Here is a 72,089-nt window from a genome sequence, read left to right as displayed (position 1 = left end):
CATGAAAAGAAAAAGCTCTCCAATTGTCTTTTTTCTGGCTCTAAGAACTTTTAGAAGACCAGAGTCCTGAGATCGGAGAGCACGAGATGGAACATAAAGGTGTAAAAGGTCGGAGAGGTATGAAGGTGCCAATCCGTTTAAAGCCTTGTAGGTGAGCAGGACCTTAAAATCTGCTCGAACCTGACAAGGTAGCCAGTGAAGAGATCTCAGAACAGGGGTAATGTGCTCAAATTTCCCAGTTCTTGTTAAAATGTGAGCAGCTGCATTTTGCACCATCTGCAGACCTCTAAAACTTTTCTTTGGTAGGCCAGAAAGAAGAGCATTGCAATAATCAATACGGGAAGACACAAATGCATGGACAAGAACCTCTGCAGTGTCGCATGACAAAACTTGTCTGATTCTGGCTGATGTTCCTCTAATGATAAAAGGCGGTCTTTGTGATCTCTTTTACATGAGATTCAAAGGAGAGCACCATGTCGAACCACACGCCCAAGTTTTTTACCTTGTTCCTGCAATTTATGACACTGTCATCAATTCTCAAGATCTAATTTTGGGACAAGTGCTGAAATTTGTGTGGCCCAATGACCAGCGTAACAATGAAAGGTTACATTAAAAGAACGTAAAAGAACACCAAGAGGCAGCAGGTACATAGAAAACAGCAATGGTCCCAGTATGGAGCCCTGAGGGACCCCATGCCTCACTGCACAAGTCTCGGAGAGATCGTTTTTAAAACTAACAGTCTGAGACCTCCCAAACAGGTGAGATCTCAGCCATGATAAAACATTTCCCGTAATTCCAATAAAATGTTCAAGCCTATCCAATAAAATGCAGTGATGCACAGTGTCAAACGCAGCACTTAGATCCGGCAGTAATAAAACTGAAGTGCGATTGTTGTCTGCATTTACCAGCAGATCATTTACCACTTTCACTAAAGCTGTTTCTGTGGAGTGATTTGGTCTAAAAGCCGACTGAAATGGTTGAAACAGATTGTTAGTTGACAGATGCTCAGTGAGCTGCTTAAAAACCACTTTTTCAAAGATTTTAGATAAAAAAGACAGATGTGAGATGGGTCTATAATTTGCGACTAGTGGTGGGTTTTGATAATCGATTTATCAATTAAAATCGATTCTGGCTTGGATAACGTGATATCGATGCATTAAAATCCTGAATCGATTTTTTAATATAATTTTATTTTGCCCGAAACGCCAGAATCTCAGGTTAAACGTCACAAAACTTTAACAACCACCAAACAGCTGAAACAGTAAATGAGGAGGAGGGGTTGGCCATCCGGCTGCGGTCTGGAGTGTGGGGCCTCCCTGCTGCTGCGGAGTCGGAGCGGTCTGCCTCTCCCCACCGCAGGGAAAAGGGTAACAGCACCTGGGTCTGGGTGCAGTTCCCCCCTCCAGGGGCAAGGGTACCTAGACCCGGTTCGTAGAGTACGCTTGGGGAGTGTGATCGTGTGTACAGCGTCTCTTTATGTCTATCTCCACGTTGGTTGAGTGTGGAGTAAGTGCATATGAGAGCATGAGGGTGGGAATGGATGTTTGTATCTGTGTGTGCCTGTATGTCTGTGTCTATATGTCAGGTTGGGTATCAGACGCCACCTCTCTGGGGACATCTCAGGCCCTCCAAGGTATGGAGACCTATCTCCCCCCACCACCACTTCCCCTGCCAGTGGCGGACTCCCTCAGACATCGGTGCGTTGGTGGTTCTTTGTGTCTGGGGATGGGCGTCCAGGTACACACCAGCTCACTCCTTGGCGGCCGCTTATCGGGGCCTGGATCCTGGGGCTCGCTCGGGCCACTTCGGAGGTGGGGTGCCCCCGGCCTCTCGGCCTGGGGCTCGGTCACTCAGGCACAGCTGGCTGCCGGCGGAGCTCACGGGCGCGTCACTGCAACTCCCCCTGGCTTCTGCTCCGCGGCTGCTGATTGACCCCTCATCTGGGACTCTCCTCAGCTCTTTCTGGGACAGTGGCGCGGCTGCCCCTCTGTTAGTCTTCCTTGGTCTCTTGTGTTCTGGGGGCCTCTGGATGTCTGGAGTTTTGATCTCCTCCATACCTGCTTCATGCCCTGGAGGACGGGGCTGTGGCCCCCCACACCCTCTAGCAGATCATTACATGAAGGAACCTTTTAAAAAAAACAAGCGCGTCCATGCTCACAGGTGTACACACGGGTGATCACACCCACAAACTACACCCTTTTTGGCTCCTACCTCAAAGCACACTGTGTTCTGTTGATCTTATGTGCTGCACAATAATGTTTAATATTTAGTATTTACTGTCATATTCCCATATATCATTGTGATGTTGTTTATTCTTGTCACGGTTCTGGGTCATGTTGACCCAGCTTTCTGTTTTTCATGCTTTGGTGTTTATCTAGATTATGATTTATGATTTATCAGTGATACTGTTTTGATTATGACGATTATTTAGTAGACTTTGGTCAGTGTCAAGTCTGTCTCTCTCTGTCTAGTCCGTGTCTTAGTAAAGTGTGTTTTCGTTTCCTGTTTTTCTTTGAAGGTTCTTGTTCCTGTCTGATGTCAGTGTTCCGGCTTTGCTCTCCCTGTCTCGTTAGGTCTTATTTCTCCCAGCTGTGTCCCCCTTCTGTCTCTAATTCCTTGATGACTCCCTCAGTGTATTTAAGCCCAGTGTGTCTTTGTGTCAGCGTCGCGTCGTTAACGTCTGTTCACCCTCGCTTGCTGTGTGTTCATGATTTCCAGTCCTCCTGCATCTCAGTTTAGAGTTTTGTTTGCTTTTGTGAGTTTTATTTTATCTTGATGTTTTGTTCCGGCAATAAAGCTGCATTTTCAGTTGAAACCTTGTTTCCTAAGAATCCTGCACTTTGGGTCCACCACTCCTTCCTGCCTGCCACACAGCCGACCATGACAGAACGACGCGACCATTTCCTGGACCCAGCGGATTCATCCCGGGAACATGACCTCTCCCGCATCCACCGCCTGATCGAGCGGGTTTCCCACACTAAGGACGCTAAGACTATGGCAGTTGGGATTAACGCAATCGAAGCGATCCTGGAGGGGAATCCTCATTTGCGCACACTAAAGGGATTTATGGGCTTCATGGACCAGCTGCATGAAGCCCAGGAGGTGCTACAGGCTCGGGAGCTGGCAGCCTTTGCCCACGCCCAGTATTCTTCGCCGAAGCCGTCGCATCGGCAGCGGCTGCAACACAAGGAGCTCTCCGCGGAGTCGCCCGCCCCAGAGCAGCAATTGCCACGGGGGAGAGGCGTTTCCGCACCACGGCCACAGAGCTCCACTTCTTGCCGCTCAGGGCTTAATTCACCTGCCTCCTGCTTGGCGGTGATGTGGTCGCAGGACGAGGACGTCTTTTCTCCATCGTCACCAGTTTCTCCTGTCGCCTCAGCCCCTGCCGCCAGGAGGAAGCGTCGCCACCGCCATCATTCCTCACTACAACCGGAGCCCAATCACTCGTCAGAACAGCAGGCAATGGTGAGTGATGTTGACCGTACCCCTATTGCTTCACCTGCAAATAGTAATGGGAACTGTTTTCTTCTCACGGCTAAGAGTAGTGAGGTGAGGGCGGTTTGTTCCATGGACATTCACCCCGGCCCTGTAGACAGAAAAGACTCCCTGACTAATTATGTTGATGCTTTTTCCGCTGAAGAATCAGAACGTATGGGCAAAACTCTGATTGTGCACCCTCTGTTGGAGCCGACTAAGAACTTTTCTGTCGATACAGAGTTAACCCCGGACAGTTTGAATTCAATTTTGACATGTACTGCTGAATCTATGAATGACGCTGTGGGTTCGCCACCCAAGAATGGGGAGGGGGACTTAACGGGCTGTTTCTGCCCTGTTCTCTTAGAGCAGAAAAGCCTAAGCAGAACTGTTTCTTCTGAACTCGTTCAGCTAGTTAAACCGAGCCCTAGAGGCTCAGGGGAGCCTATACCACCCCCTGCATCACGCTCACTACAAACACCACTTCAACCGTTAGCCCATTCAGCAGCCCAGCTAGCTGTTCAGCTGCCCTCAGCTCAGTCAGCTGCCCAGTTAGCTACTCCGTTACCTATAGCTCAATCATCTGCTCCTTCACTAGTTTCGTTCTCACCACAACGGTCACTTCAGTCTTTCTCAACCCAGTCTCCTGCTGAGCAGCCAGCTTTTCTCACTCGTGTTAAGCAGAAAAACATGCCCAACAGGACTGTTTTCGTTCCTCAAAAGCTGGCCCGATTAGAGACATTTACCACCTCCAGGACCTCCCCAGAGTCCGAGTTTCAACCCGCAGTTGACTCTGGACCCCTGGAGGCTAAGGAGTCAGCCGAGGACTGCACCCAACTGTTGCCTCCTGAGCCTAACCTATGTGTTGCTCAGCCCCAGTCAGCATCAACGCTGCCAGAGGCCCGTGGGCCTACTGGTTCTGATCTGTCCCTGCCAGAGGCCCGTGAGCCTACTGGTTCTGATCTGTTCCTGTCAGAGGCCCGTGCGCCTGCTGGTTCTGATCTGTCCCTGCCAGAGGCCCGTGCGCCTGCTGGTTCTGATCTGTTCCTGCCAGAGGTCCCCGCGCCTGCTGGTTTTGTCCTGTGCGTTCCAGGGGCCCCTGTGCCCACTGTTCCTGAGACTGTTCTCGCTGGAGGGCCCGAGGAGCCCGCCCAGCTTCCTGTCTCGTCAGCTGGAGGGCCCGAGGAGCCCGCCCAGCTTCCTGCCTCGTCAGCTGGAGGGCCCGAGGAGCCCGTCCAGCCTCAAGACTCGTCAGCTGGAGGTTCAGGAGAACCTAGCCAGCTTCCTGCCTCGTCAGCTGGAGGGCCCGAGGAGCCCGCCCAGCTTCCTGTCTCGTCAGCTGGAGGGCCCGAGGAGCACGTCCAACCACCAGCTGCTCCACCAGCAGCCTCATCCACGCTTGCAGCAGCAGTTTCATCCATGCCGCCGCCTGCTGCAGCGCCTCCATCTCCAGCTTCCACGCCGTCGCCTGGCCGGGCCTCTGCTGCATCCTCGCCGTCGCCTGGCCCGGCCTCTGCTGCATCCTCGCCGTCGCCTGGCCCGGCCTCAGCATCATCCTCGCCCGCTGCAGTCTCCTCATCCTCGCCCGCTGCATCCTCCTGATCCTCGCCCGCTGCAGCCTCCTCATCAGCTTCGCCATCCTCGCCCGCTGCAGCCTCCTCATCAGCTTCGCCTGGTCCGGCTTCAGCTTCGCCTCCGCCTGGTCCGGCCTCCGCATCTGCTTCAACGTCGCCTGGTCCGGCTTCAGCATCATCGGCGTCGCCTGGTCCGGCTTCAGCATCATCGGCGTCGCCTGGTCCGGCTTCCGTGTCTTCGCCTTCAGCGTCGCCGGGTCCAGCCTCGTCTGGGTCTGTGGTTTATCGGCCACCTTCCAGGCTACTGGTCGGGCGACATCGCCGCCGCTGCCTTCCGTGCGGCCGGCCCCCGGAACCCCTTCGCCTGAGCCGCCGCCGCTGCCTTCTGCACAGTTGGCCCCCTGAACTGTTTCCATGCCGTTGCCGCACGCACGGCCGGCCCCCGGAACTGTTTGCCCGTCGCCGCCGTTGCCGTCCGCACGGTCGGCCCCCTGAACTTTTTTTGGGGCTCGTGATAGATTCGGTTTAGTTCGTCGGTTTTCCTGGACTTTTGCTCCTTGTCTTTTGGTTGTTTCTGTCCCTCCTTCCTGGACTCCCTCCGCCCTCCCTGGTCTGGTTTCGTGGGTCTGTTGGTTTGTTTTGGGCTGTCGGGAGCCAGCCCTTACGGGGGGGGGGTACTGTCACGGTTCTGGGTCATGTTGACCCAGCTTTCTGTTTTTCATGCTTTGGTGTTTATCTAGATTATGATTTATGATTTATCAGTGATACTGTTTTGATTATGACGATTATTTAGTAGACTTTGGTCAGTGTCAAGTCTGTCTCTCTCTGTCTAGTCCGTGTCTTAGTAAAGTGTGTTTTGGTTTCCTGTTTTACTTTGAAGGTTCTTGTTCCTGTCTGATGTCAGTGTTCCGGCTTTGCTCTCCCTGTGTGAGATGTGAGATGGGTCTATAATTTGCGACTAGTGGTGGGTTTTGATAATCGATTTATCAATTAAAATCGATTCTGGCTTGGATAACGTGATATCGATGCATTAAAATCCTGAATCGATTTTTTAATATAATTTTATTTTGCCCGAAACGCCAGAATCTCAGGTTAAACCTCACAAAACTTTAACAACCACCAAACAGCTGAAACAGTAAATGAGGAGGAGGAGTTGGCCATCCGGCTGCAGTCTGGAGTGTGGGGCCTCCCTGCTGCTGCGGAGTCGGAGCGGTCTGCCTCTCCCCACCGCAGGGAAAAGGGTAACACCACCTGGGTCTGGGTGCAGTTCCCCCCTCCAGGGGCAAGGGTACCTAGACCCGGTTCGTAGAGTACGCTTGGGGAGTGTGATTGTGTGTACAGCGTCTCTTTATGTCTGTCTCCACGTTGGTTGAGTGTGGAGTAAGTGCATATGAGAGCATGAGGGTGGGAATGGATGTTTGTATCTGTGTGTGCCTGTATGTCTGTGTCTATATGTCAGGTTGGGTATCAGACGCCACCTCTCTGGGGACATCTCAGGCCCTCCAAGGTATGGAGACCTATCTCCCCCCACCACCACTTCCCCTGCCAGCGGCGGACTCCCTCAGACATCGGTGCGTTGGTGGTTCTTTGTGTCTGGGGATGGGCGTCCAGGTACACACCGGCTCACTCCTTGGCGGCCGCTTATCGGGGCCTGGATCCTGGGGCTCGCTCGGGCCACTTCGGAGGTGGGGTGCCCCCGGCCTCTCGGCCTGGGGCTCGGTCACTCAGGCACAGCTGGCTGCCGGCGGAGCTCACGGGCGCGTCACTGCAACTCCCCCTGGCTTCTGCTCCGCGGCTGCTGAGTGACCCCTCATCTGGGACTCTCCTCAGCTCTTTCTGGAACAGTGGCGCGGCTGCCCCTCTGTTAGTCTTCCTTGGTCTCTTGTGTTCTGGGGGCCTCTGGATGTCTGGAGTTTTGATCTCCTCCATACCTGCTTCATGCCCTGGAGGACGGGGCTGTGGCCCCCCACACCCTCTAGCAGATCATTACATGAAGGAACCTTTTAAAAAAAACAAGCGCGTCCATGCTCACAGGTGTACACACGGGTGATCACACCCACAAACTACACCCTTTTTGGCTCCTACCTCAAAGCACACTGTGTTCTGTTGATCTTATGTGCTGCACAATAATGTTTAATATTTAGTATTTACTGTCATATTCCCATATATCATTGTGATGTTGTTTATTCTTGTCACGGTTCTGGGTCATGTTGACCCAGCTTTCTGTTTTTCATGCTTTGGTGTTTATCTAGATTATGATTTATGATTTATCAGTGATACTGTTTTGATTATGACGATTATTTAGTAGACTTTGGTCAGTGTCAAGTCTGTCTCTCTCTGTCTAGTCCGTGTCTTAGTAAAGTGTGTTTTCGTTTCCTGTTTTTCTTTAAAGGTTCTTGTTCCTGTCTGATGTCAGTGTTCTGGCTTTGCTCTCCCTGTCTCGTTAGGTCTTATTTCTCCCAGCTGTGTCCCCCTTCTGTCTCTAATTCCTTGATGACTCCCTCAGTGTATTTAAGCCCAGTGTGTCTTTGTGTCAGCGTCGCGTCGTTAACGTCTGTTCACCCTCGCTTGCTGTGTGTTCATGATTTCCAGTCCTCCTGCATCTCAGTTTAGAGTTTTGTTTGCTTTTGTGAGTTTTATTTTATCTTGATGTTTTGTTCCGGCAATAAAGCTGCATTTTCAGTTGAAACCTCGTTTCCTAAGAATCCTGCACTTTGGGTCCACCACTCCTGCCTGCCTGCCACACAGCCGACCATGACAATTCTATTACTCTTGTTCTCTTCTGCTTGTTTTTCTTTTTTCTTTCTCAACAGGTGATCCAGGTGATCGATAGATGCATTTTTTTTTTTTCCTTTTTCTGCCCATTCTGGTGTTTTTTTTTTTTTTTTTTTTTGTTTTTTTGCCCTTCTCCCCTGTCCCTCTTCTCAGCTCTTTCTCTTTCTTTCTCCCCTTCTTTCCCCCAGTCAAGTCTGTCCCGTATTCAGCAAGTGAAAATAAAATAAACAATAAAAGGTGAATCAAATGGAACATTATGGCAAGACTGGGATGGTCAATTTAGTAAAGTAAATCCGTTGGGCATCTTTCTTTGCCTTTAGACAATAATTCTGATGGCAAAAGAGCCAAACGGGACAGGCAAAAAAAAAAAAAAAAAAGAAAAAGAAACAGTAAATGAGAGCAGGAACACGGATTCTGCACAAAGACGTAAACACAAAGCGCGGAGCCGCCGACGCATCAGAATCAGTGAGATGTCGCCTTTCTCACCCGATGGCACAGACACGGTCGGGGCTGAAAGTCGACAGCTCGCCGATTCTGATGTTTCGGCGGCTCTGAGCTTTGTGTTTACGTCCTTTTTACGCTGATTCTAAAGCTGTTAGTTGTATCTCTCTCCAAACAATATTGACTGAACCAGCAGCAAAAGAAGATCCAAACTACGCTTCACATAAACATCGTCATGAACTCACTCTGACTTTTGCTGTTTTGCTTCCACCAGGATAAAAATCACACTTCATGCACATTTCATGCATTTTAGACCTTCTTCAGAATGCTGTATATACTATGGGCATCCATGGTGCTGATCCAGAATCCTTACATTATTATTTATTACTAGAGCTACAATAAAAAAGCAAAGAGGAGGGGGAAGTAATAAATATGAAATAATGTATTTATGATGATTCCATTTGTTTCACTATCCACTCTGTGCAGGGGCAAAGATTATTACATTTTTAAACTGTAGAGATACAATAATTTTACTGTTGTAAAATCCAAATTTTGTCTTATTTAAAATATAAATCTAATATAATCTGCTTCTTAAAGTATGTTCTTTAAAATACAGCGCGTGTTTTTTAAAATATTATAATAATGCATAATTATGTGGACATGCATATTAGATCGTTTTTTAGAAAGGCAGGAAATGCTCTGTAACTTACTTTAAAACTAAATATGTTCACTAAAACGGTGACAGAGCTACAGACCTATGACAGCCTTACCCAGTGAGCTAGCAGCTATGACCAGCACTACATGTGCAGTTAATAAAAGGACAGGTAATGTTTGTCACGCTGTTGCACACACAGCACGCTCGTTTGTTTCAGTTCGTCAAATTGCCACAAGACAACTTACCAACGTGTACGTAATAAGCTAATACTCCTGTGTGCTATACACTACAGTGTACGCTGTACAGCTACTTACTGGTTTTGTCACATCAGTCTGTATGGAAGAAATATAGTAAGTCTGTGTCTCTGAGTTAACTTGTGTTTCTCCTACAGCTCCGGACCGCTAAAAATGCGCGTGCTCTTTGTGAGCTCGTTCCCGGCTCGTAACCAGCGCGTTCTGCCATCAAGGGCGATCATTGGTTAAATGTGATCATGTGACTGATGCAAGCCAGATCCTTTTATTTAGCAAAACTGTGATTAATAGTTAAATATTATTGTTGAGGGGCACAGACAGGACTCCGCACGCACACACTCATAAAAATAAATAAATAAATATTTTTTAAAAGTTGCCTCAACAAAAGGGCACTTTGGGCACCCATCAGGAAAGGGGCGGGTGCTCAAGCCCCTCCAGCCTCCCCCCCCTGCACGTGCCTGTATAAGTCACTTAGAAAACCTAAAAATGTTATTGTTGGGCTTTTTTCAGTGTTTTGTTTGTTCGTGAGTAAATCGGTTTGGCTGAGATTAAAGTTATTAGATTAGGTTAGATAAAATAAAACTTTATTAATCCCCCGGGTGGGTTCCTCCTTGGTTTTTACACAGCTGAATAAACATCAAACAGAAAACTGATTAAACAGAAGTATGAGACGGTCGAGAATTTACTCCAGTGTCCTGTTATATTGCAGATAGCAAGGAGCAGACGGCCGAGTTTATTAAACTCCACCGAGACAGCGGTGACGCTAATCAGAAGGCTAGACCATCCAATTTCCCCAGCTGTTTACTTCCAGCATATCCAACCTTCTGAGGACCCAGCCCACGTACGCCGCGAAGGCCGGGTCCTCAGGAGGATGCAGCCGATGAATTTGGACACTGTCACTACCCGATCGGGGGGGTGCCAAGATGGCGGAGTGAGTAGACGCTCTCTACCGAGTTCTGCACAGAAAGTTCGTGAACAACGGTAAAACCTCAACTTTATGCTGCTAACACTAACAATTCACTTAATAAGAGAAGATACAGCAATCATAGGGCAAGAAGCAGCAAAATGCCGAATCAGAAAGGAGCGAAAAGGGGACTGGAAAGTTCCAAGTCTAAGATAGCGCCTGAGAATGCTAACGAGGAGAGTGCTACGCCCAGCAACGTGCTAATGGATAGCTTCCATAACTACGCAGCTACTACGGTGGCACTCACGTTAGCCGAAGAAGAAATGGATGAGTTCCCACCTCTCCCTGTTACACCTCTCAAATCGCCAGCTCCAAAGAAGGTGATGTACGAATGCAGCAACTCTGACCCAGTTGATGTAAATGAGATAATTTCTCATCTGTCGGCACTAATAAACACCAGGTCTGATAACATTGAGAGCATGGTGAGAGAGAACTCGAACATGGTGAAAGAGAATACGTTCCAGATTGAGGGTCTCAAAAAGACGATTGATTTTGTGTGCGCGGAAATGAAAGATATGAAGGGGAAAGTTTGCGACTTGGAAAAAAAAGTAACTAAAGAGGAAGGTCGAGTGGACAACTGCCAACAGAGAATCTCTGAGTTGGAAAGATATTCCAGGAGGTGGAATCTCAGACTACATGGAGTCAGGGAGGCTGAGAAAGAAGACGTAAGGGGAAAGGTGACTGTGATATGCCAGTCTGTTCTGCCAGAACAAAATCATAGGCTGCCTGACATCATCGACACCGTACACCGACTCGGAGCCAAGCGACAAGGTAGCACCAGACCTAGAGGCATCATCGTGCAGTTCACCTCCCGAATCTACAGAGATGCTGTATGGAAAGCAGCCAAAACATCCTCCTACCTGCAGGACAATCATTTGAGGTTCGCTGAAGATCTGTCCAGGGAGGACAGAGAACGTCGTGACAAACTGTGGCCGATGATAGACAAAGCCCGTAAGGAGGGTAAGCCAGCTTATTTCGTGGGAGGCCGAGGATTCATCAGTGGATCAGAAGTTTTCCCTCCTTCATAGAGACGCTTATTCAGTCTCCGAAATGACATTTCTGTAAGCTTGTTTACATGGTGAACTTGATATTTTCACCCTCAGGTTAAAGTTTTATTTTGTGTTGAAGAGTGTGTTTATCTATAAAAAGCTATATTTAAACCATAGCAGATAGTTAAATACTGTATTTTTATAAGCTTAGTCACTCAGGGTTTTTACTGTTCTACTACCTAAATTGTGCAGCACCCGGTCCCCTTATCTTATAGATCTATTCTTAGCTGTAGAAGTTTAGAACTTACTTTTTCTCTTTCTTTTTTCTAATAACTTTGTCTTTTTCATTTGTTTCTCTTAATACCAGGGGTTTAAGACAAACATGTAAACGCAAAGCTTTGTTTTTATTTGCCAAACAATTTAAAACAGATTTTTGCTTTTTCCAAGAGAGTCATTCCACACCTGCTGATACAAATTTTTGGAAATCACAATGGGGTAATGAAGTCTGGTTGTCCCATGGCTCTGAGCGTTCTGCTGGAGTTGCCACGCTTAAAAATTCTTTTTCTGGAGATGTGTTACACTCTGACTGTGACACCTTAGGACACTACCTCTGCTCACTAATCAGACACAATAACAGTACTTTCATTGCAGTAAATATATATGGTTACAATAATAAAACTGAAAATGATAAATTACTTGACTCCTTAGAAGAAAGAATTAATTTCTGGCTCTCCAAATACCCAAATTCAGTCCTCTTAATTGGTGGAGACTTTAACATTGCTTTAGACAATACGGTTGATAGGTGGCCTCCAGGGCAGCAGTCTTCATACAGTGCAAACTTAAAAAATTTCATGGGAAAATTTAATCTTGTGGATATTTGGAGAGAAAAATTTCCAGATGATAGACTCTTTACTTGGAGCAATAAGACAGGATCCAGGCAATCACGTATTGACTTTTGGCTTGTTTCTGACTGTATTGATAAAGATAATATTACCGTTAATATACTTGCCACTCCCCTCACTGATCATAGAGCAATTTACATTAACGTCCAAATGTTTACACTGGATAATATACCTCATAAATTCTCTTATTGGAAGTTAAATAATTCTTTACTAAAAGATTAAATGGTTAACATGCAGATTAATAAATTAATTGTTTATTATTGGAACAAAGCTAACAGAGAGAAGTCCTTTTGTACCAATTGGGAACTTTTTAAAATTTGAAGCATGCAAATTCTTGAGAAGATATGGGAGTCAAATTGCTAAATTAAGGAAAGCTGAAGAACAAGAAGTAATAAGCAGAATTGCCTCTTATTACCAGAAGTCCCCAGAAGAAATCTCAGAGGAAGATAAATTAAGTTTACTAGAACTTCAAAATAAATTGGACGGTTTATATCGATGCAAGGCTGAGGGTGCTTTCATAAGATCCAGGAAGAGGTGGCTGGAGGAGGGCGAACAAAATTCTGCTTACTTTTTCAGACTTGAAAAATACAGATCAAAAACAAACTCTATTCATCAACTAAATATTAATGGCATTGTCTCTGACAATCCTAGAGAAATTTCACATTTCTGTGCCGAATTCTATACTAAACTATACAACTCAAAATATAATGAGGCTGTCTCAACAGGATTTTTCAATAATATTAAAAACCTAAAATCTATTGTTGTGGAAGATATAAGTTATTGTGACAGCCCTCTGACTGTGGAGGAAGTTTGTAATTCCATTTCTGCACTTAAGGCCAATAAATCTCTCGGCAGAGATGGTTTGACTGCAGCGTTTTATAAATCATTTTCTAATCTCCTGGCTCCATTTTTACTGCAGGTTTTTACAGAAAGTATAGAGAATAACATCCTCCCTCCTTCTCTTACTCAAGGTCTCATAACACTTATTCTAAAACCAAACAAAGACTTACTCTTTATTGATAATTGGAGACCCATCTCCCTGCTCAATAATGACTATAAGGTTATGGCTTTAATACTTGCTAACAGAATTAAAGAGGTCTTGGAAACAATTATTGATGAGACACAATCAGGCTTTATGAGAAACAGACACATTTCTAATAACATTAGACTGGTTTTGGATTTACTTGATTACTCTGATTTGGTATCTGACAATAGCTTCATTCTCTTCCTGGATTTTTATAAGGCTTTTGATACAATTGAACATCAATTTATTTTCCACTCTTTGGAAAAATTTGGCTTTGGCAAGTTTTTCTGTAAAGCTGTCAAAACCTTATACACAAATGGCAATAGTTCTATTAAAATGATTAACGGCTCCACCCCGAGATTTGACCTGAAACGTGGTATTCGCCAAGGATGTCCTATTTCACCATATTGTTAGGATGCCTAGGTCGTTGACCCAGGGTTTTTGAGTTTATTATATTATTTATACTTTCTAGTCTTTGGTTTCTTTGAGTTCTGTCTTATGGTTTATGTCTCTGTCTTCTCTAGTTGTTCTGTCTCCCCTGTCACCTGTATCCCCTTGTCTAGTTCGCGTCTCTGTGTGTCCTTAGTTCCTATATCCCCGTGTCCAGTCAGTGTCTGTGTCTGCCCTGGTCCCACGTCTCTGTTCCCTTTGTAGTGCCTGCATGTGAGTCTGTGTCTTTGTTCAGTCTGTGTTATGTGTTTCCTGTTTTACTTTGAAGGTCTCTGTCTTATCTCAGTGTGTTCAGTTTACGCTTCTTTGGTCTCGTCAGTTCTGATTTGTCCCAGCTGTGTTTCCCTCCTGTTACTCATTCCCTGATTGCTCCCTCTGTGTATTTAAGCCCTGTGTTTCTCTGTGTCCGTGTCGTGATCTACCGTTTATTTTGCTGTGTGTTTTGTCAGTCCGCTGGTGTTAGTTTATTTTGACTTTTTTCCAGTTATGTTATGTTTGAGTTCAATATTAAAGCTGTTTCGGTTTAAGTTTGTCTCTGGAGTCTGCACCTTGGGTCCTATTCCTGTTTGCACACAGCCGGCACTTAACACATATTTATTTTTACTTTGTACACAAATTCTTGCAACTAATATTTCAAACAGTGTTGTACAAGGAATCACCATAGCTGATAAGGAGCTCGTCATCAGCCAGTTAGCCGATGACACCACACTCTTCTTGAAGAATGCAAACCAAATCCCTCCAGCTCTTACTGTGATTAGTGATTTCTCTGAGGCCTCTGGTTTATGCCTAAATCTAAAAAAGTGTGAGTTACTAGCGATTAAAGACTGCCTTGCAAATACTATCTGTAATATCTCTGTTAAACAAGAAGTCACATACTTGGGACTGTTAATATCCAAAGACCAAAAATCAAGATTCTCTTCAAATTTCACTCCAATTATACAGAAACCCCTAAAAAAGTTCAACCAGTGGCTGCAAAGGGACTTGTCTTTGAAAGGTAGAGTGTTACTTACTAAAGCAGAAGGGATATCGCGATTAACATATGCTGCTGTCTCCTTACATCTGGATAAGAAAATTAGTAAAGATATTGACCGTATGCTCTTTAATTTTATATGGAAAAACTGTACGCATTATATTAGAAAAACTGTTGTGATGAATAAGTACAAATCAGGTGGGCTTAACGTTTTAGACTTTTCTACTTTAAATAACACTTTCAAAATTAATTGGGCTAAACATTTTCTTAAAAACCCTACCTCTATCTGGAACTTTATACCATATTATATTTTCTCTCGTTTTGGTGGCTTTAATTTTGTTTTAAATTGTAATTACAATGTTGAGAAACTCCCTGTAAAGCTTTCATCCTTCCATAAGCAGGTCCTCTTAGCGTGGACCCTCATTTATAAACACAACTTCTCACCTCACAAATACCTCATCTGGAACAACAGAGATATTTTATATAAAAATAAATCACTTTTCCTGGAAACTTGGGTCCAAAATGGGATCCTATTGGTGGCTCAGCTGGTTAATAAAGAGGGACAACTACTTACTTACAACGACTTTATTGCACTATATAATTTTCCAATCAGTGTTCAGGAATTCTCAATGTTGCTTGGTGCCATACCCTCAGGGACTTTAATGTTATATAAAAACACTGACAGCTCAATATCTACCTCAGTCACTCTCCCTCAGGGGTGTCAAACTCAAATACACAGTGGGCCAAAATTCAAAACTGGAACAAGGTCGCGGGCTAACATTAATATTTACTGAAAAAAAAAAATCTTCCTCCAGATTTAAGAATGAATCTCTTCTTATGGACTCAAACAAGTTTTTCTGAAAAACTGAATATGGAACAAGCAAAGCTTAATACTAAACAATATATATATTAGCTGTATAATACCAGTAGGCCAGCTCTAATAATAATTTGGTATGGCTTCGCGGGCCAAATGTAATTAGGCTGCGGGCCAAATTTGGCCCGCGGGCCAGAGTTTGACACCTATGCTCTCCCCGATCCAGCTGAGTCACCAATAGGAAAAATCTGCTTTTCACAGGAACTTGGTAACAGCAATAAGAGAATACGTAGTTTATTCCAAGAAGATATCGTCTCTCTCCCATATATAATATCTTATTGGAACCGATATGTTCCAGATATCAAGTGGAAGACAGTCTGGATGGTCCCCCATAAATATTTGATTGTAAATAAGGTGAAAGAAGTCTCATTTAAAATTCTACATAAATGTTATCCAGCCAGTTACTACATGGTAAAATTTAAAAGGGACATTAATACTAATTGTACTTTCTGTGGGGATCATCCAGAAACTGTGACACATCTTTTTTGGTACTGTTCTTTTACACAGAGATTCTGGAAGGAATTTAGCAGGTTTGTTATTGTCCATATTTTAAGGGAGTTTTCTTTACGATGGGAAAATGTTTTATTCTGTTTCTTTAAGTTCCCCAAGAAGTATGATAAATGTTTTTTTATGATAAATTTCTTAATACTTTTAGCTAAATTTTTTATCCATAAATGTAAGTTTACTAACAAAACACCATATTTCTGTCATTATTTTAAGGATGTGGAAATGTACATACAATCAATATCAGACTCCACCAACAAAAAGGCTCTCAAAACAATATATGTATGTGAATTTTTGTGTGTATTCTTATAATTGTTACCTTTTTCTTTTACCCTTGGCTTTTTGTGTTAATGTTCTGTTGTTTTGTATACTTCATCTGTTCGTATGTTGTATACTCATTGTTTGTTAAATAAAGTTTAAAAAAAAAAAAGACACGACCAGAGTTTCTGTCGCCATCATCCGTGGTGGCGCAAGATGGCGTGTTGAGCAGTCGTACAAATTAGGAGCTCGTTGAACTTGTCCCAGAATTTACTTTGTGTTCGTTATTGTTTCCACTCGAAAGTAGTAAAATGACTGCCCCAAGTATAGTTAAACCTGCTAAATTCAAACTCGACCTCAAAAAACAAGAAACAACATCGCCATGTGATGGAAAGGAAGACAGCAGAGAAGGAACGGATCATGACTACGTAGCAATGGACGTAGCAGTGATGAGCAAAAGGGAACGGGGCAACGATTCGGTTCCATCTACACCTTGTAAGAAGCCTGCAGAAAAGAAAGCTAAGTCAGCAGAGATAAGTGAAAGTGACGAAGTCTCCAATGCTACCATATTGAAAGCGATTCTAAACCTTGAAAAAAAAAGAGTGGACGAGCAGCTAGCTGACCTGAGTGTGCAATGCAAGCAAGCTAGTATGATGCTAGCCAGCCTAGCCAAAGCGGTTGAGTTCAACTCGTCGGCAGTGGCGTGTCTAGAAAATTTTTGTTGGGGGGGCCAGGTAGGGGCACAGATTTGGAGAAGGGTGACAGATGTAATTGGCAGATAATGTTTAAAAAAATTCTACCAACCATTAACCATAATTCAATAATCCTATAAACCTAATAACCGAATGCGCTTTTAACTCTTATTAGAATGAGATTTTAACCACTACGGTGCAAAGTTTTTAGATACTGCGTTGATAAAGTACAAGAGATACAATCAGTGCTTTGTCAGTGTTTATTCAGCATTCAAGGACAGCAATATTTGCATGGTATTTTTACTGACATGTAGTGCACATATGTTTTGGGCAAAAACATTTTTGAATATTAAAATACGAACATTTGTAACAAACAATTGACAAATTAGCCAATGCCAATGCAAAACTTTATCTGCCTGTTAAAAAAAGAAGATAATCTTCTCACAAACTGGTGTTTGGTTTTGAAACAGGAAAAAAGTGGGGAAACAACTGAAAAGACTAACATTTGAATAAAACCTGAAAGCAAGTAAATACTTTATATGCTGCCTTATGGTAAACTTTGGTAATATTGATAAAGAACAACACTGGCTGATGATGAAATACAGTCAGCTGGCATGGTGACACTGCCAGTATTAACCTGCAGGGCTGGACTGGGACAGAAAATCGGGCATTTTGACTACAGACCGGCCCACCAGGTATTAAAGCCATAAAGACTTTGAATGAAAACAAATGCTGTTGTGACAGTGATGTACAGTCTTGTTGGTATATGTATGATTTCTATACATTTTACGTCAGATAAAAACTTTGGTTGTAAGATTTAGATAATTATTTAATAAAAGCGAGACATTTTAAATGAGAATAAGAAGGAAAAGTATTTCTTTGTGCCCCCTTTCCCTGTTAATGCCCTACCTGGCCCCCTGGCAAAAATTTCCTAGACCCGCCCCTGCACAGTTACCAACTGTCAGCTACTTAGAAAAGGATCCTGGTGTTATTTGTCTCTCAGAAACAGTTCATAACTTCCCTTCAACTCATTCATGTCACCTAAAAGCTAAACCTGTTTCTCCATCACCTGTTCAGCTCTGATGATTCAGTAAGGACATCTCCTGGTTTCATCTTCATGTTTCCCTCTCACCACATATACAAACCGACATCATGACCAGCAGCTTTACAGCTGCGGCTCCAGCAAACATCAGCTGATACTAGAAATTAATATTAAATAAATTCTAACAACAGCTGATCAAGCTTAAACGTGCTGCTGTTGTTTAGCGCGACATCCGCTGGTTTCCTGTTTCTGGTCCAAAGTGGGTGATAAATAAATGAGAGAGAAAAGCCGATCAGCTGATCATTGATCAGTTTCATGATTGAAGTAGCAACAGGAGAGGCAGGGGGAGAGAATGAGAGAAGAGGCAGCTGTGCAGCGTAACGACAGAATAAATCCAGCTTTGTGTCTTTTTCCATTCTAACTAAAGTACGGGACAAACTGCGTCTCTTCTCAGCTCAATACGAAACGTGTAATATTTTCTCTGAATGAGGGACCATTCCATTTTTTTAAGGAGCCGTTGGCAACTCTACTAACTAACCTTATGAATAAAATAAAGTTCACTATCAGTAACATCATAGCACCCACCCACCTAAAAACTCCATCAAGCTGGCTAGAACGCAGTACGAGTTATTGCAACTGACGGGTAAAAAGTCAGCACAACGAAAATAAACTCCAGCTAAACTTGGTTTATATCTGACCCAGATAGACTGCAGGTCATAACTTCTTACCTGAAGTTCAGTTCACCTGACACTCGGACTGGTGGCCGCCTCGGGGCTCTCCTCCTGCCTCCCCTTCCCTCATCCACCTGCTGGCCTCTGTGGAAGCCCCGCCATAGCCACCACCAAACAACTGAGTTATTTTTACACATCGACCTGCATCTGGCCAATCCACCAAGTCTCATTGTTCATGCCATTACAAAAATAAATAAATAAATAAGTCACCGGGCATATGCCCGGTATGCCCGATGGCCAGTCCAGCTATGTTAACCTGCAACCAAATCTGCAGCTCCATACAGCAATGTTACGACTTAGATTATATCTTATAACTCATAACTCATAACTCTTATGTTAGCTCCCCTCAGTAGCATACTGTCTGAAATATTCGAGGGCTGCAATAATTCTTTAAGTGTTATTTTTTCCTTGGTATTCTAATTTCACCGAAGTTTACTAAACTCAACAAACTTAATATTACTTACCGGGACATTTATTCTGTCCTCATTTTCTTTCACCGAAAAATTGTTTCCTGCAGTGCCGTCTTTCGTGCTTGGCTCTCCTACCTTTGCTAATGTGATGCACATAGCGCAGAAGCCGATGCTGCATTCACTTACACTCGGATATCTGAGCTTCACCGTGAAAACATAATACATTTGATTGAATTTTATTGTTTTACCTTTGGGGTGGCACCTGGGGTGGCCAGTCTGGTTGGGGGGGTGGCCTGTGCCCCCCCAGGCCACCCCGCTGGACACGCCATTGCTCGTCGGAGGTGAAAGAATGTAAACAAAAGGTTAAAGAGTTGGAGAGACGAAACGAGCAGTTGACCAAAGATAACTACGATCTCAAGGAGAGAGTGAGAGAGCAAGAAAGGTACAAAATGAGGTGGTGCCTCCGGATTAAAGGATTAGAAGAGAAAAGAGATGAAGATGTCAGATCGCTGGTTATTGGAATTCTTGGCAAGATCGCACCTGATATGATATCAAAGCTTGAAGAATCTTTGGATGTGGTGCATAGAGTTGGGAAGAAGATTGAGAACAAGGTCCGACATATCATCATTCTGTTTGCTCTGAGACACGTGAAAGAGGAGATTTGGCGTCGCACCAAAGATTCGGCTGTCTGTAAGAACGGGGGTTTCCACTTCGCTGAGGTACTGTCGCGGGAGGACTGGGAAGAGAGGAGGCGGCTGTGGCCGCAAATTGAACAAGCCAGACGGGCTGGGAAACGGGCCTTTTCCCGGGGTCCTCATGGATACATCGAAGGACGGAGGATCGTTGACGTTGAATGAAAGACTTGATGTAAGACTGTATACAATGGAATATTATTAATGGGACAAAAGAGTTCTACTTAAAGTTAAAGGTTATTAGTCACTGAGTTGGTGACAAGTGTTACAATTTAAGCTCATATTTATATATTTTTCTTTTCTTTTTTTAAAAAAGAAGTTATTTTCTTAGCATATTCTTATTATGGTTCACTCAAAAATTTCTTTTGGTTCATTAAACGTTCGAGGTTTGAAGGAAATTGTTAAGAGAAAGGCACTTTTTTTATTTTGCAAGGGGCAAAAATGTCATTGTCTGTTTTTACAAGAAACTCACTCTGTGGATGCCGATGCTACCTTTTGGGCTAATCAGTGGGGAGACAAGATTCTTTTCAGTCATGGATCTAACAGATCTGGAGGTGTGGTGATTTGTTTTAATACATTCCCAGGGGAGATTATAACATATAAAGCTGATAGTGAGGGTCATTGGTTAACGGCAGTCTTGAAGAGCGAAGGTATATTTCTAATTGTTACAAATCTTTAGGGACATAATAATGAGGGTCAAAATAAAAGTCTATTGGAAAATCTAACAAATGTTATTTCAGAGTTTAAAGTTATGTACCCCACAGATTACATCCTAGTAGGAGGAGACTGGAACATGACACCAGATGAATGGATGGACAGATGGCCTCCTCGCTTAGGAAGGAGGCAACAGAATAACATTATTGAGAACTTTTCTAGTGATAATAATTTTACAGACATTTGGAGAAGTTTGAATCCTGGAGTTAAGAATTATTCTTGGTTTAAACCTAATGGAGAAAGCAGGTCAAGACTTGATTATTGGTTAGTGAGCGATGACATTTTGAGGTGTACTTCACAATCTAAAATCTCCAAAGCACCCCTTTCTGATCACTGTTTCATTGATCTTGTCTTAGAACCAACAAGGATGAGATGTAGTAGCAGGGGATATTGGAAATTTAATGCCAGCCTTTTAAATAAGGACAAGTATTGTGATAAAATTAGACATATAATTACAGATATAAAAAATGATGACTCAGTAGTGGGTAATATACAGAAATGGGAATTTGTTAAATTCAAAATCAGAGAATTCACTATAAAATTCTGCAAAGAACTGAACAGGGAAAAACGGGAATATGAAAGTAATTTACTTCGTGAAATAACTCAGTGCTGTAGTAAAGAAAAACTAAACGTGCAAGAGAAGAATAAATTGATGGAGTTACAAACTAAATTGGACGATCTTTATCTAGAGAAAGGCCACGGTGCCTTTATAAGATCGAGAGCCAAGTGGATTGAGGCAGGTGAAAAGAACTCATCATATTTTAGTAAGCTGGAAAAGTGTAGACAGCAGAGAAATCTAATCTCAAGCTTGTTGATAAATGGGACTGAATGTAAAGATTTCAGAAAGATTGAAAAGGAAGTCTTCACTTTTTATTCCAAATTGTACTCCTCAGAATATTCAGCAGCTGATTCTGATAGTTTCTTTGATAAGATTCATAATCTCATCCCATGTATTGACAAGCCTTTCAAAGATCTGTGTGAATCAGAGTTTAAAATTGAGGAACTGGATTTGGTGGTCATGGAAATGGCATTAAACAAGTCCCCAGGGACAGATGGACTCACTACTAATTTTTATCAATTCTTCTGGAAGGACCTAAGAACTTTATTGTTTGATGCATTAAAGGAATCGATAGAGAAAAAAGAACTGATGCCGAAGCATGAAACAAGGGTTGATAACCCTGATCCCTAAATCGGGTAAGGATAAAAGAATTTTAGACAATTTAAGACCCATCACCTTACTAAACACTGACTATAAGATCCTGTCTGGAGCTGTAGCTGAGAGGCTAAAGAAAGGCATCTCAAACATTATCAGTGAAACACAATCAGGTTTGTTGAAAGGAAGACTAATTCATAACAATATTAGGCTGGTTTTGGACCTCCTTGAGTACAGTGAAATAATCCAAGAGAGAGGGTACATCCTGTTCTTGGATTTTTACAAAGCATTTGACTCAGTTGAACATACGTTCATATTAAAAACTCTGCAGTCTTTTGGTTTTGGACAGGAATTTATCAATGTTATAGAGATGCTATATAATGACATTAACAGCTCTGTTTTGCTAGAACATGGTACATGTTCAGGGTTTGAGGTTAATAGAGGGATAAGGCAGGGATGTAGCAGCTCACCACTTCTGTTCATCATGGTTGCTGAGCTGTTGTCTATTTTGATTAAAAACAGTCACATTGAGGGGTTAACTGTGATGGGTGAACAGATAATAATCAGTCAGCTCGCAGATGATACCACCCTGTTTTTAAAAAATGAGGACCAGATTCCTTTAGCCTTACAGGTGATCAACCACTTCTCCAAAGCTTCTGGCCTACAGCTGAATATTAATAAATGCGAAATTCTAGCTCTGCATGAGTGTCCCCTGCAAGCAATAAATAATATACAGATAAAAAAAGAGGTGAAGTATCTGGGCATTGTAATTTGCAAGGATAAGACATCAACTGAAAATAAGAATATCTGTACCAATATAGAAAAGTGTAAGTCAGTTTTAAACAGGTGGCTGCAAAGGGACATAACTCTGTTTGGGAGAATCTTGCTAACCAAAATGGACAGTCTGTCCAGACTAATCTATCCAGCCTTTTCTCTGCCCATACCTCCAAAACTAATTAAATCTATAAATAATCTTAATTTTAGGTTCATATGGAGGAACAAATGTCATTCTATAAAGAAAAATGATATGATTAAGAATTATGAAGAGGGTGGGGCTAATGCCATTGACTTTGATGTTATGAATGGTGTACTAAAACTGAAATGGTTAAGATCTTTCATTAGGAACAAAAAATCCTTTTGGAACATTATTCCCAAGTGTGATTTTTGGCAAAATGGGTGGAATAGACTTTTTGTTACGTTGTGACTTTGATTGCAGTTCGTTACCTGTTAAACTCTCAGCTTTCCATCAGCAGGTCCTTCTCTACTGGAAATTAATCTATAAACATAACTTTACTGCTCACAATACCCCTATATGGAACAACAGGTATATCCGTTTGTGTAGGAAATCTGTGTACATGGATGAATGGAGATCTAAAGGGATTTGGGCTGTAGCTCATTTTATGGATGATAATGAGGGTCTTATTAAAACATGAGACGTTTTGTGAGAAATTTGATGTAAGATGTACTGCTAAGAGATATAAATCCCTAATGAAAGCCATCCCAGTCCCTTTGAGATCAATGATAAAAGAAGATATTGTGCACTCTAAAATTTCTCCTGCACTGAGGCAGCTCTGCATAGCTGGAGTTGAATTTGGTGACAGCAGGTTTACAAACAAAGTGATCAGGAATATTTTGATCAACAAAATTTGCCCTAATCTGGTTAAAAGAAATTATATCCTTAAAGAATTTGAGACCATGGAGGTTAAGGCGATAAGAAAAAAGTATATTTCACTTCCTCTTTCCCCTAAAGTAAAAGAGGTTCACTTTAAAATCATTAATGAGGTTTATCCAACCAATGAATTCTTAAGACAGAAATTTTACTTAGATGTGAACGCCTGCACATTTTGTGAAAATGATATTGAAAGTCTGGATCACTTGTTTTTCTACTGTGAATCAGTGCACTCCTTCTGGACTGACATGTGGAGCTGGCTACAGTCCAGGAGAATCCAGTTACCACATTTGACGGTGACAGTAATAAAATTTGGAATACTTGCTGAGAATGCAGATTTTGACCTGTTGATTAGGACGTTTTTGTTAATGGGAAAAATTTTTCTTCACAAATGCAGATACTTTAAAGCTAAACCATGTATAAACAGATGGCTGAATGACTTTAGACTCTGGGCTAAATCGCTGAAACTTGTGAATAACAAGAAAGCTCATAAAGTTGTTGTTTTATTTAAAGAGTTTAACCTATGTTAAAAAAAAAAAAAAAACAAACTCCCTATTTTATAATCACGACTGCCCTTTTTTTGCACGTTATTTTTTGCCTTTGGTTCAAATCCTTCAATGACTGTTCTTTCTTTTTGTACTAACTCTTTTAGCTTTGTGTTTATTGTTGTTGTTTTGGTGGTTTTTTTGTTCGTTTTGTTTGTTTGTTTGTTTGTTTTGCTATAATGCTCAACCGAGGATGTAACATAATCGGATTAATGATGGTGCCTTGTATGTTATACTGTTGTTTGTAAATAAAGTTTAATTAAAAAAAAATTTTAAAAAAAGTTTCTGTCGCCATTTTAGTTTTTAAAAATGTCGTGATAAGGGCGGGTCTTACTGTGAACCTGCGCGCTCATTGGCTAATAACTTGAGATTGACAAGCCGTTATCCAATGAGCGCGCGGCTTCTCCCAACATAAAGTAGTTTCCTTTGAAAAACCAAAGTCTGATTATTTTTGCCTCCACTGACGGAGCCTGTTGTTCCCGCCACAGAGACACAGTAATGTCAGAGCGGTGTTAACACTCACCTGCCTCAGCACAGCTCTCAATCTCCTCCTGCTCTCTCAGCTAAACTCACTTCCTCTCTACTTACAGGAAACCAGCGCTCAGAGGAGCCGACCGGCCTCACGTTTCACCCACAGACACGAACAGCGTGGAATTATTTTATGTCATAAGAAGAAACATATTCATGTTAACACTCACCTGCCGCAGCTCCACCTTCCTCCTCCTGCTGCTCTGAACTAGTGATGGGTCGTTCGCGAACGAAATGGCTCTTAGAGCCGGATCTTGGACGTGAACGACGCAGCCGCCTCCTTATCACGAGCCGTCACATGTTTTTTTTTTTCTTTCTCTCAGCCTCTCTCTCTCTCTCTCTCTCTTGCACTTTTTTTCTGCTTCACTCAGCAAGCGAGCCTTGTGCTTTACCCTGGGCAGAGGGGGGAGGGGCGGTAGTTACACTCAGCAGCACAGGAACAGAGCCAGAGGGAGAGAGAGAAACAGAGCCAGGGCCAACAACGTCACATTAGAAAGGTATAGTAATCATCCACAACTATTTTCAGTTGCAGATGATAAAGGATTCAGAAAGTTTATTCATGCAGGTCCATATGACAGAGAATGTGCATGTTCTTTTTGTTTTCATATTTTAATTTATATTTAATTGTGTTGTGGTTTGCAGTGTTTTGTGTTGTTTCACTTTAAATTTGTAAAAGGAAAAAGCTGAAAATTTAAACAGTTAAAAGTTGAAATGTGAATAGTTGATTTTTGTATTATATGATTTATTTATTACATTTTATGTGGAGTGAATAAATAAAAGTATATTTACGGTGGCCCCTAGAGACAAAGCACATACAAACTTCAAATCACGTACAAATTCTGAAGCACATAAAAACTCAGAAGCACATAAAAACTCAAAACACATACTAAAGACAACAGAAGTGCTCCAGGATGCTGGGCGCAGTGTTGAGCTTTTGTTACCTAGTGGCTACACAAGCCAGCAAGTACCAACGACCGGATTTGGTGTGTGGTAGTAACAGGTAAATGAAAATGTTTTTTAAATTATTTGAATATATATGAGTGCCTGTGTATAAATACACAAACAATTTCAATTGTGTAATTTAAGTGATCTAGTAGCCCTGCTTTGGAAGTTCAGTTAGAAATGTGTTTTGGAGTTTGTACGTGTTTTGTCTCTAGGGGCCACCGCATATATCTACCATAACCACTTTTTTTTACGTCAGTAATTCCTTTTGTGCATAATTTTGTATTATTGTTAGTAATAAATTAATTAAAGCAACAAAACAACCTGAAGAGCCGGTTTGGAGCCGAAAGAGCCGGTTCTCTAAAAAGAGCTGGAAATCCCATCACTACTCTGAACGGAGGATCAACACTTGCACTTTCACTGCTCCTCCCTAAACACAGAGGATGCTGGGACTTGTAGTTTTTACCTTGCGTGATATTTATGGCTGTGACACTAAATCACAGCATGAAAACTTCCTTCAAACATGTCACAGGCGATAAAAGTTTCACATTAAAGGTGAAGTTATTTTTCTGTCTCATGTTCAATAAACAGTGAGCTGGGAAAACTGAAGAACAGACTTCAGACGTTCCCTGCAGAGTTTCTGCTGCTCGGTCGTCTGCATGTTGCTGAGACTGAGCTGATGATGAAGCTGTGATGGGTTTATGGCACGTTTGGTTCTGGAGAAGAGTTTTACTGCCGGTGCAGGTGAAATGATCAGAGGTTACAGTCTCTGGTTAAAGTGGAGGCAGCGATCAGGACGGCTGAGCAGCAGAGGTCTCGAGGGTCCTAAAGTGTAAAAGCATCAGTGTTAGTAACACAAAGATCACAGAATGGGATCATCCACACAACACTAACATCTAAATCCACGGCAGGAACTCTTCCAGTGTCCTGAAAAATCTGTGTGCACGATGCTGTGATTAAAATCTGTCTGCTCATCTTAATGCAATATTTACTAAAGTCTGGTAGAAGTTTTACTGATTTCCAGTCCACTTAGAAGACGTGTGGATAGGTGGTGGGTTGTAGAGCAGACTGAAAGCTTTAACTTCATCCTCTGATTAAAAACTCAGACCCACAGATACAGGAAGTATAACGCTGGTGTAAGACAGGAAACAGCAACACGGCAGCCATCTTTTTCCTCCCATGATGACCAGTGTCCCAGCAGAAGCTGGGGTTTGTTAGATCCTGTTCGATCCAGAGGAAACAGGCTAAAAGAGTCGATCAGGGGGGATCATGGTTTTATTATGTGCTCGTTATGATTGAAGCTCTGGTTGTGTGTTAGAGACAGAACCTGCAGATTCCTCCACTCTGCCTCCTCCTCTGCAGGAATCAGCCTCTTGGCTGGTTTTATTCACCAACGTGAATAAAATCATCAAACTAATCCAAGTTCATTGTGAAATGCCTGAAAATGGAGGAATAAATCTGTCAGTTACCGTATAAAGTTTGAGTTTGTCAGTGTTTTACACGGAGACGGTCGTCAGATGTTGAATGTTTAGCATGAATGTTCCACATCTGGAGAAACCTTCAAGATTAAAGCCAGTGAAAAGTGAAGAGTTTCTGCAGCAGCCGCACTTCCTGCAAATCTGTTCTTTCAAAATAAAGTGAAGAATCTAAAATTATATTCACGACAGGTTTAAAGGTGAAGGTGGTCACATGGTTTTAGTGGAATGCCTACGTGGGCGCGTCTGAGTGATTTTGACTCAGATTGGTGCAGCGTGGAGCAGTAAACACTTGTTTTTGTTCATCTGGACTCATGAATGATTCCAGTTAGCACATTTCCAGCCAATGAAATGTAACTACAGATGAAGACAAACACATTTAAGCTGCCTGACTCTCGAGTGTGGGTGCATGTTCCCATTTTCAGTCTGTTTTAGTTTTCAGTTTAGAGGAACGCTGCAAACTCACAAAAACTTCTTTCTTGTGAGGTTTTGTTGGCAGACTGATAAAAGCAGCAGCAGCTGGTGTTTGATGAGCAGACGTGTGTTTCCTGTTCTGTAATAATCAGCTTGTTACCATCACATAATGAACTCAGCCGTGACCAATGAGGCCGTCCTTGTGCGGTTCTCTGGCGCTGATTCTGACTGTGACCTTCACCTCTGCAGGGTCGCCTCTGCTCGTGGCTGAGCTCGTGTTTGTCAGGCTGACAAAATAAAAGCTTCTTCATTTCTGTGGCTGAAGAGGAGTCTGCTCTTCTTCACCAACAGGAAGTGAAACATTTCTCACTGATTCTGAAATCTTCACTTGTCTCACAAATTCACAGTAACACACACACGGTTGTGTTTTCATATCCTTGTGGGGACATCTATTTGACATCATGCTCTCCTCAGCCTTTTACTCTAACCATTGAGACTGAATGCCTAACCCTGACCTGACTGTCCCTGACACTAAAACCACATTCTGAGTCTCAAAAATGTCTTCAAACTTGTGGGGACGGGCATTTTGGTCCCCACAAATATATTAAAATCTGTAACATAATGTTTGGAGTTTAGTCTGTTACTGTTACTATTTTTACCATTTCTTTTTGGCGCAACTGTAACGTACATAATTTCCTTAGGGATTAATAAAGTATTCTGATTCTGCTTGTTTCAGGATGACCTGCCATTATCCAATGACACATCTGCTTACCTGTATCTTTGGCTCATTTCTCCTCCTCTTCTTTTCTAATTTTTCTAAACTGAGCACCTGATGGCTTTGAACTTTTCTTGTCCATCTTCCATTGGTTTTAATTTTGCACTCCAGTATGAACACAAATCCCCCAACTCGAGGATCATCACAACATAACCTAACAGACCAACACCTTAGTTGATAGATTCACTTTGTCGAGGGTTTATTTCTGGGATTTCACACAACCCAGGATTCAAATCATGAATACATAATGGGCTTGGATTTACATCATTATGAATGAAATGTGCTCTGTTTGGACAACACGTTCTCACTCCCAACTCGTCAAACGTGTGACGCATGGTCAGGCTCCCTCTGCTGCACTTATGGACGCGCAGGGTACCCCCCTCGCGTCGGGAATTGACGTGAAGGGTCCTCCGATTGAAGAGATTGCCGCGGAAGTGCCTGTTGTCGGTATATTTAGACATTTTCCAAATCACATTGTAGTGACGTATACAGAACACAATAAATTATATAATGTAAACAACTACCTGAAAAACAGGTAGAACCATACTTTTGTATCGTTTATTGCATTTATGGAGGGAGTGATGTATGCTGGGTAATGGCACAGCTAGCTACTGGGTGACTTTATTCACCCGCTTCGGCTGTTATCAGTCCATACAATGGGCGTTATTAGCACAAATCAGTCCCATAGATATGGGCCATCTCCTGCTAGATTGTTCAGAAGGTTGTTCTCATCCATCCAGATGGAGGATCACTAACAGGAGCGTGGAAGACTCCAGAATCCACTCTGGCTGGAATCCGGTGGATATGCAGTGTGTACAGGTAAGACCATTTAAACGGACAGCATTTATAGAATGACTATTAAAAGTCAGCGAGTGTCAGTAATGTTAATGTGGTTATGTTAGTAATACACAGAGTGCTAATATAACAGCTTTAAGATGCATTTGTAGATATTATTACGTGTTTTACCGTCTTTATGGTGCTAGCTTAAAGTTACGGTGTAAACGTTAGCTTATATTGGAGTAAAGCTGTTACTGTTTAAACGATGTTAGCACAGAAATATTAGCTTCTGTCATGACTGATGAAGTTACTAGTTAATAAAGTTTCCAGTAAAGTGTTTAATCGCAGCCACAGATTGACAGCAAATATCTCGATTAGCTTCAGTGCATCTGTAATAAATATGTGCAAGTTTCAGTGCTTCGTTTAAACTGTATGATACTTATACTGACCCAGGGTCAGTGTAAAATACAATCCTAGCTCTGTGAATAAAGCCTGGCTCCTTTAGTCCTGCATGACAAACCTCAGGATGCAGGTTATTATTACTCTTTCCTGCTGGCACACCTGTCACACCTGAGAGTCAGCTAGAAACTTACAGTGACGTGGACATCATGCAAAGACTGCCAGACTCTGTAATACTGCAAATGATCAGTGACTCAGGTTATCACTAAACTTTAAACGGCACCTCTGTGTCTCTGTGTGCTGAACATTTAGGATTGAGTCAGGCTGCATCAGCTGAAGCTGTTATTTATATATATCAGTATTTTTTATTCAGGTGTGGGGAAAATACGTAAGACTGCAGTGAAGCGATGCACCAGATTAATCCCTGGCCAAAGGTATCGTACTTAAATCAGACTACTGATCCAGCCACATCAGCCTTTTGTGAGGTCTGTTTAAAGTAGACTAAAAGTGAACTGCAGGTTCCTGAGAGGTGGACTGTGAGCACAGAAACACATGTTCATACATACAGCTGCAGCAAACTTACATTAATTTTAAATAGATTTGTTACTCTGATGTCTGTCTCTGTGTTAGTCCTCTGACAGACTGGTGACCTGTCCAGGTGTGCTCTACCTATGACTACTGGGACAGGCTCTAGCTCCTGTAATAGAAATTTTCTGTTATTCTCATTTAAAGTATTTAAGTGCTTATGCATGTGCTTAGTTGTGACACTGTTATAGACTGTTCAGTGAAAGTTTCTAAAACTAGATGAACTTACTTCAGCGTCAGCAGTTTGAGAAAACAACTCCCTTTACAGGTGCTGATAAGGCCAAGGGCACAAAACAGCATAACCATTGATCCGTTAGGTTTCATAGCGAGACACGTGAAGTGTGGTAGGATCAGTTTGTAACTTCCTCCCTCTTCCTTGGAATGCATAAAGGAGGAGGAGCAGCATATCAGTCTTGGACTGTCTAACCTGCCGGAGCAGCACTGAATGACCACCGCACATGAGCATGTTCCTGCAACATTCAGCATCTGATCCTTCATCTGTGTGCTTCTGCTTTTGGTAAGTAGAGTTACCCAACTCCAGTATTTCTAAACACATGCCATCCATTTCTAACGGCCTGGTTACTTCCTGTCAGTTACTTTAGAAACCATGTGGTCACCTGACCTAACACTGTTTCTTCTTCTTCCCCTTAATGTTCAAGTGTCACATGTCAAACAGCTGGAGAGGAAATTACACCAGTGTACTGAGATGTTTCACCAACACGTGCCAGATGCTGTTCCTTCATGGTGACATCACCAGAGACAGCCCCACCCACCTCAGGACCTCGCCATTGATCATGATGATTATAATGATGACAGCGAGCGGAACTAAGACTGTAAAAATCCACGACCAGAATGTTTCTTTCTAATTATGAATGAATACTGAGAGCCTCTTTCTGTGTTTTGTCTGTTTTGGTTGTTTTTTTACCTCATTTGTTACTAACAAAGTTCACAAACTCACACAGTTTACATTCTGTATGTTTCCATCTTTACCAGCCACACTCTAACTGCATTTAAGAAAATAATCCTTAGAAATCGTCGTTTTTCTCTTTTGTAATTGATGATAATTCAGTGAATATACTGCGCTGCTTCCTTTTATTGCGTCTCACATTGCTTTAAGTTTTTCAGTGTCCAGTTATTTTTTACTGCTGTTTGAATTCTCTGTATGTTTGACCCTGTAGACTGTTTGATGGACTGCTTGTCTTCCTGTTTGTTACCGCCGCCTGTTTTTTAATAAAGATTTGGATTTCTGACTTCAACACAGCCTCTGCGTGTCCTCCCTTTGTGTCCTCTTCCTCTGTGAATGTGTTGCATGTGTCACAGATTCATTTTATTAACAGCTTTCCCACAGTGAGTTGCATCAGCATTCATTCACAGCACATTTCAGAAGGATTCAGATTAATACAGTGATCTTACAGTCAGAATGATCCTGACAGAGTGCCACTGTAAATGATCTTTCATCAGGTCAATTTTAAAGTTCAGTATTTCAAAGCAGGAGTTATGAAGAATCATGCTGGCATTAGGACTAATAATATGTACTTACAAAGTCAAAGTTTTTTAATTATGCTAGAATATTGGAAGACAATCAACTTTTAGTGTTTTCCGCATATTAATTATTCTGAAATAGAGACGGTGACCCTCACTGTACAGAAGCACTAAACAACTGACAATCTAACAGACATCATTGGCCTGAGCCGTCATGCACAGTGAGTCTGATCCTTTGCTGTGAGAGTCTGACAAGCATGTTTCTGGTCAGTTTGGAAGAAATAATATCACAATGTTGATCTTTCTTTCAATATTCCTTCTCTTTTACAACATAAACTGTGATCAAAGCTACTTATGTTCACAGCATGTAATAATACTGACAGTCCAGGGCATTGTGGTCTGTTGAGCTAGGGTTAGGGTTAGCAATTCAGACATATGTAATCAATATTAAACGTCTCTGACGTGGGCCACTGTCCGCAGTGTTGGGAAATCCATACCAGGCTGGAACGAGTCAAGGTAGGTGAGCATCCACGAGAAGACACAGCAGATGCATCCTACTAATACTGACAGGACCAGGAGACTCCAGAAACCGAGCATCTTCTCTTCAGTGCCATCCTCTCCTGTCACCCTCTCTGCCCGCAGCTCTTTGAGTATGGGGTAGATAAGGGCGCAGAGAAACCCTTATTACTAATTTGTATTATAATTCAATTTTCATGAAATATTCATATTCAGTATCGGTCCTTTTATATTAATAACCACGTATCCACCCAGGCTCATGGTGGGGCAGGGCTCTGTCCTGGGATGCTTGAGTACAAGGTAATGTACACCTGACCAGGTATCCAGTCTGTCAGAATTGTTTTCAATATTTGGTTCAAAAACATGAGTGACAACAAAAATCCAACTAGGATTCTTGCATATGATGAATGAAGTCTGTCTTTGACTGTATTGTCCAGCTGATCCATCAAACCCCCAGCAGGTGAACCTTATTCATGACATAACACGGCAACAATGTAAAAAATGAAACAGCAACAGTCTAAATGTAAAGTGCATTCTAAACTCCTCTTCAATAAATCATATGCAAAGAGTCATTCAGGACTGTAAAACGTGAACTACAGAACCCAGAGTCTTCATCATTAAATCTCTGGTTGCTTCATTTTTCTATCCTATATCAGATACTTTAAGGTTAGGTTAGGTAAAGTTGCATTCTCATGGTGAGGCAAAGTGCTTTATGTGTGTGTGTGCGTGTCATGAACGGCTATAAAAGGCCTATAATTAAAGAACAAAGTGGGGTTTGAGTTCGAGTTGCGGCAGACTGTCACTACTTGTAAATGGAACGCAGCCTTCCTGCGGCGGACAGCTAATAACAGGAATTGGACGCGGTCCACCCAAGTCCACAGCAACCACCATAGCAACCGCCTAGCATGACCTTAAAAACATATTCTGTCTTCATAACTATCAAACACGTGAAATGATTTGCAAAGTGTGAAAGTGTTACAGCTGCAGAGAGCTATGGCGGTATCTTTGGAAGCTGTTTACATAGCTAATAATATACGATGTAACCATGGAGACAGTCAGTCACGTGAGCTAGCGGTGCATGTTTACTACAGTGAATAAGGTGATTGCGTGCACACGCTGCAGAGGGTAAAGACATTACTTCAATATTGTTTTATATTGATATATATTTGCCTTCTGTTGACCATCACCTCAGGTTCACCATCACAGTTTCAGCATACAGATGCACACTGTCTAAATATGAACACATTCAAAAACTCATGTCTCAGAAATAAGCACAGCTGTTCATGTTTGTCATTAGAGTTTTATTTGTAAGAAAATTATGAGCTTCATATTGTGCATTAAATAAAAGAACATTTCACAACTCTGAGTCAACAGAAACAGGAAACCGAAATGTCTCTAATGTGTACAGTGTAGTGTAAGCATTAAAAGATCATAAAGGAAACACTAACATTTATGTCAGAATCAGAATCAGAATCAGAAAGGGTTTTATTGCCAAATGTTGAGCAGGTTTACAACATTAGGAAATTGCTGCGGTGCTTCAGTGCAAACATGCTGTCATAAATTGCGCTTAAATAGACATGAAAAAATAAAAGTAAGAATAAGAATTAAAAGTGCTACGTAGAAAGATATATGCATGAGATATACATGAGAATAAGAATTAAAAGTGCTACGTAGAAAGATATATACATGAGTGCAGGTGGTGATCAGTGCCAGAACATGGAATGATGCAGTGAACACAGCGTAGGGTCATGTGTTAGTGGTGGGGACAGTCATACGTTTATTGTTCATGTGTCCAACAGCAGAGGGGAAGAAACTGTTCTCATGGCGAGAGGTTCTGGTGCGAATCGACCGGAGCCTCCTGCCTGAGGGGAGCAGGTCAAACAGACTGTGTCCAGGGTGAGAAGGGTCAGCTGAGATCCGAGCTGCACGCCGCAGTGTCCTGGAGGTGTACAGGTCCTGCAGAGATGGGAGTCTACAGCCAATCACCTTCTCAGCAGAGCGCACAACACGCTGCAGTCTCTGTTTGTCCCTGATAGTGGCTCCAGCGTACCACACGGTGATGGAGGAGGTGAGGATGGACTCGATGATTGCGGTGTAGAATTGCATCATCGTCCGTGTTGGCAGGTTGAATTTCTTCAGCTGCCTCAGGAAGTACATCCTCTGCTGGGCTTTCTTGATGACGGAGGTGATGGTGGGCTCCCACTTCAGGTCCTGAGTGATGGTGGTACCCAGGAAGCGGAATGAGTCCACAGAGGTGATGGGGGTGTCAGACAGGATGATGGGGGGGAGTGGAGCTGTGTGCTTCCTGAAGTCCACAATAATCTCCACTGTCTTCTGGCCATTCAGCACCAGGTTGTTGTAGCTGCACCAAGACACCAGACGTTCAACATCCCTCCTGTAGGCAGACTCATCCCCGTCCGAGATGAGCCCAATAACGGGATGAAGTGTAGGGCCATGTTGATGGCGTCATCTACAGACCTGTTGGCTCTGTATGCAAACTGCAGGGGGTCCAGGAGGGGGGCCGTGAGGGTCTTGAGATAGGAGAGAACCAGGCGCTCAAATGACTTCATGACCACAGATGTCAGAGCCACGGGTCTGTAGTCATTTAGTCCAGTGATCCTAGGTTTCTTGGGGACAGGGATTATGGTAGAGGACTTGAAGCAGGCAGGCACATGACATGCCTGCAGTGAGGAGTTGAAAATGCCAGAAAACGCTGGGGCCAGCTCGTTTGCACAGTGTCTGAGGGTGGCAGGAGACACACCGTCTGGGCCGGGAGCTTTTCGAGCATTCAGACTCTTAAACTGCTTTCTCACATCTGCTTCATGAATATGAAGAGTTGTGGTGGGAGGAGGTGGTGTGAAATCCTCTTTTGTGTGGGGTGAGGAGGGGGGTGTTGTAGGTGAACAGTTTGAAGGTGGTGATGGCTCTATGGAGGGGGGAGAGGTGGGGGAATTAGTGTCTAAAGTGCCTCTATTGTTGGGGCCGTTGGAGGTGTGAAGGCTGCCTGATGGCTCGTCAAAACGGCAGTAGAAGTCGTTTAGGGTGTTGGCTAAGAGCAAGTCATCAGTGGAGTGGGGGGTTTTAGGCTTGTAGTTTGTGATATTCCTAAAACCTTTCCACACAGAGGCCGAGTCATTCTCTGAGATCTGCTGCTGCATCTTCTCAGAGTGCTGATGTTTAGCAATGTCCACTTCTTTAGTGAACCTGTACTTGGCCTCTCTGTAGCAGTCCCTGTCTCCGCTTCTGAACGCCTTTCTCTTTTCCAGCCACAGCTTTTTGAGTTTAGGAGTAAACCAGGGTTTGTCATTGTTATAACTCACCCTGGTGCGTGATGGCACAATGCTGTCCTCACAGAAGTGGATATAGGAGGTGACAGTGTCCGTAAACTCGTCCAAGCTGTTAGAAGCAGCCTTCATTGTGTCCCAGTCTGTAGACTCCAAACACGTGCGAAGCTCCTCCACAGCCTCGTTGCTCCACAGTTTTTTTGTCCTCACGACAGGTTTGGAGAGCTTCAGCCTCTGTCTGTACGCGGGGATTAGGTGGATCATGACGTGGTCAGAAAGTCCGAGTGAAGCGCGGGGCACCGCGCGATAGGCCCCGCTGATCGTGCTGTAACAGTGGTCTAATGTCCTCTCCTCTCTGGTCGGGCATTTAATATACTGCTTATATTTCGGAAGCTCATGGCTCAGATTGGCTTTGTTAAAGTCCCCAAGAGCAATGATGAGAGAGTCCGGGAATGTCCGCTCCATGTGGCAGTATCTGCTCCGCGAGTGCGCACTGAGCTGCCTGCGCATCCGCGTCTGGCGGGATGTAAACAGCGGCCAGGATGAATGAAGCAAACTCCCGCGGAGAATAAAACGGTTTGCGGTGAATAAAAAGGTATTCCAGAGAGGAAGAGCAGTGCTGAGCAATCACTGTCACATCTGTGCACCAGCCACTATTAATGTAGAAGCAGACACCTCCACCTTTGGTCTTACCAGAGAGAGAGGCCTGCGCGCAGCAGATGAAAGCCCTCCAGCTTGAGCGCGCAGTCTGGGATGTCCTCACTGAGCCACGACTCCGTAAAACATAGGACACAGGAGGAGGCAAAGTCTCTGTTCATGCTTCTCATCAGGGCCAGTTCGTCTATCTTATTCCCGAGTGAGCGTACGTTGGAAAGGAAGATCCCAGGAAGAGCAGTTCGCAGTCCGCGTCTCCTCAGACGCACGAGTGCGCCGGCTCGCTTTCCTCTCTTTCGGCGTCTCACTTTCCTGATCAGAGTCTGCAGTAAATCTGCCGCAGATGCGACAAATATTGGAAATAGATCCACAGGTGTTGTAGTCCTGTAGTTAAGAAGCTCTTCTCTGGTGTAAGAATATCCAGAGGAGTGCCCAGACACAGAAGAAATGCACAAAAACAAAACAGAAGTAACGCACCGAAGCACCAGGGCATCCATACGCGGCGCCATCTTGGATCATGTGAAACATGTGAAACTAATTGTAATAAAAAATGAACAGGTGGTTAATAGATGTAAAAGAAAGAATCTGAAAACAACACTTTTTTGGTCTAAGTGATCAAAGTAGAAAACAGAACTGATGTTCAAGAACAAACCGTAGCTGCACTAATATTACACATCTCCATTGTTGTGGTGAACAGACATGTTGCTTTTAAAACCACATGCAGTGTGTGACCGTGACTGTTCACTGAGACCATGAACGCCACTTCGCTGAAGCCTTCGCCTTCTTCTTCTTCTTCTTCTTCTAAATTGGAAGCAGAAGGAGCACGAGCTGCTTTGATCTACTGAAAGGAAAAAGCAGAACATCTGAGCTGAAATCATTAAGACAGGAACAAATTCAATGCAGTGTCTCAGGTGGCTTAGCCTGTTACAACTGTTGATACAAGCTAAATACGGTTAACACACAGTGTCAGGGAGCTCCAGTGTGGGAACTAGTGGCTTTAGGTTTGTAGTCATTTAACTTTCATCCATTCATTCATTTAATTCAGGAGGAAGAAATGTCAGGTTGGTGCAGGCTGGTTACATGCATTTGGTCCCATGCTGTCTTTAACTAAATGACTTGGTTCACTTTATGGCTGGGCTGTATGTGGGGTTATATCATGTTATTTGGGCAGGAGTTCCTGTCCTCTGTTAGACTTAGAAAGTTTCTCCATAAGCAGAGTTTCTAACACTTATAGCACATCTGTGGCTGACAGCTTTTTGGTGGCTCTTTTCTCTTTGTGCTGAATATCAACACTGTGATTTCTTAGACTGTAAGCTTTACTTCAGCACAACCAGTTGTAGAAGCTGCCACTCCAAATGTCTTTTGATAACAAGAAAAAAATACCTTTTCAGTCCACGGCCTGAAGTTCTTCTCTGACATCTTCTGCCATCAGCTTTGTCTGCTGGTTTGAAGACAATAAACCACAAAAAAGATGATTTAGTCACTTTGTCCGCATCATGCAGCTCGAATGTGTCGTGTAACGATGTTGAATAGCCGTCGTTATCCCTCTGCTGTGTCAGTAGGATTGTACTGTACAGCATCTCATTGATATGTGAGGAATGCTAATGTACCACGATAACAGACTTACATCATTAAAACATAAAGGACAGGAGATATTTAGATATTTTTATATTTATATTACATTTTATAGCTGATGGATATTACTAAATAGATAGAATTTACTAAATAGCTGGATGAACATGAAAAATATGTCTATAATAACAAATGACCATGAGAGCCAGTAGAATTAATTCAACTGGACACTCAAAAGATGTCCTTAAATGCTCTTTAAGTGGCAGAACAGATGAACAAACAGTTAATCGCTTACTTGAGATGAAATCTGCTCAGCTACTTTGAAAACAGCTTCTAACTGGTTCCTCCTTTAACAGGAGGTTTTTCAGACTGCATGTAGCTGTCCTCTCTGTCAGCTCACACATTTACATTTATGTCACACTTATTTCTGCTTTCCCATTTTATAATTATTACTTACATTTTGATTAGATACCTTCAGTTTGTAAATGATCAGATTACATAATTGGAATACAATGTATCCAATTCAGGGTTGCAGGAGGATGAAGCCTATCCCAGCTGATACAGGACAAAGACAGGCTGCCAGTTTATTGCAGGGCTAACACGATATGTGTAACAGAAAATCCACTTAAATGTTTGATATTTCTTATAATAAGCATAATTATGACTATTATTTAAAGGTTTCTTTATAAATAGATTTTGATTTTTTATAACCTCTAAAATATAAACCTGAGCTGTTAAATTCTGACCTCTGACCTCACTGCAGCTCCCTCTTGGAAGTACGTCTGCTTCTTGTCTTCCCCCAGTGTTGACCGCCTGCCCTTGATATCACGTACTGTACCTGAGGAACAAAAAAGGACAAACACTTGCCTTCATTTAAGAAGTACATTCATACAGAGGTAATCTATGGAAACACACTAGTTCACCCTTTGGGAGATATCAGTTCCTGTGAAACATTTCTGTATATGAACATCATGTGGAGAATGAATGAAATGAGTTCTTCAGGTGACTCAGCAGTCCCACACTGACAAATGAAATCTAGTTAAACTATTAAGCATATTTGCTCTTCTGAAATCTGTGTTAAACAACAACAAACATAAATTAGTAACAAAAATACAGCTGAGTAGAGGCTTTACAAAGCACCAGCAGCCATAATGCTAAATTTTAATCTTCAAATGTTTCTGAGCCGTCTTCAACCTGCTTTTAACACATTACAGTCCCACAGTCAGTGCAGCACTGGTGTCAAGCCAGCCTCCAATTTGAGACTTGCAGTCAAGCCAGCCTCCAGTTTGTTTTACGTTCCCTGTGTATTCAAAGTATTACGGGAATGGATGTGGAAACCGGATTTCAAAATAAAAGCCAACTTCGAGTGAATTAACAGATATGTTTTTTTTTGTTTTTTTTCTCTTTTCTACTTTCTTTTCTTTCTATTTTTACTGCACTTTACATACGTCAACATGTCAAACTGTTTGCAATCTATCTAAAAAGAAACCAATTCAAAGCACGGGCATGGAGGACTTCCTGGAAAGTTAGCTGGGAATTTTTTGGCTTCAATTTCACACATATTTGAAGTGCTTTGAGGAAGTTGTGCATTTACTGTCTTTTAAGTAACTCACTCTTGGGATCCGCTTGAATGTATGCTAGTTTCTTTCCTAATTAAATCATGTGAATGTCACCTTGTGGCTTGGTATTCTCAGCAAAACCATGCAGGTAGGTGTTGTGGAAAGGACAGAGCAGCATTATAAACAGTAGGTGCTGTAAAAGGTGGTGTTTGGCAGGTGAGTCAGTGGCTCCTAATATAGAGCCAAGTAGTAGTTGTGGGTGTTAAGTGTTGGAGGTGTGACTGGACTTTTTTTTTTTTTTTTTTTTTTTTGCCTGTCCCGTTTGGCTCTTTTGCCATCAGAATTATTGTCTAAAGGCAAAGAAAGATGCCCAACGGATTTACTTTACCAAATTGACCATCCCAGCCTTGCCGTAATGGTCCATTTGATTCACCTTTTATTGTTTATTTTATTTTCACTTGCTGAATACGGGATAGACTTGACTGGGGGAAAGAAGGGGAGAAAGAAAGAGGGAAAGAGAAACAGCTGAGAAGAGGGACGGGGGAGAAGGGCAAAAAAACAAAAACCAACAGAATGGGCAGAAAAAGAAAAAAAAATGCATCTAATTAACAATTAACAGATATGTTAAGAACATAATAACATATAATTTAGCCTTTTTTTTTTTATTTTACAAACTCTAATGAACGATCTATATGACACAGCCTTGTACCCTAATTGTGCCCTGTCACTATCAAGGCCATCTTAGTTTGGATTTCAAAGTAAAAGCCCTGTGAATCTTCATTTTTGAACTACTCTTTCAATGACTTCATAATGCTCTGAAAAGCAAAAGTCGTATTTCCAAATACTATTTGAACTTTGTATCAACACTTTCCAACCGCAGTCTTTTTCACAGTGATACGATATCAATATCAAGTCAGTCTGATTTTGCTTTTCATAGTAATGGCCCTTTGAAATTGCCGATATTTGACTTAATCTTCTAACGATTCAAAATGCTCTAAAATGAAAAATTCTTGTTTCCACAGGGTAATTCCACTTTAGATCAACAGCATACAACCCCACAGTGATACCATATCAATATCAAGTAATTCTGATTTTGCTTTCAAAAATAAAAGCCCTTTCAAATTGTCCATAATTGACCTAACTTTCAGTGATTTCAAAATGCTCTAAAATGGAAAGTTCCTGTTTCCACAGGGTAATTCCACCTTAGAATTATTCTGGAATGTTTTTTTATTCTTTCTGTTACTCACATTTATATTTTGATGTGCAATGGTGTTAGTTTGAATGACATCTCCAAGGCCCTTTAATTTATAATTGTCTTTTTGGTTTTTTCTTTTTACTTTGTTTGTCAAGTATTCACCACATTTAAAACCCACAAAAAAAAGACAATAGTTAACTTTAAAATTAGTACAGAGGTGGACAATAAACTCAGCTGTGGTGTCTTTCGTCTTATGCAGTCAGAGAGATTATTGAATGTTTGGGTGGATGTATTTTCCTCTGTGGTGGGTTACGATGTGCGCCCACCACCCAAGGCTCCGTGGGGCTTGGTGGTGGTGCTAATGTAGGCCCCCGTCCGGATGGGCCTTTGTGGCTTCCAGGGGTGCCTACTTGGGTCAGCGGGGGACCTGGCCCCACGAGAGAGTACTTTGCCTTCACTTCCCTCCCCTCCTCATCCCCACTCCATCACACCGCCACACATGCAGGGCTTTGGCGTACAGTTGTTTCACTGAGGTGGGTGTGAGACATTCCTGCTGTGTCCCCTTCCGACCACCTGTACCTCAATTTTATTCCACAATCTATACATCAACATCACTTGTGCTGGGCATGCTGAATGGCGTCCAAGGGATGGTCTGTGTATTCAACCTCTCCTAAGTTGCCGGTGCCCACGTCTCAATTTTAAATACATGTAGATGGCAATGTTTCTTGGCAGGGGCCGTGCTGACACCAATATTTATTATCTACTGTTACTTATACTTATCTAGGTTGTGGATGTGATACTTGCTGTTGTGTACTGTGTTATATTTTTGCTTGTTTTCTTTTCTGTTTTTTTCTTCCAGTAGGTAATCCAATGGAATTTACTGTCTTGTGTCACCGTCCCACATCCCCTCTGTTTTTCCCCATCTTTTGAACGTCTCTTGTCTAAGTCTTAATATTTCCTATCAACCACTTATGTGTATTCCTTTGATAATAACTGCAAATTTAAATTTTACAATAAAATGATTGAATAAATAGAGATATTTTAAAATTTTAATCAAGTGGAGCAATATTGCAAAGCCATAATGGTCCACTTGAAAAAAACTAAATCTGTTGGAGAGCCTATACCGCCCACTACTGGACATGCGAGCTTTGAGTGTCTGACTCTGTCGACACTCCAAAAACTAGAGGTGAAAACATGTCATTTTAAACATAAAAGTCTTGTGCAGAAAAAATGCCGAAGAAGGAGAAGGGGTGAGTTCGTTTTTTAAGTATAAACTTTAAATATTAACTTTTAAAATTTGCTAACAAAGTAGTTCATCTCCAATTACATGTAATTGAGTAATCAAGTCTTGTAGCTAGGGATGGGTACCGGTGTCCGGTGCCATAAACGGTAGTAACCAGACCGAAAAGCAGCGCACATTTCGGTGCTTTATTTCGGTGCTTTTTTTTCCTGAGCTGTGATACACTTCTAGCCAATCATTTTATGTTTCCGAGGATAGTAGGCGGGGCCAGGTACGTACGTTCTTATAGAGCAGAGCTACAGATTAAAAATGCCCAAGACGAAGCGGTCAAAAGTCTGGCTGTACTTCACAGCAAAATATGCAAACTCAGCAGCCTGCAACAAGTGCTTTAAGGTGATACTGTGATGCTGTCAAAGGAGGTAACACCTCGAATCTGATGAAACACCTGGTGACGCATAGCGTTTTTTTTTAAAGCCGAGAAATGCGCCGTATTTGATAGCTTGCTGCGAGACCTCACACCGAGCGCATCTACTGCGGGTGTGGTGCCTGTTATCGGACCCGGATTTAGCAACATCCCCAAAAACCCGAAGAATAGAGTCCTGGCCCCTAGCCCTGCCAGTGTAGCAGAAATGATGAGGATGATGATGCAGCAGCAGCCGTTCTTCTCTGCGTGAGTAGCTTAATGTTGTTCGTGTGTAATTTACTTTGAGTAGGCTAACCACGTTATTACATTAATGCATGTAAGGTGAACTAGCAAACATCATCATAGCTACATGCGGCTGTCTTCTTGTTTGATGGCAGATACTCCCTTCACCCTGGCCAAAAAGGCTAAACTGACCAAAGAAAAAGTGGAAAACAGCTAAACATGAGAGGTTTTTGGACAAAGTTTGTGTTTTTTCCATTGTTTAAGCACTGCTTCCAGCCAAGAGTGATACCATATATGCCCCATAGCTGCAGAAAAGGCTAACATTGTTATCTTTTTACAAAAAACCAGCTGAACATGAGAGGTTTTTGGACCAATTTTGTGTTCTCCATTCTTTAAGCACCGGTTTGAGCACCGTTTGAGCACCGGCACCGTTTCAAAAGTACCGATTTGGCACCGGTATCGGATAAAACCTAAACGATACCCATCCCTACTTGTAGCCTAGCCTAAGATATTAGCTAGTTTATTTCTGATTGTAAAAATGTCTTTTTTCTTATGTGTAACACTTAAAATTACATTTATTTCACCATATTATTACTGGGTTTTTTTTCGATAACAGGCTTCGCTATGAGCAAAAACAAAAAAAGATTTGCGCACAGGACTCAGGCAAAGTTGTAGCATACGGCAGAAATTAATTAACACGTGTTCTATAACAGGCACATCTGTTGCTAACAGGCAATGGCTTTTTAACATCAAGTGCTGCACATTTTCTTCAGGGGCATTGTATTTCACAAAAACATGTTCAAATAGTACTTGAATAGAAACAAAGTTGATAGTTTTGTAATTAGTGGCACCGATTTAAAATTGTTCTCAATTCATTGAGAATATTATACATATTCTTTATAAAATGTTATGATTTCAATGATATAAATGACAATGTAATGATTTCTTTTTTACACTTAGAGTCTACCGCTTCTGCTTATTTGGGGTATGTATTTTTTTCTTCTTTTCTTTCATATACATTTTCCACGAAAAATAAAACTGAAAATGCTATATCTTCTGTTTTAGAACAAAAATAAAACGATTACAATCAATGAAATTATTGAAACTGTGGAACAGCTGAAAAAACATGGCATCCAACTGGAGGACCATGCACTTCATAAAGAAGGCCCCTGGGGTCAAGTTTGCCTGACACTTGGTATTCAGAATAATCAAAATAACCGCTACAGAATTTGTGATGCATTTCGTCAGGTTAGTTCTTTTCACTTATTTTTATAAAAAATATATTGTATTAAATTATTTAGTTAAAATCAAATTTATTAAAAATGTATGCCTGTTCTCTACAGAACTTGTCTATACCAGTCAAAGGGGATTCAGATAATGGACAAAAGCCACCAGAGCAGGTTCCATAAATAAAATTCTATGTGTTTGATATCAAATATGTTGGTATACCAAATTTTAGTCAATGTGTTACTGTTGAAATTATCCCTAAAATTAATATTGTTACGGGTAATGTCATTTTCAACAGGAAGAACTATCAGCTGCCGCTTCTCTGTCACCGGACATCTCCTCACAGGAGGATGGACAGCTGTCTCCTGAGCAGGTCAGTCATTAAAAATGCTTTCACATAAGTTATGATTGGCGCTAGGATCATTGTTTAAATGACCACTTTATATTACATAAAAAATATTTTTAAAAACACAATATACAATTAAATAAAGAATTTTATCAAATGTTGTAACATAGAATGAAATTTATATTTCATGACACTTCTCAACATGAATTTTTGCTATATATTCTGACATTAGAAACACTGGTTGTTAATATACTTAAAATACACAAGTATTTCAGGTATATTTACTGATATTACGGTAGTTATGTAACATGGACAAAATGTTTTCTCACAAAATAAATTTTTCCTCTTTTTTAGCCTAACAGCAACTCATCTGATGATGGATTCATAAGAATCAGGGTCCCACTTGCAACAAATTTTTTTTTCCTGAAAAGGAAAGAATGGACTAATATAAAAAATAAGAGATCCCAAAGAGGATACAAGGGACTACAGTGGACAAATCTGATTTCAGACGGAATACGGACAGTGTTTCCATATTGTTCCTTTGCCTTCAAAAGGCACAGAGTCAAGGCTTTGGACTCAGTAAGAAAGGGCCCTTTCTTCTGGTGTCTGGGTTACTGCAGTTTTGAGGATTGTCCAGTCACTGTCACTGTCACTGTAGATAATGAAGACGATCTAAAGGCAAAAGTCAATTTTCAAGGTCTCGAGTGTGTGCACAACCACTATGAACTAAGAAGAAGACCTGTAAGAGCTCATAAGAGAGATAAAATTGGCCATGAATTGGAAAAGCAATTACCTAGAGCCATGTATCTGGAAACAATGAGCAAAATGGATGATGATGTTGTGCAATCGGGGTGTAGAGATGAAGTTCCAACTCCTCAAGTGTTGAGAAACATAGCCTTGGAAATCCGAAAGAAAAGTCGTCTTCATCATAATGAGATTATGAGTCTCCAGTTAATGGTGGCAAACAAGAAGAACAACCCAGAGGATGTATTGCAGAAAGTGATGTTACATCCAAAAGGTGTTTTTTTATGGTCTTCCAGGAGCATTGAGATTTTCCAGAGCCGCTGTCGGGAGGACATACTTTATTTGGATGCTACAGGAAGTATCATGAAAAAAAGAAAGGGTTCGCCTCCTTTCTATGTTTACGAACTTGTAGTAAGAAATCCACGGAAAACATCCTCTCCCCTACCAGTGGCTACATATTTAACATGTGACCATACCACTGCCTCAGTTACATATTTTTTGGAAGCATTTCTGACTGATGTTGCAAGGGCCTTTGGGCGCAAAGCCATGCGTTCACCTTTAATGCTTATGTGTGATGGATCTATGGTCCTAATGCAAGCTATCTGTTTAGCTTTTGCAAAAAAAATCTCTCTGACACAATAAATCATTATTATAACATCGCTTCGGGGAAAGGAAACAAGGAAGACTTCGAGGTTCCAATTCTTCACAGATGCCTTAGTCATGTTATGAAGAATGCCAAGGAGATCTATAAAAAGTAGTAAGTGTAGTCCTTTTAATACGGTATTCACTTGTTTGTTTTTTTATTGTGACATGTGACATGGCATTTCATTTTTCAATTTGGGAAAACATTATTACTGTTTTGGAAACACTTAAAGACAATTTTTTCTTTAACTGCAGTGCACCAAAGAACTACCATCTTGCAATGCACACTTTTGGAGTCTTCACTACTGCAACTTCCTTAAAAGACCTCACTGACATGGTTCAAAGTGCTGCAGTTGTTTTTGGGAGTCCATGTAGTGGTGAGAATGTCGAAAAACATTTTCACAACCTTCAGTTGTTGATGCAGAAAGCCAATGTTGATGTTGATGGCAATGACAGAAACTCAAAAGCTGATGAGGACCTGAAGGTAAACTGAAGTCAATTTTTATTAAAACTAAAGGCTAAACTTTTGCCTCTTATATATCTTTTTAAATACTTTGGAATAGCATAATAATCACAAGTCACAAGTAATTTTAAATGTTTTATACAACATAATGTTGGGTTTTTAGATTATAGATATGAAAGATGAGTGCACACAATGTTCAAATCACATAATTATTCTGTTTTGTCTGTTGGCTAGGGAGTCAAGGGAAACAACCTCTTTGGGAGACATTTTAAGAAGCTCATTTCCAACACATCATTGGAGATGGATGGTGAGGCAAACCCTTACTACAGCAAGGGGCTCATGGAGCACATCAGCAAATATCTTCTTCCTTTTTCTGGATTATGGTCTGCAATAATGTTAGGTAAGCCATTTTAAAGTAGACAAGTAATTAGTTTATAAAATGAAATTACACACATCAATATTATTCTAATCTTCAAAATCCAAAGGTGACCTTGGAAGACATGGCACTGGGAAAATGTATGAGCAGTACCACAACAAATACAATGCCTTAAGAAAGATCAAGAGACAAGTAAGACACATGATTTTTAGTATATATACATATTTGTGTGGTGTGATTGAGAAACGGCGGGTCCAGAGGAGTCATCTGTATTGCAGATCATACAACATTGCACACAACAACAATGTGTATCTTTAAAAAAAAAATCACATTTAATGATTTCTTAATTTGATTTTTCAGAATATTACTGAGAATAATAAAACGCAGGGGATAATGGAGAAGAGCCAGTGGGATCTGAAACATATCCGTCTACATTCGGGAAGGCTCACCAGGCTGGATGACTTTGTTGTCCAGTATCAAATCAGTCACACAGCGCTGCTGAAGGAGTACGAAGACTCAAAAAGAATGCTTCAAAGAAAGGTTTGCAAAATGACTGGCTGATGTCCATCAATGCTTTGCCGTTTCAAACTGGAACATGCAAAAAAAAGTCTTCTTGATGTGGTGGGATATTGAGGTGCCCCACATTGTGATGTTATAGCTTGGTTGCACCTGTGTGTCTTACTGGACATTTTTGTGTGTTTTGGTTTATTGTAAATTAAGGAAAATGTTGTCACAGCCTTTCACTTGTAATTCCTAAACAATGTTCAATGACTCATATTTTTGGTTCAGAAATTTAGAGTGGACGAAGAAAAATGGAAGGAACGTCGCCAAAAAAAGAAGAGGAGATATGTAACAGTAAGTCACGATGAGTTGTGTGGCTGTCAGTGGCTGGACCCACGTGCAGGACTCGGAGACAAAACATTAACTTAAACGACGGCTTTATTTGCTGGAGAGTCACCTTTGGACGATACATAAACAACAACTTAAACTAACTAGACAGGAAATGCTGAAGGTAGACGACCATGGATACACACACAACAAACGTGGAGGACGCAACAACTGGCAGGGAAAAACACAGGGCTTAAATACATACTGAGGTGATTAGGGAATGTGAAACAGGAGGAGAACACAGCTGGGACTCATCAGACATGACAAGACAAGGGGCGGCAAAACTCAACACATTGACATAGTACACAGACTTTCAAAGTAAAACAGGAAACTGAACAGACGTGGACTAAACTAGGGGATACAGTGACAGAAATCAAACCCAAGAGAATCAAAACACATCATGAAAACAAAGATAACTAATACAAACAGAAAAACACTGAGTCCACAGACTCAGGACCGTGACACAGTACTCCGCAAGCCATTTCCTTTCAGGAGATCTTCAAAGACGGTATAAAATGTTGCGCAAATTTATCGTTCATATATAAAGACCAATATTTTGCATAACATTTTTTGTATTTCTTGTACACGATATTTATATAGGTTGCTTCCTCTATGGCCCCGAGTTCCCCTGTGCAGACTGGTAGAGTTGAGGATGTTACCTTGGAAACTCCAGAATTCCAGGTAGGATTGACAACTGCTAACATAAAGGATTCATCAAAGTAATAGTAATGCCTTCTTTTTCCATAGAAGATCCTTTCCATGACACAGTAATCAGTCATGGACACGTGTATGAAGGGCAAATCTTATTTATTTACATGTTGATATTCATGTTCAACTCATTCGATGTGAATATCCAGGATTTTGGTTGACTAGTTGTAACCTTAACTTAAGTGGGAGGCACCAAAATTCAAAATGAATGCAGTGATTACATGGTAAATTTTGGGAATAACTAAATAAATAAATATTTTTTCCTCAGTAGAAACTGAATGGGAAAAAGCATTCGGGAACATAGTTAGAGTATGGGAAAATTAACTTTGCAAGTGTTGCCATTACAGCTTTGAGTTTATATAGTTACCAGTGCTCAAGGGTGGCTGTAGCTCAGGTGGTAGAGCAGGTCATCTACTGATTTGAAGGTTGCTGGTTTGATTACTGGCTTCTCCTAGTCTGCATACCAAAAATCCAAGATACTAACCATAAATTGCTCTCCAGTGCATCCATCGATTGTGTGTGAATGTTACTTAGAACACACTTAGAAAAATCTGCTTGGGTGAATGCACAAGTTGTGTAAATCGCTTTGAGTGCTCAGAAGAGTAGAAAAGCGCTTTATAAGAACCAGTTCATTTACCATTCAAGACTTGGAGTGATACATTTTGAATGAATTTTCCAAAGACATATTGTTAATAACAGTCCATAAACCTTTGTTAGAAATAACAAAATCATGTTCAATAGCTGGTAAGATCGTATGTTAAGTGTGTTTTTCTTTAATGAGGAGGTCCTGTCTTTGTGGAAGAAAAGAGACACAGAGGTTGTGGTTTCTGTGCTTCCCTCAACAAACCATGGTACGTCCATAATTATCCGCCACAGTGATTTGCGAACCCTTCGACCACACCTGTGGCTAACAGGCGAGGTATATCAATGATTAATTTAAGCACTCATAACCACAATAATTCGACTGTGTAATGTAATTCAATTAAAAGGCCATTATCATGTAATTATTTATCATTAACACAATTTAAATTGTATAAATTACATAGCTTTGTGTTTATGAAAATTCTTTACGTAGGTAATTGAAGGGCTGTTTCATTGTCTGGCAAAAAAGGAGCAAAAGGGGATCTACATTATGAACCATTACACAGCGGGCTTGATTTTCTTTGGTGATCGGACACAGCTTTCTCGCCAAAGCTTGCGGAACGTAAGATGACTGTCCAATGTCCATATAATTATGTTCAAATACATTTAGAAAGAATTACTGATTGAATGCTAATAGAATTCCACAAACTGTAAGAAATACATAAATGTTTTCTGACAGGTAAACTTCGATCAGTAGCAGGCCATTGTCACGTTTGTTAACATTAAAAATGTACACTGGAAGTTTCTGGTAAGCAACAAGATTATAACTTTAAAGCCTGTGTATTTTTTTAATGACGATATATTAATATTGTTTTAATGATTTATCTTTGCTACAGTTCATCAATGCAGTGAATCACACTGTTTATCTCCTTGATCCTGCCCCAAGTTCATCAGAGGAGGAAGACTCTAAACTCGCTGCACGTAAATTCAGGTACTTAGGCTTCAACACATTTTGTTATATGCAAATAGGCTTTAAAAGTTAGTTTACTACAACTTCACTTTTGTAGAAGCGTTTTGTACCTGGCCCCACAATGCGTGTTTCTCTGTTGGCATCCTCTTGGCCAGGTCTCATTTGCAAAATAAATCAGTACGGTTAAATAAAAATTATCAGGTGAACAAATTATTAAGACAATAATTCTGATGGCAAAAGAGCCAAACGAGACAGGCCAAAAAATAAATAAAATTCTCTTTAATTCTGTAAAATATCTTTTTTTTTAAATTAGGAAATATGACATATACCAAATTGTATTCTGCTTTGTAATAATGTGCGGTGATTACTTAAAAATGAGGAGAACCCGCCACGCAAAAACAGAAAGGGTCGACATTAAATGGAAGGGAGGTGTCTTGACCCATCCAGTGCAGAAGGATGGCTTCAGCTGTGGAGTATTAGTGGTGATGGTAAGTGATGATAATATACATTTGTATATAATTTCTTACTTGTTTGCCATGCCATCATGCCATGGTCAGAAGAATATCCACATCCATAACAGTAGCTGTAATAGATATGAATACATCTTAATTCTAAATTTCACAGTATACTGCACAAATTAAGTATATGGTTAATACTTTGGTGCCCTAAGTCATGCAGATTTTGTGACATACTCTTTTTAGGATTTTCAAATATTAAGGCTGCACAGCGATTGCAGATAGTACTTATACTTTAAAGAGAGCAAGTCACCGTAGGGAATTATTTCCTGTGTCATAATGGTGCATTATCAGTAATCTCATTCTCTCACTGAGCACGCTCTGGTGAATGGCTAGCGCATCATGATGCAGGTGGTATGTATTGTCCAGCATTGTGGTTAACTTGGAAAACATCCACATCTCTGACAGCACCTTACGAGACTGTAGGGCCACCCTGTGGACTCACTTTATTGAGTCTCTGTGGCACTAGCATAACACAGGTTGCGACTCTCCACAACATTTTTATAGAATGTACTGAGTATTGCCCAACAGATGTTAAAAGAAGTCAGCTGCCCACACATTGGAAGCAGACTATATCTAATAACTAGTAACTAGAGATGTTCCCTATTTCAGTTATTCATCAGCTTAAAAGAATATACATGGCTCTGGCCCTTACTGTAGAGTGGAGTGTTATTTTTAACCCTGTCCATTTTGTTCTCTATGTTTACAAGGTATATCACATAGTTATTCATCCACGATGTCCATTTCAACAACTGAGTGTTAGAAGTTACCTGGTGTTCATAAAGACTTAAATCTATTTATTGCTCTTTGTTTTTCATACTGTTTATGCAAGATTATAAACATCAGAAATTTTATATTTAGCAGAATTGGTTGTTTTTTTCACAATTAAAATTTTGAGTATTTCTCGGTAGATGTCACGGGCAGTGATGAAAGTATTTCCAGATTTTCCCGTCATGAAATTAAAAACATCAAAAGAGAAAATGGCAGAGTAAAGAAAATTGATGGCTGTGGAGATACTACAAGCATCAGGTTGGTTTGGGGGTGAATAAGAGAGAAAATGTGTGTGTGTGTATATATATGTATTTGAATGTATATGTGTGCGTGTGTGTAGATTGAAATGTATTATTCTGTTAGTAGTATTATTATAGTGCACAATGGCACTTTATGCTGTGGTCTAATCGATAGAAATTTTTAAGTACACAGTTTAACATATGCATGAATTGGCCTTCAATTAAAAATGTCTATCTAATGTCTTTTGATCCTGTATTTTAGTTTTTGACACTAACAGCAACTGTGCCATGTACCATATTATTATTATACCATATTATTTTCCAGTTTCTGCTGTTTTGTATTTGTTCTTAGGGTTTGAGTTGTGTGTTTAGTGTTTCTATTGTCCCTACCTGTGTCTTTCCTCTGTGTTCTGTTCATGTCCCCAAGTTGGTATTGTGAAACAGCCTGTGAGTTTCCTGTTTTACTTTGTAGGTTTGTGTCTCGTTATGCCCATTAGTTCCAGCTGTGTCCCCTCCTGTCTGCCTGTGCTCCTCGTCGCATCGTCTGTGTTACACTCACCTCTTCCAGGCTCGCACGCTCACTCCTCATCAGCCACTCACCCTCACACCGTTACACTCTCATGCCAATCCAGCAACAGGCAATCCACACAGGGTCAGGGACGCGTCCAGGAAATCTAGGTACAGGAAAGAACAGGTCAGGAACTGTAATGAACAGTACTGAGAATCAACTCAATGATTTAGCACAAACTGAGAAGACTCAACAAATCACCAACCTGTGGCCTAGAGTGTCCTGGTGCCACGTGCACTTATGGACACTCTTATGTTCGAACATGGTGTTCGTTATGGCCAAGCTGTGGTTTGCACAGAAGTTCAATAACAAAACACCACTCGGGTTCAGGTCCTGGGGGCCATTCCTCCCAATCACGCCCCTCCAGGTTTCACTGTTGTTGCCCACATGAGCATTTAAGTCTCCCAGTAGGACCCTCCAGTGTCCCACCCAGGGACTCCAAGAAGGCTGGGTACTCTGAACCCCAACCCGGAGGCACAGATAACAAACCCTCTCATCCACTGGGAGAAACCCCAACATACAGGCAGCAAGCTGAAGGGACACCAGGATACCCACCCCAGGCCGCCGCCTCTCACCAGGGGCAACTCCAGACTGAGACAGAGTCCAGCCCCTCTCCAGGAGGCTGGTTCCAGAGCCCAAGCCGTGTGTTGAGGTGAGCCTGACTATATCTAGCCGGTTCCTCTCAACCTCACGCACTAACTCAGGCTCCTTCCCCACCAGAGAGGTGACATTCAATGTCCCAATTGCCAGTCTTGGGGTTTGGTTCGCTCCTGGGCGGCGCCCACAATGCACCCAACACACATTAGTTGGTATCAAATGAGCACAACTGATCATTAATCCCACTCCATGGTCCTTAGGGTGGCACAGTTGCTTCACTCTCTCCTCTTATTCCATTAGAAAGCATTCTGTATGTCCCTAATATAACTGAGAACTTCAATAAAATCTCTGAATCTAACAATATAAAAATGGCACCGAGTCTGTGTCTGCATTTGTGTGACATTAATGTTCCACTTTAAGTTGGAGGTTTTGACTCCCACTTTTAACTCCTTCTCTTAATGTGGACGATCATACAGCTGGCTTCTTGAAAGGGGGGTGGGTGGGGGGCATACTACAGCCAAACTACACAACAGGACAAATGAAAAGAACAATCACAACTTCTGCTGTATCAGTGTGTTGCAGTGATTGTTTAGTTTTACTATCACTCAGTGTTTCTCATCAAAGGCAGTGCAGCTGTCTGTGACACTGTGGCACTCTGTCAAGATTGTTGCACATTTGTGGCTCCTTTATAAAGTCAAACAGGATTTTGAATTGTCTGACATTTGCACGGGAATCTGGAGGAGGGAGACAGGCCTTCTTCAGTTTCCTAAGAAACTGTAGTAACTCTAACTCTACTCTAAGAGAGAGATCCACTGATGCCTCGCACCAACACAAACTGGGTTCTGGAGTCAAACAGCTGTTAGTGTTTACAAATCGAGCGCAGCGACAGGATTGTGTGTCAGAGACAGAATCTCAAAGATTTTTGTGACCCTGATGAAGACCCAATTCTGGACATTCAAACTGTGTTATTAATGTTTTTAACATCTACAGATCATTATCCAGATATTTAATACAAATAAGCATGTCTTATTTTTGTGTTTTATAGATTTGAACTCACATCTCCTGTGTTTAGAAAACAGCAGAACTTTTGTAATTGGCCCAAAAAACCAACCATGTCTGTAAGCGCTGTTTTGAGCCTTTTAGCAAATCTTGCCCTAAACAGCCTGTTGCTGTTACAAAGCAGAGGAAACATAGTGGAGTCTAATTGTTGCACCGTGGAGCTCAGCTGAACTCAGTTCTGGGAGTTGAAATCAACAGAAAGTGTTTCATTTGACACTGAAACTGTTTCTTTTCCATCCATGAAGGAAGCTTTTGTATTTCACTCAGCAAAATATACAGTCTGGACTGCACAACATTTCAGACTGCATGTGATCTGTGCACAAAAACATGGAGCTTCATGGACACACGCAGGTCCTGCTCCACTTCCTGCTGTTGCCATGGCTTTGCTCTCGTCTTGCATTCAGTCTAATTACAGCTTCTTATTCAAACTCTGCACGTCACTAATTCCTGGTCTCTCCTTGTTGAATACTTTTTATCTTCAGCTGTCCTTGAAATCATTGAAAATCATACAGTTATGTCTATAAGACTTTGGACAGAAACAACTTTCTCTAACTTTGGTTCTGTAAATTACAACAATGAATTTGAAATGATACAACTCAGATGTAGTTTCAGCTTTAATTCAGTGGGTTGCATTAAAATGTGAGGAACTAAAGCATTTTTTAGAATTATCCTATGGAGCCCTGCAGGATGTGCTGTATCAAGCATGCACCGGGACGCAGGAAAGACGGGTGGACTTCCTGGTGGAGCTTGCAAGAGAGCTGGCTCACTCTCATGTAGCTGGGAAGAAGGCAAGAAAAGAACAGTTGCTTCGGACACAACCCTCCACACCTAGCCCTGGAAAAAGAGCCATGTGTCAGGTCAAACACAAATGCAAGAACAATCATGCCACTGTGCGATGTGTTCACTGCTACAGATACACATGTGGTAAATGCAGACTACAGATACCATGGCAGTGCCAGGATTGTGAGTGATTGCTGAAAATGTTGAAATGTACTCACTCACTTTTTATTATTATTTGTAAATATGTGTACAAATGGTTGTTTTTTTGTACTGTTTTTATCAATAAATCTCAGCAACAAAGGAAATACACCCATGTGTGTTGATTTCTCCCTAAGATGGCAAACTGAAACACAAGTTTCCTTGTGGCTCAGGAAACTAACCACTCCAAGTTGGTGACTTTTGGAGATTTATTTTCCTGGATGATTGAGAATGCATCAAGACGAACACAAAAGGAAGTTCACCGCTTTTAGCAGCTCCCCCCCAGGCAAACAAAGAGGCAGTTGGCAGTTAGAAATCAGCAATCATTCACACACCCCCACTCCCCTCCAGAATTCTCAGGTAACAACCTAATTTACATATGAATGACTAGCCAATTTAGCTTCCACTTGGCTGAAGCTAAAGCCTAGCTAAAAGCCTACCAGCCATTTGGCAACTCAGCCCATCACACGTCCACGTCTCTCCTTGTTTCGTCTTTTATTATGAAAGGGTTGTGTTTCCATGTTCAGTGTGTTTCATTTTGCTTCCCCTGTGGTGTCAGGTTCATTTGTGTCAGCTGTGTTTCCACTTCCCTCCTTTCTCTTCTGTGTATTTAAGTCCGCTGTCTTCCTCTGGGCAGTGTTGGTGCGTTTTCCTCCGTTCACGTTATTCCGGGTTTCAGGTTATCTCCTGATTCTGTTTAGGTCCATGTTCATGTTCATGTTTTTTCATCAGAGTTTCTCGCATGCACCTCCTCGGATTCATGTTCATGTTTTTCTTGTCATAGTTGTCATAGTCATACCGAGTTATTCCCAGGATAGGTTTTAGTTTTAGTTTCCGCCCCTGTTTGCTGGGCCTTGTTTTGTGTTCGTGTTTTTCAACCTAATAAATGGTTTGTTTTTTTGTTAAGATTCAGTTCCATCTCTCCCTTGTCTGCTTCCGGGTTCATATTGCAATCACATCAGCCACAGTGACAATAAACTTATTTTGATTTTTAACTTTCTTTATTTTTTCAACAATATTATGTATATATAAACATTTTGCATCTTACAATATAAAGCCTGGATCCTGCACATATTGCACTTTGAACTTGAACTGTGTTGTCTGTTTATTGGAGATTGTACTACTTGAATTCATTATCCTGGTGATATAACACATTAATTCTCCATTTGGAATCAATATAGTATATAATACAGTATCTGTCTATCCATCTATATAGCTATTGAATTGAACTGGAGTGAATGGAAGAGAATTAAATAATGGATTTCATGTTCATGTTTATCTATGTTGTAACAGTGACGACTTGAGACATCTGTTTGGCACTATATGAAGAGAATTAAATAAAATTTAAATGAAAATGATATTAACTGTATTTATACATTTCATATTTTTGGATGAGACACTGTCAGTGTGCTGTTATATAACTCAGGTATTTTTAAGGCCTGACTGGTGGCATTGGTGCCCATTGCTTTACTGTGCTGTTGGATGTGTATGTGGGCTATCCCTTGTACCTGACATTTGATTGGGCATCACTGTGTTGCTATGGTATGATCCTGGTAGTTGTTGTTAATAAAACAATAACAAATTCAAATTCAAACATTGCTGCATTCTTCTGTCACTGAGGATTCCAAACCTGCACTCAGTCTCCTCATTACTTTGGTATTGAACAGACAAACTTTGGAGCTCCTGCAAACTTTATGCACAAACTGCAAATATTTTACACAAATCTGCGACTGACAACAAGCACAGAGACTTCAAACAATCACTGAAGTAAGGACTGAAAGATTTACTTTAAAACAATAATGATTAAGACCTTTTTCATAAGGTTGTTTTCCCTTGATTGCCAGCTGTTACTGTTTTTATCTTCATATCTTTCATATTTGTCCACCTAAACAATGCTTTAATGATACAGTTTGAGAAGTTTGATATGAATTTATCCAACTGACTTGAAAATGAAACTGACAACTGTCCTGTAATCTTACACAGAGAAACCAAATCCTGCGTCTTTGCCTTGACAGACGCCTAAAATGGCTCGAGCTGTGGTAAGTTACCCTTCACTGTGTCTGTTTCTAAACATTCAATCGTGTGAATTTTTAAAGAAAAATCCAACAACAACAATAATAATATGTAACAGAGCAAAACGTCAGATGACTTGAATGTTCCTCTGCAACACAAAGTCAAAGTCTGCCTCCTCCACAGGCAAAGGAGAAGCTCCCACGCTCATCCAGTGCAGACCGTTGTGCTCTGGACAATGAAGTTCCCGCTTTCATGTTCCGACCTATCAGCGCACCTGCATGTGAGCTCCTAAGTCCACCACCTGCTGATGCCAGCTTTCAGTCGAAGGACACTGACAAGATCATGCATCCAGATTTGAAAAACGATCATTCATCCCTCGATGATGAAGTGACGTTTTTCATGTGTGTCATGGTTCGAATTTGAGGAGAAGACAAACGACTGCATGGTCACAGTAGATGTCAGAATAGGTGATTTTATTATACATATGTACATATGGGGAAGATGAGCAGCACAAGCCTCTAAGCGCTGATCTCCCACCGAACAACCACGTCACAAGGTTTTTATTACAATGATGACGTCAAGTCACATGGTAAGTAACAGTCAGTTCCCAGAGCTCAGGAAGTTTCCCCTTATATGGCCTCCAGATGTTTTCACTCAGTCCAGCACTCAGAGAAAACCAGTATGTGTGGTGTGTATATCTATTGTAAGTGTGTGTGTGTCAAACAGGAACCATGTAGGGGCCTTGTCTTGAGACGCCCTCACAGTTAGATATTACTGGACATGATAGCAGTTTGGGCCTGTTCAGAGAGTTTACCTAATATGGACATGAACTGCTAGTTTTTAGAGAAAAACAAGTGTGTATTACATTTGTGCCTTTTGTGAAAGTATATCTATCAGAAAACTGTCCTCAGACGACCCTCCTATTCTTATTAAGTGTGTGTGTACACATGCATGCGTTATATAAGAGCGTGCATGGTCTTTAAAGGCCTGTGTACGTGCAGAACTGAACATAGAACTAAGGCAGGGTCCAACAGGACCCACAGGCTTCTGAGTGGTTACAGAACTGTGAAACAGCTTTAAGCAAATAACAAGAATAGTACAGAACAACAATAGACTGATTAAAGTACTGATAATCTGTGTAGATTAATATTCTAGTCAAAGTCACCTAGATGTGATTCAAAGATTATTCTGTCAACTGGTTCAACAATGGTAAATGATTAATGGTTGATACTTCTGATTATAACTGTGATCATAAGAATACAAAATAAAATATCTCCTGGTCACATTCCTCCTCTTTGGGCTGGCTTGCCAGCCCAACTCACACCAGGATTTGTCTCCAAACCAAACAAACACGTTATGACACTTATCAACCCCAACACCTCGTTAGTTTTCCAATTGTCCCACAACCCAGCTGTTCTTTTAGCTTCAGACTCGAGTTTCAGCCTGTCACGCTTCAGGCCACCTTGCCACCTCCTCTTGGAGTGAAGAAACGCCCTCGGATTCTTCTTTCTTCGACTCGCCAGGTAGACTACTGAGCGAGCCAGCCACGTTGCAGAGGATTATTCTGCCTCTGTTTACCACCCGTGTTGTGACTTGGAATACGCCTTTCCCTGAGCTACCCTCTGCTCATTCACCCTCGTTGGTCTGGTGTTCCTGGATTTCCGCCACCCCTTCATGGTTATTGTTGTGTTAATGGGACCCATCCTTTCGAGGGGACTACCCGGAACCCAAACGCCATGAGCCTTGGACCCAGGTGGTGTCTCGGCCGTCACTGTGTCTATCTCTGCTGCGAAGGATCCTCACCTATCTGTGACCTTGTCTGGTGTCTGTTCCCTCCTCTGCAAGAGACAGAAAGCCAACACACCTCCCTCGCTGGCTCTCCTAACCTAATGTTGTTGACTACTGACCTTCATAGACTAAGTGCCAGCTCGTTATAAGCACATTTACAATTTGTGTATAAAAGTAAACAAACCTCAAACAAATTGGGCATTCTTAATTCCAACTTCCATTTAAATGTAGTACTCAAGTTTGTGATCATCTAGTTATGCTCCTCAGTGGTTCTCCAAATTGTCAAAAAACCTTTAATTTAGTCATACCTAAATCATTAGGACACAAACGAAATCATCGACCCCTTATATAGCTTTTACCTTATGAGCCTGAGCACAATTCTACAATGAGCAGCCACCTGCAATATGTACCAAAAATCTTCATGGTCACACCTGCAATCAAAAACCAGATGCACTTCATATCCGATTTAATTCTTCCTTATCTAAAACCTCCTCAGTTTCAGGTTAGTTTTGATTAGTCACAATTAATAGTTCTAGTTGTATTTGCAATCTCCCCACTGGAAGCTGCACAAGAACATTACACATCCTCTCCAAAAGACTCTCCCGCCAAGCTGTAACCCTGTGTAAAAACGTTAGTCAGCAGTTACATGTTAAGCTCCTTCAACTCCCAATGTACCTAAAAAGCAAATCCGTTAAATCAAGCAGCTTATTTACAACCCCCTGTAAATCATAAGAGTAATAAAAGATTCAGCAAAACAGACATGTATCATGTTCAGGATTTCTCCAATCATTAAATCCCTATTATTGCCGCAATTCATTCTATTCACACTTGGGCAATGTTACTTCACTAGTTTATCACTCAGAGCCCCCTAATGGCCAGTTAGTGAGCTCTAGGTCAAACTGTCCCCAAATTAGTTATTTGTTATTATTACTTGTTTTATTATTATTCTTTGTTTTCATGTCACTTGTCTGTGTTCTACTGCCCGCATTTTTACCAAAGCAAAGCAAACCTTAGCAGCACATTGACCGCAGTCAAGCATCCACATTCCAGAGGTGCTATAAAAAGATCTCCTGTCAGAAGAAAACATTAAGAACTGTAACGCTGTAAAGAAGAATATATATATCTATTAACGCTGCGCAGTTACCTCTGTAAGCAACACAAGACACAAAAATGGCATTTAAAAGTTCACTCATCCTTGAATATTTTGTCATCCTTCTACTCCTGTAAAAAGAAACACACATAAATTCATCCACCCTCTTGTTCTATCTAGGTGGAGGTTAACCTTAAGTCGTAGTCAAGTCTTGTCATCCTTTACCAGTCAGTCCGTTTGTTTTATTTCCAGTCTTTCATCCGTTCATTCATTCATTCATCCATTCTTTCTTTCTTTGCTGATAGTGGAAAACATCGCCGCATTTAGATTTCCGCCCTCAGCAAAATGACGTCATTTCCAAAAGAAAAACAAGAACTTGAGATCGGATTACCTCGCTGAATCCTTTTTTTTTTTTTTTTTTTAGACAGGGGCTCTCGTTTCTAATTGTCCCCACAAGTGTTTCCTCCAGAACCCATTTCAATGCGGAGAAACTCACTTACAACAATTTTCTCGCCGACGTGTAATGCTTGTAATTTCCGATGTGCAGATCTGCTTAAAGAAAAGATCCAGAAACAAAAATCAGTGCACTGTTCAAAATATAAATCAAAAATCAAAAGTAAATAAAAAGAAGCCTGGGTCTTCGGACTTGTCACTGAATATTCTTTCTCTTATAGGTAAAAAATACCAACTCTAAAACTTGGTCCCAGGGTAAAACCTTCCCCATACTTCAGAAACCCCAAAATAAAATAAAACAAAACTCTCCTAGCTTCCCTCATTGAATTTCAGTCATTTCGACTCTGGCTGCAGGATCCTATTTGCTCCTGCTAACACGTTCCCCACCGGTAGCTTTCTCCTCAGCCAGTCATAATCTGGAAAGCCCACCTTATATTTGCTCTTCCCCAGAATATGTCCTATTATTCACTGTTGCAGGCCTGCTTAGAACAAAAATGAGAAAAAGAGAGCTGATTATTAGCTCATGAAAACACAAAACAAAATCACCTGACAGGTTTTCTTTGAGTGCACTGTTACAAAAATAATGGGCCCCTCTCGGACATGTCCGTGTTTCCTAAAACTCCCTCTATTTAAAAACAAAAACAACAACCACCCAAACCTAACTGACAGAACCCATCACCACATAATTCCACCTCCTCAATACACCGAAAATCTAAATAAAACCACACAATTTGCACTTTATGCACTTTAACATGCCTAGATTCAACATACTCAAATGTTTTTTTTTATTTTTATTAACCATTCACATCATTCTATCACTCATACAAACAGCAAGCTGTTTTATTTTTCTTTGTGTTCTAAGCCAGGTTTAATCAATGTCTATGCATTAATCATCGTGGGCTTGTCTTGTCTTTGTAGGGTTAATGCGTTTTCTGCTTGTGTATGTGAATTTGCATATGTTGCTTTTGCAGCGTGTCAGACTCCTTCATAATTCTCCACTTAAGCCGTCAGTTTTCTTTCCCCAATTTGTTAACCCAAATTTATAAACTCCCACCTTATTAACAGCATTCCTGGTCCTCTGCCAGAAGTTAGGGCCCCACTTGTCAGGTTTGTGGAGACATGGCGCTGTAAACAATTCAACCAGAAACTTGCCTTATCAGATCCAGTCAAATTAACCCATAGGTTTTTCCTTCCGACTGCTGTACGTGGAGAATTGATCCAGGTCGGTTTATTTTCCTCCTGTAGAAACACAACTGAGACATTTTATTACTGTCATGAGCACTTAAACTACCAGGTTCCCTTCTCTGGTCAGAATTACCAACTTATGTCATGTGTATAAGTGTAAGCAGATCTTCATTGCTGTTCCTATGTATTTTTGTTAATGTTCAGTGCGTGTAAGCTGCTTTCTTCATTGCCTCTATATGTTACAGTCAGAATTAATTCATGCATCGTGTCACTGATTTCTTAATTCAAAACTATCTCACTTCTGATTCTCTAGAAGAACATAATTGCACATGTAACACTTTGTGTATGTGTGTTTTCCATTCACTTATGTAATTGTCAGTTATTGTCTCTCTTTATTTTATCTTCTTTTGTTTACCTCTTTTAGTTTTCTGGTGGACATCTCTAAACACCATCATGAGTTCAGGCTTTCGTTTCAATCTAATTATACCCTGTATTCTTACAGTCAAGCTTCACCTCTCACTGGTTCCGTCCTCTTCTCTCAGTGTCCTTCTGTGGTCCTGAATTCACCAACAAACACAGTTCGTTTCCTCTCTGTTTCTCTTCAGTATCTTCCTTCTGGATTAAGTCCCAGCCTGGCAAAATATCACATTCAGTGTCATGTCACACTGTTCTTACCAGCCTGCAGTCCACCGTGCATTTTCCATCACGTGGTTTCTTCTTTTCTGTCTCTTCAAGATTACTCCAAGCATGGCAAATCTGACAATCAGTGTCCAGTGCTTCCCACCGTTCGACTGTCCAGCCTGTAACTCAGAGTGCATGTCAATTTTTGGTTTCAGGGTCAACAGTTCAGTTGCACTGTCTTTTGGCTGCTTGTAAATTCTTCTCAAGTGGTCACGATGTTCTATTGGTCTTCTTCAGACGATTAACTGTCCTTTGAGCTTCTTCTCAGGATGGGGACAAGTGCCAGGTCAAGCTGTAAAATTTTAAACCAAACTTTGGCTTGTTTCTTTCCAATAATGCTACTCTAATGGTTTTGGCGCCGTACTCAAAATTCCAGATTGAGAGAAGTCCACCTCTATTCATCTGTAACCTGTATTGGCACACTAAAGCATAGCATTATTGTCATTTTCATTTCTTTTCTTAAAAGCTGCATTCGCTTCATGCTCACTCATCGCCAAAGAAACAGAGAAAAAAAGTTTTGCACCTTTCCTCTAATATCAAATGGACACAGACGCTGCCCCCCTCTCTGTCCCTCTCTGCTCATACACACACTGCGGGGTTAGACGCCCCCCTCCTTGCTGCTGCCTGAGACAGAGACAGAGAGAGAGACACTTTTCCTTTTTTTTCCTACGCTCTGTCTGCCCAGAGTTTACCTCATCTCTCTTATATGGGCATGCACACTTCCTGTCTCACACACACACACACACACACCGTCCCCTCTCAGTGAGAGAAAGGAAAAGAGTTTTGCTTTTCCTTTTTTTCAGAACACTCAAAACACTGCAACCACAGGACAACTTAACAGACAGTTTTAAACAAGTAATTTACACTTTATCTACACACACACGTAATTTATATTCTATTTACACACGGGCCCGCATAGACGTCTTATGCCAGAAGAGGTTACACCTAAGTTTTTGACTAATTTAAAAGCATCTTTCAGCCCAGAGCCGCGCTCTTGCTGACCAATTACCGTTTCAAGTACGCCGCCTTGAAAACGGTCAGATTACTAAGTTCTAATTACTTTAAAACCGCTTCCCGCATCTGGCAGGGAGCTCCACGTCCGACGCTGGCACCAAACCCACGCCTTCAGCTATACTTAAAACTCACAAGTCAGCCACGTTAAAAGGTCACGGTCGGTCCCAGACCTGTCGATCAATCAATGCAGTAAGGCAATCAACCATTGAATGCCTAGCCTTTTTGACGGGAGTCCGAATCCCCGCGGAAGGCCAACTCCGGGCTAAAAGCCTAAACGCGCGTCCGCGAGTAGGAGTCAGTGCCACCTGCTGGACAAACTGCATCCATAGGAGACCGCGTCTCCAGTCCTAAATAAAATTTACTTGTTTTAAAAGCCTCACGGTGAGCTCTCAGCCCCCGTTTATTACCTGAGACCCGAGACCGCGTCTCTGCTAATTAATTAAACCAAAAACCCTACACTAACCAGGTGACTGCTGGCATCCAGCCACCCACATCGGTTTCCACTTCTTAAACCGTGATATTTGTTTCCACACACCTTAAACCGTGTTATTTTAACCTCATATAACCTCTTAACTCAAAATTCGTTCCCCCAATAAACAGCAATCAATTTTATCAGTCAAATGTTCCCCAAACATCTAACACTAATTACCCCAGAATCACCACGGACCGAACAGAAGCTCCACTGAGTGAACCTTTAATTTAGCATCTATTTTCCAATTGGGCACCTTTGGAGATCCATCAACAGGCGGTGCTTACCTCTCATATTTCGGGGCCCATCACTCAGTGTAGCTCCCGGCCGTCCGTCTGACACCACTAGGCCGTCAGCCAAGCTCCTTAAAATATCCCTCCTCAAACCGGGATTTCGGCACCAGATTGTCATGGTTCGAATTTGAGGAGAAGACAAACGGCTGCATGGTCTCAGTGGATGTCAGAATAGGTGATTTTATTATACATATGTACATATGGGGGAGATCAGCGCTTAGAGGCTTGTGCTGCTCATCTTCCCCATATGTACATATGTATAATAAAATCACCTATTCTGACATCCACTGAGACCATGCAGCCGTTTGTCTTCTCCTCAAATTCGAACCATGACATGTGTCCTAGTGATGTTCCTCTGCCTCCGAGACCTCCACCCACTGCAGAGTTAGGTCTCTGCAGAAAGCGCAGGTATTCTACTGCTTTTTCTGTTAATGATGAAGAGGAACATTTGATGCCCAAACGCATGAGGCTGATGAGTTGGGATGTCTCTAAGTCTCCAGCTGCTGAGAAGGAGTATGTTTGCTTTACGTGTCCTGAAGACAAGAGGTCTGAGTTACCTCTCAGCTCCCTCCAAGGCCATCCACCATCACAGGTCAATAATAATGACACTGACCAGTGTACCATTCTGCTGCCTCCTGAAATCCCAGTACCTCCAAGTCCTGCCCCTGTTGGAGTTCTAGAAACTGTTGATTTTCCTTTTGTTGATAATTAAATACATGTTTGTGGTAATAAATACATTTTTGAGCAAATACATGTTGAGATGATTCGGTTGATTATGATGGTTATAATTATCCAAACAGTAAAAACTAATTAACTGATGATACTAGACCCTTAAAAGAGATAAACACCACTAGTCAAGTCATAATGGCTACTTACAAATACATAACCACTCAACACAACCCACACAGTGATCTAATGCACAAAAACAAAGGAGACTTAAACTGGCTGAATCAATTACTGTAAAGAAAACATGGAGGAAGGCTTCCTGTGGTGTCTGGCTGCAGTATAGGTCATAAACCTGCCTCCTGCATTACAGCAGACAGGTCAGGGGTCAAATGAAAAGCAAAATGTTTACCTCAGATAAGGGATGCACCAATACCACTTTTTTGGAAACGAGTACGAGTACTTGCATTTCAGTACTCGCCGATACCGAGTACTTAATAAAAACATGATTTAAATTTACAGGTAACAGCTTTAGTCCTATAATTTAACAACAAACAAAACAAGGGACTGGTTTGGAATTAAGAACATTTATTTAAAATAAAAGCATGTTGTATGCAACATATTACAGAATAAATAATTATAAAAAAAATTTAAACAGTGACAGTGCAACTCAAGTATTTTTCAGTTTATTTTAAACTCTGCCGCTTTGGACAACACAAGGGGCATTAATAAACATCTTTGCCATTTAGTGCACAATATGTGAATAAACTAACAACATCCACCGACATAGAACTGTGGCAGTCAGTGCAGCTGAGGTAGGTATTAACATCAAGTCTAAGATGACTCACTAAATGGAGAGAAACAGTGAGTGGCAGGGTTTTTTAAGAAAAGTAGCTTTTCTGCATCATCAGCAGTCAGACTGTTTCTGTTTTCATCTATAATGTGTGACACTGAGCTAAAAAGCCTTTCACTGTCCACACTGCTACATGGGGCTGAGAGCTATTTACGGGCTATTTTAGCCAAAGTGGGGAACCTGATTTTGTTGACACCCCAGTACTTCAGAGGACTGTCTTCACGAGGGCTTGGGGCCTCTCCGAGGTATGTGTTGAGCTCAATGGCAGCACCTGCTGCCAGCGGCAGCCTGGGCCTTGAGGAACAGTTTAGCAGGAGGTTCTGCAGCTTCTGCCCGACTCCCCTCTGCCTCAGCTCTAGAAGCTCCTGCTTCAGGTGCAGCTTGGCCTCTGGAGCAGTGTTGTTGGAGAAGAAGCGATCTTTATACCTGCACAAAATTCATAAATGTATTAATATGTGGAAAAATAGGACTGATGTCATGTAATACGTGCTGTTCCAGCGTGTCTGTATGTCCTGCTGCAGCCTCTTTATTGGCTGGTTGAGCTGTCCCTGAATGTCCTCGAGGTGGGAGTAGGCTAAGGCGTTTAAAATGCCCAACTATTTTCCGTCCCACTGCTTTAGCATCAGCTATGCTCCTCTGTGCTAATAAGCGTGGGTAAATAAGCGTGGGCAAACTCTTTGTACTCGTTGTCGTGTTGGGATTTTAGGTGCTTGATTAAATTACTTGTGTTAAATGCGCTACCTTTAGAGCCTCCTCTGGACAATTTCGATGAGCACAATTTGCAGTCCGCCTTTGTTTTCGTGACTTCGTTCACTTTGAAATAGTTCCACACGGCTGACTTGTCTCGCCTCGCCTTCTCCCAGCTCTGAGATGCAGCCGGGGTCTGGGGGTGGGCACTCGGCGCCTGTGATTAACCCCTTACATGCCGCTCAAACATAGACAGGTCTCAGACCGTGGTATCAGTCCTCGGTATCGGGGAACTTTTAACGAGTACTTTAGAAAATGTGGTATCGAGGCTGATACCAGATACCAGTATCGGTGCATCCCTACCTCAGATTAAATATTTCCCAAAGTAAATTGGACTGAACTGGCCAGTTAAATACACGAGGGGATACGAATAGAAAAAAAATATCTAAAAACAAAGAATGAAAACCAACTATTAATTTAATACTTAAGTCTGTGAAGGTTCTCAGTCATCCAGGTCATCGTAGTCTAAGGAGCTTGGAAAGAAAAGCGTCTGGACTTCTTGAGTTGCTTGAAGACGTTTCACCTCTCATCCGAGAAGCTTCTTCAGTTCTAAGGGTCAATGGTGGGGAGTCCCAGACTTAAAACCAGTGGGAGTTTCCCCCCAAAGAGGGACAAAGGACCCCCTGATGATCCTCTACCTAATCACATGAGCCAAGGTGTGAAAGCGGGTGTGGGTCCTAATCAGCCAGGGTTTCGGGTGAGCTCATTGTGAAACCTGGCCCCACCTTATCATGTGATTTCCTGAGGTCAGATGGCCCAGAATGTAAATGGTCTGAGATCCCTTCCCAGACGCCTTAACGTCCAATGAAAAAACACATCATTTTCTCTCCAGTTACCCTCAGCAGTCCAACAGACCTCCAGCACCAGTAAAACATTAACCAGTGTCAAGGTTCAAAAATTGAGGAAGGAGAGTACAAACCACCATGGTCCAGAAGCTCTTGGTCAAACAATGATTTTAATGAATACACGCGTGGGAAGACAACTCTGTACGCAGACAGCAATTGATCTTCGACTTAATCAAAGCATACACAGATTTTTATAGCATCAGGGTTTGATTTAACGACGCCCCTTCATGCGTCACAGATACATTTTATACATAGATCCATTCAAAACCACAATGACTTTTAACATAGTTTAAAAGAGCGTTGCCGTCGTTTTCATAGCCGGTACATCCTGTTACTGCCGGATGCTCGCTTGTCATCTTGACACCTCAACAGCAGTTCTGCGACAAACTGCTTTTTGCAACCTCAGCAAAACATGATTAAACTTCCACCTATAAATGATTCTCTCTAACTGAGTGTGTGTGTCTGTGTCTGTGTGCTAACCACAATTGCACCCTGTTTCACCTCGCGACTAGCTCCTGACCTCTAACCAAACAGAGAGACAGAAACCACTCTCGTATATGTAATAATCGAACTGAAACTATGGATATATCATCTGTTAAATAAATGTTTTAATCAAGAACCTCTACTTAAAAGCTTAATATAAAATGACCTGATATAAATGTTTTGTAAGCATGTATTGCAATTCCTTCTATGGCTCCAAGTCACTTGCACAATAGATTGTCCGGACATCGCGCCGAACAAAGCTTCCAACCCCCAATTAATTGACCGAGCTCCAACTCTTTAATAAGCACAGATATGCATTGTGTATAAAATAGTCATACCTGCACCTGAAATACAAGGTTAACATAATAACTGTATGCATAACATCTTAAGGCCTTCTTAAAGCTATCTGTTACATTGTTAAAGCAATGATCGTACTGCAGATTATATTATTAATGCAATGGTAATGATAATAATTATTTAACAATAGCAGTAAAATAATTTCCCTGCTCCACATTCCCTCTCTCGACCTCTGGCACACCAGAGGTCGCAATACATTGTGTCCTCGCTCAGCAAATCAGACAACCTCATGTCATCTAATTGGTCCAGTAATAAACACCAGCTCCCATTCGAGAACACTCCATGTGTAAGCTTAGGTTTCCTTGGTCCCTCTCTGGTGGTTCATCAGGCCTCGGGCCTCCCTGTGGTCGTCGAGATCTTCTGCAAAGGAAACAAAACACCTTTTCCTGCACCTCCCTAACTTATCCTATTTGGGACTCTTTAATCAAAAGCATGATCCTAATTATCTTCTTAACTTAGTGACTTGTATTTATATATATTCTTCAACGTTACTCATAACTTTAAAACTCTTAAACGTCTGGTTGCTTGCTCTATTTTCCCTTATCTGATCATCAACATCCTGTACACAAACTGTCGCTGCTGCAAGTTCCTTCGCTCTGACCTAAAGACACCTTTTTAACACGAAAATCATTATAAGCGCCTATTCTACTAAAAGCTCCAAAAGAAAACAACCACTTTAATCAATTAAGTTTAAGCATATAAGCAATTACTCCTGTATACATTTCATCATAGCTAGATGCTGCCTAGAAACACCTCCTGTGTATTACACTAACTTCATTTTGAAACCTCACATTTTCTATGTTATAACCTGTTTTTGGTATAGCCTTTTTATTTCATTTTGCTCATTTTAATGTAAAAATACCTCCTAATTCTAGTTTATCAGACTTAACCAAAATATATGCTTTCCTTCCTCTTTGGTCCTTCTTTAAGTTCAGTTAAAAGCTAAATCAATTTGAGGCCTTTTGCCTGGAATCAATACTGTCATGTGTGTTTCTGGACTCTGTGTCTGTAAGCGTGTGCAATCCTTTAATAACTTCAATAACTCATATCAAAAAATGCAATATGTATAAAAATCATTTCTATTTATAAGCTCTCCCCTTTATCCTAAAAATAAAGCTATGTAATATCTGTATGTAAGCCTACATTATAACCACTACTTCTAGAAATCAAAAAGAAATCAACCCTGTTCTCCTCCTTCAACCCTCACTAATTTTCCCTCTAAGATTTATTCACAGCTTTGAAAAACCGGCATTGTATCTTCTAAACAGGATTCAGTTCACTTTAATCCTTTAACCTTAACATAATAAGACCCAAAAAAGTCCTAAAATGATCCTAAATTATTAAACCCTAAATTCCCCCTTTATTTTGACACATGAAATGTGTCGAAATACCATACAAAACTTAAAATGCACAGTTTTTCCCCACTCATGATCCAATCCATGTCATAAAATAAACTTAAAACAGAACAATTATCCGTCATGTGTTTCTTCAATTAATGGTAACTGAGTTACATCAAAAAATGTTTCCCCTTTAGCATTTGGCCTTCCCCCAACAATATACTATAATCCCATAATCTAACCCCACTCAATAAAACGGAAATTTTCTCTGGTAAAAGCAAATTGTTTGTCCACATGTATTCATCCAGTCACACATTCACTCACATGCATTCACACCATATATTTGCTAATAGTGGAGCCTCAGATCAGATTCTCCACCCTCAGCAAAATGAGCTCATTCATTTTTTTATTTTCCATAGGAAAATATTTCTTTATGCTTTTGGGCTGGATTGACTCGCTTACAATCCTTTTAAACAGGGACTTACGACCTGATCAGTCCCCACAGGTAGCTTTCTCCTCAGCCAGTTGTAATCTGGAAAGCCCCCCTTATCTTTGCTCTCCCCGAGAATTTGTCAGCGCTGTTGCAGGCCTGCTTAGAACAAAAATGAGAAAAAATAGAGCTAATTATTAGCTCACAAAACACAAAACAAAATCACCTGACAGGTTTTCTTTAAGTGCACTGTAAATAATGGGCCCCTTCTTAGACATGTCCATGTTTCCTAAAACTCCCTCTATTAAAAACAAAAACAACAACAACCCGAACCTAACTGAGAGAATCAACCCATCACCACAACAACCTCAACAACCTTAAACACACAAGTTTTGCCACCACATAATTTCACCTCCTCAATACACCGAAAGTCTCATTAAAACCACACAAATTGCACACAAAAATCACCCCCTTATGCTCTTTAACATACTCAAATTCAGCATAAGACCCCCTTACGACAACATATAATCACTAAACTAGAAATTTCCTACCCAAATCTGCACTCCTCTTCCCTGCTATGCTTCCTCCCCTGGAAGCCTCAGTCACACACACACAGGAAGCTTCTTCGTCACCACTCACTCCAGCTAATTTGCATACTGAGTCATATCTCAAGAAGTTGCCGTAACAAGAGAAACATATGTTTAAACATTACCAACTTATTAAATTATTTTATTTCTTTCTACAGTGATCACTAGTGTTGATCACTCAGTACCAGAGCACTCCTAAGTCACTCTTTTTAAAACTACTTTAATCACCGTTTCTTTTCATAACTCACTCCCTTTGTCATATAGCTTCTTTGAGTTATTCCTCAACTTCAAACCCAAATGTATTCTATTAAACATTCACACCATTCTATCACTCATACAAATAGCAAGCTGATCTTCATTGCGTATGTTTGTGTTCTTAGCCAGGTTTAATCAATGTCTATGCATTAATCTTTATGAGCTTGTCCTTGTAAGGTTAATGCATTTTCTGCTTGTGTATGTGAATTTACATATGTTGCTTTTGCAGTGTGTCAGACTCCTTCATAATTCTCCACTTAAGCCGTCAGTTTTCTTTCCCAAATTTACTAACCCAAATTTTAAGTTCCCACTTGTCAGGTTTGTGGAGACATGGCGCTGTGAACAATTCAACCAGAAACTTGCCTTAGCATGTCCAGTCATCTTGACCTATAACTTTCTTCCGACCGCTGCACGTGGAGAATTGATCCAGGTCTGTTTCGCCCCTAAAGAAACACGACTGAGACGTTTTCATTATTATCATAAGTACTTAAACTACCCGTTTCCCCCTCTCTGGTCAGAAATATCAACTTATGTTATGTGTATAAGTGTAAGCAGGTCTTCATTGCTTTTCCTATGTATGTTAATGTTCAGTGAGTGTAAGCTGCTTTCTTCATTGCCTCTGTATGTTATAATCAGGTTTAATTCATACATCGTTTCACTGATTTCTTAATTCAAAACCATCTCACTTCTGATTCTTTCCAGAAATAATTTCACATGTAACACTTTGTCTATGTGTTTTCTATTCTTGTTTACCTCTTTGTTTGTGACGGTGGACATCTCTAAACACCATCATGAGTTCAGGCTTCAATTTCAGTCCAATTATACCCTGTATTCTCACAGTCGAACTGTCCGGCTTCACCTCTCACTGGTCCCGGTCCTCGTCTCTCAGTGTCCTGTTGTTGTCTTGAATTCTCCAGCTTCAGTATTTTCCTTTTAGATTAAGTCCCAGCCTGGAAAAATATCACCTTCAGTGCCTTTAAACAGCCATATCACACTGTTCTTACCAGCCTGCAGTCCACCGTGCATGTTTCCTCACATGGTTTCTTCTTTTCTGTTGATCCTTTCAGTCGTCTCTTTCAAGATTACTCCAAGCATGGCAAATCTGACAATCAGTGTCCAGTGCTTTCCCATAGTTCTTTATCCCACTGTCCAACTGCCCAGCCTGTAATTTACAGTACATGTTTCCACCTCGTGGTTCCTTACATGCTGCTGCTGATGTCACCAGTCGACAGTGTCAAAGGGTCAGTAGCACTGACTTTTGCCTGCTATTAATTCTTCTCAAATCCACGATGTTCTGTTGGTCTTCATCAGGAGATTAACTGTCCTTTGAACTTCTTCTCAGGATGGGGACAAGTGCGAGGTCAAGCTGTAAGATTTTAAGCCAAAATCTGGCCTGTTTTCTCCCCATTATGCTACTCTACTGGTTTTGGCGCCGTACTCAAAATTCCAGGTTGAGAGAAGTCCACCTTTATTTATCTATAACCTTTATTGACACACTAAAGCATACGATTAATATCTTTTTCATTTATTTTCTTAAAACCTCCCTTCGCTTCATTTGGCTAGAGTCTAACTTATCTCTCTCTCTCCCTGGGTGCTCACTTGTCACCTTATATGGGCATGCAAACTTCCTGTCACCCACACCATTTCCTGTTACACACACACAGCTGCTCAGAGCAGCTCAAGCTGCTTTGCTGTTTCTGCAGGCTAATCAAACTTATTTTGTAATCTACAGACCCTCTGTAATTCTACTAACTTTTGATCTAAAATGTAGCATCATTCACACAATGATTTCATAATCCTCTCACACACACTGCCTTTTAAATAAACTAAACTCTTTGCATTTGTCAGCATTCACATCCCAGCCTTCAACGTGCTCACTTTCAATCCTGCAAGACGCAGAGATGGACATCTCCTTCACCTAACATAAAACTAAATTACCATATCAACATACAATTACTGAAATTCAAACTCAAATACACCGTCTGTTTTAATAAAGTCAAAGAGTAAACGGGTGTACCAAGTGTATGTACTTATGTGTTTTTGAACTGAAAGAAAAGAAACTCAAACTCTTATAACATCACTCATGCATCTCTTAAATTAAAAACACTTTCAAACTTTAAAACATCCTACTTTACATCACCAAAGAAATACCTCTCACACCTTTATTCATCATTCAAAACCTTCTAGTCACCGCATTCACACACTTAAACTGTGACCAGAGTTGAGGAATATAACTCAAAACACGCTTTCCTACGAGTATTTTAGACATGCTTGTCATAATCAGAAAGAGCAAATAAACAAAAACAAAGAAAAAAACCAATTGAAACCTCTATTAATTCTCACCGCACACACAAGAAATTGAAAAAAAATAAAACACATCAGCAACTATTGCTGAAGAGAAGGTACTGAAAGTAATATTTTAATCTTAAATATACACAGTGCACTCTATATTTATATATCTACATTCAAACTCAGTCAATTACTATACATCCACTACGGCAACTCAATACTTTATTTATAGTCCTCTAATAAACATAAATGGCATCTTAAACACACTCAACAATGTTTGCAGCAGTATTTGTAAAACCAACTGTGGCTTAAACAGTTCACTGCTTACTCATTTGCCTTTTCACTCACACACACACCGTCTAAAAATAGCAGCAGCATTGCCTCAGACTCCTTTCACACAGAGATCTTTTTTATATTACAAAGACGTCTTATATTTACAACTACTGTCAGATCTGTCAGCTTTAGCGCCTACACAATTTCGACAAATTTAAAATAACCGCCCAGCGGATAAACTCTCAGTTTTTTACGACCAATTTCACCAGTATCAGACTCTAACTGTTTCTGGTCTAATCTCTAAACTCCCTAACTCAATTTAAAAGTGTCCAACACCCAAGGTCCAACCTTTGCTGCCCAAAAAAGCGCAGACTACCGTTCCAAACGGTAAGGAGACTCTAACTCCTAGCTATTTTGAAGGTTCCCAAGTTCTTCCCGGTTGCCGACCGTACTAACCCTATTCGCCGATAGGCTCTTTTTTTACAAGATAATTTATCGCGGAGAGTCGCGGAGGC

The 72,089-nt window shown here is 41.3% G+C and overlaps 1 protein-coding gene and 5 long non-coding RNA genes across 7 annotated transcripts; 4 read left to right on the top strand and 2 right to left on the bottom strand.

Moving 5' to 3' along the window:
* The first annotated feature begins 28,173 nt into the window (after positions 1 to 28,173).
* LOC120747144 lies at positions 28,174 to 30,908 on the top strand. 2 transcript variants are annotated; one of them, XR_005699055.1, is made up of 4 exons: positions 28,174 to 28,334; positions 28,628 to 28,706; positions 29,423 to 30,165; positions 30,308 to 30,908. It is a non-coding gene; the product is annotated as an uncharacterized LOC120747144 (long non-coding RNA). The 2 variants fall into 2 exon arrangements; XR_005699056.1 differs by lacking the exon at positions 28,174 to 28,334 and having other exon boundaries at positions 28,657 to 28,706; positions 29,437 to 30,165.
* A 5,284-nt stretch (positions 30,909 to 36,192) lies between these two features.
* LOC120747146 lies at positions 36,193 to 37,515 on the bottom strand. The gene is made up of 3 exons (XR_005699058.1): positions 37,452 to 37,515; positions 36,968 to 37,025; positions 36,193 to 36,425 (listed from the first exon to the last, which is right to left on the bottom strand). It is a non-coding gene; the product is annotated as an uncharacterized LOC120747146 (long non-coding RNA).
* Positions 37,516 to 42,772: 5,257 nt separating this feature from the next.
* Positions 42,773 to 46,524, top strand: LOC120747082. The gene is made up of 8 exons (XM_040052694.1): positions 42,773 to 43,044; positions 43,140 to 43,196; positions 43,322 to 44,870; positions 45,011 to 45,239; positions 45,453 to 45,618; positions 45,704 to 45,786; positions 45,955 to 46,134; positions 46,384 to 46,524. The coding sequence occupies exons 3-8, from the start codon at positions 44,839 to 44,841 to the stop codon at positions 46,522 to 46,524; spliced, it is 831 nt and encodes a 276-aa protein (XP_039908628.1). The 5' UTR covers positions 42,773 to 43,044; positions 43,140 to 43,196; positions 43,322 to 44,838.
* Positions 46,525 to 47,573: 1,049 nt separating this feature from the next.
* LOC120747148 lies at positions 47,574 to 48,781 on the top strand. Its single transcript, XR_005699060.1, has 4 exons — positions 47,574 to 48,109; positions 48,266 to 48,394; positions 48,512 to 48,580; positions 48,669 to 48,781. It is a non-coding gene; the product is annotated as an uncharacterized LOC120747148 (long non-coding RNA).
* A 6,141-nt stretch (positions 48,782 to 54,922) lies between these two features.
* On the top strand, positions 54,923 to 55,864 carry LOC120747147. The gene is made up of 3 exons (XR_005699059.1): positions 54,923 to 55,236; positions 55,453 to 55,508; positions 55,666 to 55,864. It is a non-coding gene; the product is annotated as an uncharacterized LOC120747147 (long non-coding RNA).
* A 10,367-nt stretch (positions 55,865 to 66,231) lies between these two features.
* On the bottom strand, positions 66,232 to 68,676 carry LOC120747149. Its single transcript, XR_005699061.1, has 2 exons — positions 67,157 to 68,676; positions 66,232 to 67,112 (listed from the first exon to the last, which is right to left on the bottom strand). It is a non-coding gene; the product is annotated as an uncharacterized LOC120747149 (long non-coding RNA).
* Positions 68,677 to 72,089: the final 3,413 nt, after the last annotated feature.

The sequence above is a fragment of the Simochromis diagramma genome, unplaced genomic scaffold (assembly GCF_900408965.1).
Source record: "Simochromis diagramma unplaced genomic scaffold, fSimDia1.1 OVJJ01000419.1, whole genome shotgun sequence".
Classification (NCBI taxonomy): Eukaryota; Metazoa; Chordata; class Actinopteri; order Cichliformes; family Cichlidae; genus Simochromis; species Simochromis diagramma.
This window is presented reverse-complemented; position numbering and strand designations above follow the sequence as displayed.

Coding starts and splice junctions, on each gene's coding strand:
- LOC120747082 (XM_040052694.1), top strand. CDS start 44,839: ATGAAGAATGCCAAGGAGATCTATAAAAAGTA. Junction 45,619..45,703: donor ATGGTCTGCAATAATGTTAG/GTAAGCCATTTT, acceptor CAAAATCCAAAG/GTGACCTTGGAAGACATGGC. Junction 46,135..46,383: donor AAAGAATGCTTCAAAGAAAG/GTTTGCAAAATG, acceptor TTTTTGGTTCAG/AAATTTAGAGTGGACGAAGA.